The following is a 71,819-nucleotide window of genomic DNA, read 5'->3' on the forward strand; positions in this document are numbered from 1 at the left end:
ATAAGTAACCGTTGTTTAGAATTTTGCAAAACTAGGAACACAATGCATACTATTTTCTAACTGGAGCGTTTGGCTCATTGAAACAGTTGTTGAAGGCCATTTCAAGAAAGTGAGCTACAGCCTCATTTCTAATGCCTGCACCGTATTCTGGTGTACTCAGTATCATTTCCTTGACCAGTTTCCTATTGATGAAGATGGGTGTGATGGTCAATTTTATGTGGCCAACTTCACTAGACTACCATCCCCAGTTATTCAGTCATACAGGAACCTAGGCGCTGTGAAAGTATTTTGTAGATGTGATTAAAGTCCGTAGTCAATTGACTTGGTGTGAGGGTATTATCTTGGATCACCTGGGTTGGCCTGCTTCAATCAGTTGAAAGTCCTTAAGAGCAGAGCTAACACTTCCCTGAAAGAAAACATTCCACCTGTTGGTAGCATCTTGAGTTGATGGCTGAGAGGTCCACTTTGGCCTTCCTGATGACCGGCCCGAGGATTATGACTTGCCAAGCCAGTCCCACAATCGAGTAAGTTAGTTTCTTGCAATAAATCTCTTGTATTATCTCCTTATCATCATTTCTTTGGTTGAACTTTTACCAAAAAAGATTTTTCTTCTGAGCATCCTAGAGGAGCAGAATGTTAAGGATGTTTTCTGAATTGATTCTGTGTTTTCTGGAATTGGTTCTCTAGTCTTAGCAGATTTAAAGTCACTAATGACTCTGCTTCCCATGGAAAATAGGGCATTGATAGTCAGTGGTAGGATGTGGCAAAATATGCCAAATATCACATTTGATGCTCCTAATGAAATAAATGTTGAGGTAAGGTTCTGGATTACCATGAATTGTTACCTTAGAATATATTGGTCAAACTAAGGGCAGGAGAAAATGGGAAAGAAAAAGATGAGCTCATGGCCTCAACTTCCAGCTCAAGCATAATAACCTGAAAGCCTCAAGTGGCTTTTTGACCTTTTCTTGTTGACCTTGGTGTCCCTAGTAAATAAGTAGACGGGAAGTCTACGAAATTATTATTTGATCTAAATAGGCAGCAGAGTTATAGTTCAAGTGAACAGAAGTCTAACTTGAATCACCAAAACAGGGTCACAGCTCCTAAATCAATTCCCAGATGTGGCCAGTTTACAAACCCAGAATCCCTTGGATAAAGGTGAGGCCAGGTCCTCTTGAGGGTGGAACCTTCTATACTGTGAAAATGTGTGCTGTTAATCTTCTCCCCAGAGTTCCCCAAAGGGGCCTATGGCTCTGTACCAGTGTGCCTGTGAACCAAGAAGGGAAATAATCAGACTTCTTTTGCAGCAGCTGCATCCTTGGTCTGAATTGGCACATTGATGACACTGTGCTGATTGGACCTGGTGAGCAGGAGGTGGGAACTACTTTAGATATGTTGGTAAGACACACGCAAGTCAGAGGGCGGGAATAAGTCCCAGAAACACCCAGTGACCTTGATCTCAGTAGAGTTTCCAGGCATTCGGTGGTGTGGGTGTGTTGAGATATCCCTTCCAGGTGAAGGGCACGTTGCATCTGGCCTTTCTTACAAAAACGAGTCACAATACCTATTGGCCTCCTTGGATTTGGGAGGTAATGTATTCCTCATTGGGGTGTGCTACTCTGCCTTCTTTGAGTGACCTGAAAACTCTCTGACCTGACCCAGAACAAGAGAAGGCTCTGCATTGACCCTGGCTGCTGTGTACGCTGCTCTGCCACTTGGGCCATATGATTCAGCAGATCCCTAAGTGCTTGAAATGTCAGTGGCAGATGGAGATGGTATGTGGAGCCTTTGGCTGGCCCTGATAGGTGAATCCAAGCAAAGAATCCTAGGATTTGGAGCAAAGCCTTGCCTGCCATCCTCTGCAGATACCTACCATCCTTTGGAGAAACAGCTTTTGGGTTTGCTAGTGGACTTAGTAGAGACAGAGCATTTGTCATGGATCATCAAATTACCACGTGACCTGAGCTTCCTATCATGGACTGGGTATTGTCAGCCCCTCCATATCTTTAGTTGGGTGTGCACATCAGCATTCCATTGGGATGTGGTAGATAGGAGGTTGGGTTTGAACAGACCCTGATGCTACAGATAAGTGGCCCAAATGCCCATGGCCCCTTCTCCTGCTACGTTACCTTCACTCTCCTCGTCTGCACCTATGGTTCCTGGAGAGTTCCCCACCACCAGTTGACTCAGGAAGGGGAAACTTGATGCCGGTTTACAGATGGTTCTGCATGATGCACAGATAACACCTGAAAGTAGACAGCTGCAGCACTACAGCCCTTTCTGAGACATCCCTGAAGAACATTAATGAAGGGAAATCCTCTATTTGGGCAGAGAGTCTAGCAGAACACCTCGTGTTTCATTTTATCATGATGGGGAAAGGGCCAGAGGCTAGAGTCTATAATGTTTCATTGGCTGTGGGTAATGGTTTGGCTGGATGGTCAGGACTTAGAACACAGCTGGAAAATTGGTTACAATTTCCCAGTCAGGTGATGCCTGGGAAAGGCCGGGGGGGCGGGGGGGGGGCATCTCTCTGAATGGACAAAGAATGCAAAGATATTTGTATCCCTCGTGAATGCTCACCAGACAGTGACTTGAACCGAGAAGGATTTTAATATTGAAATGGATAGGATGACCCTTTTTGTGAATACCAGTCAACCTGTCTCCCCAGCCAGTCATATCACTTCCCAATGGGCTTGTGGGAAGGGGCTGTGGTGGCAGAGACGGAGGTTATGCCTGAGCTCATCAACATGGACTTCCACTCATCAAGGATGACCTGGCTATAGGCATCACTGAGTCCCCTGTGAGGCACCATTCCCTGGGATAGTCATTCAGCTATCTGGTGGCTGTTGGTTATATTGGACTGCTTCCACTGTGGAAGGGGAGGCACTTATCCCTACTGGAATAGACACTTGTTCTGGATATGGATTTGCCTTCTCTGCATGCAATGCTTCTGCTAAAAGTACCTGACAGAATGCCTTTTCCACTGTCACGATAATTCGCCATGACCAAAGAAAACACTTCACTGCAAATAAGTGCAGCAGAGGGCCCGTGCTCATGGAATCCACCAGCCTTTCCATTTTCCTCATCATCCTGAAGCCGTTGGCTAGATGGAATGGTGCGATGCCATTTGAAGCCTGTTATAATGCCAACTAGGTAGCAATAACCTTTGGAGCTGGACAGTGTCCTCCCAGATGCTGTACATGCTCTAAGTGTCCACTGTATGATGCTGTTTCACCTGTCGCTGGGATACACACAGGTCCAGGAATTGGGGCAGAAATGGGAGTGGCTCCATTCACTGTATTACCCCTAGTAGTCTACTAGCAAAATTTTTGCATATTGTCCACATGACCTCTGTTGATGTGGAGGTGTTAGTTCCAAAGGGAAGAATGCTTCCGTCAGGAGTTAAAACAATGTTTCCATTGAATTGGAAATTGAGATTATCACCGACCACTTTGGGATCCTCATGCCTTTGAAACAACAGGCAAAGAAGGGGTTTACTATACTGACTCTGGTGCTTATCTTAACCACGGGAAAACTAGGTTGCTACTATCCAATGGAGGTAAGGAAATGTACATCTGGAATAGGAGAAATCCCTTAGGATATCACTTACAACCACCATGCCTTGTGGAAAAAATGGAAAAGTATAACAACCCAATACAGGCAGGCCAGCTAATGTTCCAGAGCCTTCAAGAGTGAAGGTCTGAGCCATTCACAGGCAAACAGTCACAAACAGCTGAGGGGCTTGATGAGCACAAAGGGAACGTGGAATGAGTAGTGGAAGAATTGTTATAAATACCTGTTAGGACAATGTGACCAGATGCAGAAATGAGGACTGTATAATTATCAGTGTTTCTTCTTTATTTTTTTATAAATATGTTTGTATATCCATTACTCAAGTACTTTTGTGTTCTTTCCTCTCTTATTCTTTCATCATCTAACATAAGGTGTAATGATATTAGTTAACATTATATCACAGTATTGAAGATACAGGATAGCAAAGGGGAAGAGTGACCGTCACCCAGAATCTTTGTATCTTCTTCCAGAAAAAGATATAGTGTGTTTTGATTGTATGCAGGATACTTGTATCATGGTAGATTGAAGTACAATTTTGTTATTGTATCTGTTTGGAGATTAAGTATGGTTTAAGGAGATGTATATAGGCGGCAGTCGGACAGAATGGACTACGATGATCAGCATTATGTGTCGACTTGGCTAGACCACAGTACCTAGTTATTCAGCCTGTGGCCCCTCGAAATTCACATCCATCCCACATGCACCTTATCCCAAATTCCCCAAAAGACTAAGCCAATTACAGCATCGGCTCACAGTCCAAAATCTCATCTAAATCTATGTCACTTTGGCTTCACATAGTTTGAAGCGCTGTTATTTGGTGCAGACACATTTTTCACTATAATGTCTTTTTGGTGAGTTACACTTTTGTCATCATGAAATGTCTCTCTTAAGTTCCATTAATACTCTTTGTCTTGAAATCTGCTTTTTTTTTTGTATTAATATAGCCACTCCAGCCTTCATTTGCTAAAGTTTGCATGGTATATATTTTTTCATTCACTAACTTTCAATGTACTCATGTGATTATTTTAAAATTGCGTCTTTTGTTCACAGCATGTAGTTGGGTCTTAATTTTTTTTTTAAGATTTTATTTTTTCCTTTTTCTCCCCAAAGCCCCCCGGTACATAGTTGTATATTCTTCGTTGTGGGTCCTTCTCGTTGTGGCATGTGGGACGCTGCCCCAGCGTGGCTTGATGAGCAGTGCCATGTCCGCACCCAGGATTCGAACCAACGAGACACTGGGCCGCCTGCAGCGGAGCGCGCGAACTTAACCACTCGGCCACAGGGCCAGCCCCGGGTCTTAATTTTTTAAATTTATCCTGACAATCTCTATCTTTCATTAGAGCTAACATGAGAATCTCATCTTATATTAAATCCTTCTCTCAAGAATACATGATCCTCCAGTTTGGGTCTGATTTTGGTTTCTTGCCAGTGTTTTCACAGTTACTCTTTTATTTTGCCGAGAGTTTAACATTATTTTACACATGGCCGTTGCTGGCCAATCTAGGAACAAGGTGTGAGTATGTTAACAAGGAGTAACACTCTGCAGTAAACCTTGGAGGGATTAGTGCGTGGTCCTTAAAACAAGGGGTTCTACTGTCATACAGGTGCAGGTACTTGTTCATTTCTGAATTTGAAGACTATGTCATAAATCTTCAAGGAGAGAGTTCCAATAATAATGAAAATCAAGAGCTTCTAACATGGACAGTGCAAGATGCTTGTAAGAAACCTATATAAGCGGGTCATAAAGTTATTAGAGTAGAGGTCAGCAAATTTCCATGAAAAATTATCTCGAGAAACAAACACATGGATAAGGAGAATAGACTGGTGGTTACCAGCAGGGAAGGGGAGGGGAGAGTGAAAGGGGTAAAGGGCACATGTGTATGGTGACAGATAAAATCTAGATTATTGATGGTGAACATGAGGCAGTCTATACAGAAATGGAAGTATAATAATGCACACCTGAAGTTTACATAGTGTTATAAGCCAATATGACCTCAATAAATAATTTTTTAAATGACTTTGATAGATGTGATAGCATCTTTTCTGCTCTGCTTGGATTTCCCATCACCGTGATAATCAAGGAGCACACAAAAGAGAGAAAGCTCATGAAGCCACAATGGCAATGGAAAAGACATCACTTCACCACCAGGCAGTCTTCTCAGAAAATCTGTAACTGAAATGAGTGTGGACAAGGATTCAGTGATGGCTCTAAACTTGACATTCACTTGCAGTTGGATTTTGGGGAGAATCCCCAAATATGTAATAAAATATACCGGTGTTCAGTAATAGCTCAATTCTTCCCATTCAGAAGAGTTCCCAACCTCAAGGCCATCAATGTTGTCAACCTTGGAGAGCAGCCTCTCAGATGCGATGCACCTCAGCTGGATTTAGGTCTTCAAGTTCATTAAGGATCCGTGCTGGTGGCAAATCTTACACAAGTAATGAGTATGTTTAGAGTCATCTTCAAATTCAGAATCTTCATTTTAACAAGAGAAACAATACAGGGGAGAGGCTATGTAATTCTGTGCTTTAAGGACTCCATCTTGTAGTATATTCATCTTTATACCAATACAATTACAAGATATAATTATTAATTTTTTACGAGTGAAGGGCTCCATGAAGACAACAGTGCTGAGGACTACAAGGGGCAAAATACAGCCCCATTATTACCTCAGGGATGTTGAAAAGATCCCTATGGAATGGAAAAACTATGAGAAACATTTACTCAGTTCACCAAAAATTATGTTAAGTTGCACTCAGGTAAAGAATCCTGTAAGTGTAGCTTTAACGAAATTAATTCAAGGACACAAACGTAATTTGAATATGAAAAACCGCACATTATTACAATCACAGTGACAGAAATTTGGGTATAAGACTTAACTGCAATCAGTTCAAAATTTCTGTTTGTCAAAAAGACTATCCTATCTCAACCAAATCACCTTTGCATCTCTTTAAATATCAGTTGGCCGTGCTTGTAATACAAGTTGTCTCAGTTATCTATCCTGTTCCATTGATCTATGCATCTATCCCTCACACATTCCATGTAAGCTTGCTTATTGTAGATATATAATAACTCTTGACATTGATAGACTGATTCCTCCCACCTTATTCTACTTTTTAAAAATTGTTTTAGCTACTCTTGTTCCTTTGTTCTTACATATGAATTTTAGAACAATCTTATATCTATATCTACAAAAAAAAATATTGCTTAAATTTTGACGGCAATTATATTAAACGTGCATATCAATTTGGGAAGAAATGACATCTTTACTAAGCTGAATCATGGAATCCATGAACACAGTGTCTCTCTCCATTTGTTTAAGTTTTCTTTGATTTCTTTCATCAGCATGTTGTAGTTTTCAGCTTATAAGTCCCACATGTTTTCTTAGAAATATTCCTAGGCAATTCACTTATTTTTGTTTCCCTGTGTTCATTGCTAGTATATAAAAATGAAATTTTAATTTTTTCCAGCTTTATTGAGATATAATTGACACATAACATTGGATAAGTTTAAGGTGTACAACATGATGATTTGATAAACATATATACTGTGAAATGATTACCACATTAAGGTTAGTTAAGACATCTACCACCTCACATAATTACCCTTACGTGTGAGTGGTGAGAACGTTTAAGATCTACTCTTTAAACAACTTTCAAGTATATAATACAGTATTGGTAACTATAGTCACCATGCTGTGCATTAGATCCCCAGAGCTTATTCATCTCATAACTGGGAAGTTTGTATACTTTGACCAACGTTCTCCATTTCCCCCACCCTCCAGCCAGTGGCAACCACCATTCTACTCTTCTTTCTATAAGTTTGGGTTTTATTTGGATTCCACATATAAGTGATATCTTACAGTATTTGTCTTTCCATATCTGTCCATTCATGTTGTCACAAATGGCAAAATTTCTTTCTTTATGGCTGAATAATATTCCACTGTATACATATACTATATTTTCTTTATCCATCATCCATAGATAGACACTTAGGTTGTTTCCATGCCTTGGCTGTTGTAAATAATGCTGCAGTAAACGTGGGATTGTAGATATATCTTCAAAATAATGATTTTATTTCCTTCAAATATACGCCCAGAAGTAGAGTTGCTGGATCATATGGTAGTTCTATTTTTAATTTTTTAAGGAAACTTTATACTGTTCTCCATAGTGGCTGAATGATTACATTCCCACCAACATTGCACAAGGGTTCCCTTTTCCCCACGTCCTAGCTAACACTTACCTCTTGTCTTTTTGATAATAGCCATTCTAACAGGAGTGAGGTGATATCTCATTGGCGTTTTGATTGGATTTCCCTGATGATGATTGCTCATGTACCTATTGAGCATTTGTATGTCTTTTGGAAAAATGTCTATTCAGGTCCTCTGCCCATTTTTCAATCAGACTGTTTGATTTCTTGCTATTGAGTTGTATTTCCCAACATGCATTGTAGGGCCATGTTTCCCTTGTGCTGGAGTGCAGTGTTTAGTGTCCATATTGCTCCAAAATCTGAGAGGCCGGTGCACCCCAGTAGCAGTTTCCTGTTTCCACAAACTCCAATCAGCATGCATAGGGGTTGTGGACACCACCAGGCTAGCAGGCTCCAAAGATCCCAAAGGCAATGCCTGAGCCAGAGCTTCCAAGGCCTGCTGCTCAAAGGGCCGCATTCAAAACTGGTGGCCCTGCAGGTCACCTCGAGTAAGGGGGCCAAGAGAACACCCAGATGGGGTACATACTGTCTCCAGTACCCAACAAAGCCTATCAGCTCTTGGGCCTCCTTTTTATTAGTGGGTGCTGCTAGGGCCAACCACTTTCGCATGACTATATCTGGGATACTTCTTTGGCTCCTGCCCAAGTGGCCCCTAGGAATGGCACCTGCTGTGCTGGGCCTTGGACCTTACTGGGTTTATAGCCCAGCTGGCACTAGTCATTGTGGCAATGACTAGGCACAGCACCATTTCCACCTGCTTTTCAGTCGACCCCACCATCAGGATGTCATCGATGTAATGGATGACCAAAATTTCTGTGGGGCCTTGGGATGGTTGAAGGTCAAGCCCCACCCACTGGTGGCATATGGCAGGGAAACTGAAGTATCCCTGTGGAAGTACAGTACAAGTATACTGTAGGCCATGCCCTTTGAGTGCAAATTGGTCTTGATCTTCATCCCGCAAGAGGATTGAGAAAAAGGCATTAGCCAAGTCAAGAACAGCATGCCACCCTCAAGTATGGGGTGCCACTATCTATCTCGGGGATGGTGATGATAACTGGCACCACGGGGTCCAAGGGCGGAACCTCAGCATTCAGCCTGCAATAGTCCACTGTCCGTCTCCACGCCCCAGAGTCTTTTTTGACTGACCGAAGCAGGCTGTTAAATTGTGACAAAGTGGTGTGAAGCACTCCGACTTGCACCAAGTTCGGAATTAACAAAGCAATGTCCTTTTTTCCCAGCTGGTATGCAGCACTGCTATTGCTGAAAAACCCACTGGGGCTTGGGTAACTGAGGTGGCAGGCAGGAGTCACACTCCTACACTTATGGCTCAAATTCTTTGCTGTGAGGGGGCATACCCCCTGAGGAGGTGGTGACATTCTGTGCCACAAGCAGCCAAAAGTCAATGCCCATATGCACTCAGCTATGGCAACCAGGGTGACCAGCACCTGAAATGTCCCAAAGGACCCCAGGCACATCAGGCACATAATCAACACAAGTAGATAAGCACCATGAATCATCATCCTCACCGCCAAATCCCCCAATGTCGTCAGTTTAATCTTTAGCCCTACAAAAGGCCTGGAAAAACTGTCATGTGGGCCCTAGTATCTAAGAGCCCTGGAAAAGTCTGAACTCCCTTCCTTTTCCCTTTTATCTCGACAGAATAGAGCCAGTGGTCTCCAAAGGGGACACGGAAACCTTGGCCACATCCCTAACTGTGCCATTTGCCAGAGACATTTGGATCTGCAATGTGCCCTTATCAAACAGACGCCCCATCCAGGTAGCATGGGATTTTCCAGGATTCTGTCCGTGTCCGTGCTTCAACTTTTTAATTTCTCCCTCAGAGAAGACCTCACTTCAACAGTTTTGTTTTCAGCAATGCCATCAGTTGTTTGGCGCTGCATGCAAATGGGTCTTATTTGAGGTTAGCAAGTGACCTGGCCAGGTGGAGCTTCCTGCACACGGCCCTTCTACTTCCCCCAGTCACTGTCTGCAACCCCTGGAACACCATGGGAGCTGATGGGTGGCGCGGGAGTGCAAGGGTGGCCAAAAGACTGGCTATAGCGTCCCTGCTCTTCTTAGGACCCGCCTCTCATCATGCTGTCCTCATCCATTGCACCAACTCATCCCTGTTAACAGGGAGATTATCTACATCCCATTTGTCCCCATGCAGCCAGAGGGTAGCCAGCACCTCAGTCAGCATCTCTCTCCCTGGAGTGCTGGCTCCACCCCGGGCAGTGGGGCTGACATGGATACGTGTGGCTGCAAGGAAGATGGGAAAGTGAGCATTTCGCTTTTCTATTCTCTACAGTGGAGGTAAGTAAAAAAGGAGGGATTTGTGGTTGGCACTTGGTTCACCAGCCAACAGTGTCTGTCCCAGAAGAACATAAAGCAACGTTCATTGCAGCTTCGTATACGATAGCAAACCTACTACTCATCATGAGATGTGCCAATATGCTTATTTAATTCAGCCAGGAACACACCAGTGGGTGGACAAGTTGGCTTTATGTTTGTTGCAGGGAGAGGGTACACCCACCATGGGGAACCATGAGGTGTCACAAGGGTAAGGGGGTGTCAGAATCTATTAGGGGATCTGGGCTTTGGATGGGTGGTTTGGGGGAGGGCCTAATGAAGCCGGGTTCACTCTAGATTGGATGCTGTCAGAAAGCAGAAGCAATTCTAAGATTGAGCATCTCAGTAAATTTTATCTTTTGGGAGGACAGACTAGATCAAGGATAAACTCCAAGGTGTAAAGAAGGAGCAGGCACTCATTGAGCCAAGAGGGGCATGTTTGGCATTGTGTGGGAGGCACAGTGACCTGTTGTTTTTATCTGTCTAAACAAAATTAGGAAAGGCCTTGTTTTGTCTCACTTTACCATGGTCCCAGAGAAACCTCCTTTGAAGATAGCATTCTGTGATTCGTTTATGTTCCAAAGAATAACATGGCCCACCTGTGAGTGCCACCCAGCTCCCAGATGTCAGGGGCTGTTTTGTTTTTAGTTCTCAATCCATTCAATGAGACATTATACGGCCATCATTTGGAAAGAGTCAAGAGTTTCAGTGGCTGGTATTAGAAAACGTCTAGCTTACACTGAGTTTGGAAAAATGGACACAGAACATAAGCCCTCATTTTAAAAAACAAATATGTATGTTGATAGGTATACGTCTGTTTATGGGGAGAAAAAGATCTGGTTATCTTCAAGGGGAAGGATTCTAGGTGCACTTTTTTTCTCTTATTTTCCTTTATACTATTTTTAGTTAGTTTCCAGTAACATATGTTTAAAAATTGCTAACTATAATATATTTTAACCAGAAAACATAAAAGAAAAAACTCTTAACACTAAAACATGCTCCCTCACCTGTCGAATCCTCCTCAGTGCTGGCGTTAAATCTTAGGCTCTGGGAGTCGGAATGACTCAGGTGCCAACTCTTCGGCCCTTGTGCTCGCTTTGAGATAGTGGAAAATTCAACTTCTCTGAACCCTGGTGTTTTCACTTCCAAAGTAGGGATGATAATAACTTCAGTGAAAAGTTTAAATGAGAGACGAGCGCTTTTCCATGAGGACAAGCTTCCCCTTTGTCTCTCGCAAGCTGTCAAACCATTGGTCCCACAGGGTCCGGGGCAGGGGCTGGTCCTTTCGGTCCTCATTGTCCCTCCCAGTCATTCTACCTGGTCCATTCTTTAAACTCTCGGTTTTAGCCTCACATCGTCGGATTATAGTAAACATTATCCCCTTTCAATCATCTAGTGTCCCCTAAGCAGTCATTCCCTGTTAATATCTTGACGATTGTGTCTCCTTGCTTGGTCCCTTTCCAACAATACTCCCGTCATCATTGAAGGCAGCTCGACTTCAGGGAGTCCTGTCTATAGATCACCTTCCTGGAGGACTCAGGGAAAAGTAACGAGACCCCCAGTGTGGGAATCCACGTTCCCACCCAGGAAGTGGGGACCGTGGGATTCTTCCCGCTCAGGCATTTTGGGAAGTGTAGTCAAAGAGCTTCCTTTAGCCGCCACACTTCTTCCTGGAGCGTGAGACCATGGCCGCCTTCTCCTTCGGCATTCTGGGAAGCGTAGTCCAGACGCTCTGCGTGGTCCCTTGCACTTCCGCTCAGGAAGGCGGCTCTAGTGAATTCTGGGAAGTGTAGTCCGGAAGCTCCGTGGGCTCGCCGGCGCGTCGCCCCCGGAGTGTGAGGTCGTGGCTGTTTGCGGCAGGGTTATGCGTTGTTTTCGCGTCTCGCGGGCCACTCCGAGTTTCCTGGGTCTGCGCTTGGACCCGCAACGCCCGGCCGTCGAATTAGGGGAGAACGATCCTGGGCGGAAAGCGAGGTGTGGAGGGCGCGGGCGGCGGGGCGCGTTCCTTCGGCGGAGCCTCTGAGTTCGGGGCGGTGCTCGCGTGCCCGGGCGGCTCGGGTGGTGTGTCGCCTGGGTTGAGCGTTTCGGGGGCTCTCGGCTCGCCCCGTCCGCTTCCCTGCGCATTCCGCGCGTGGCTCTCCCCCCTCGCATTGGGGAGTCACTCTCTCTGTGTCTCCCGTTGCTTTTTTTTAAAGTGAGGGTATTAGGACCTTCCTAACAGAGTTGTTTTGGGAATTGGAAGAGGTGATACAAATAGAAGTTTTTAATACAGTTCCTGGCACGTGGTGAATGGTGTTCCCTCCTTGTTGGGATTCATTTCCCGAGGGGCGGTCCGTCCCCGGGTTAGGGTCGCTGATCCAGCTGCGGTGACCCTTGCCCTTTTCTCTGATCCCTGCGGGACGCTGGAAAATCCAGGACCCCGTCTCGCCTCGTTTTTAGGAGGGTGAGCTTGCACGGAGGGAGGCCAGGCCTTAACTTTTGTCGAGGACCGTGACGCAGTCCTGGCCTTTCACAGCATCCTTTCCTTCCCCAGCCTGACTTCTCCCAGAGGACTGCACGGAGGCGGAGGGAGTGACAGCAAAGCTCCGTGTGAGCGGGACTCGGCGTGTTTCTTTTACAGCGATGTTCACATCAGCTGTGAGAGAGATGTGTGGGATGTGAAGTCGAGCGTGGGTCTTGGTAATAATTAGTCCTTAACTGCTACCTTCAAGGGTGAGGGCTTTAAACAAATAAATACATCATGCCACACCGTGGCTCTGTGAAGAAGTATTGATTTTTTTCTTTTCTGTAAATTGAGATTAAGACCCGAGGAGGGCAGGTTATTTGCCCGTTGTCACCCACGTAGTAAGAGCTGATCGGCGGTGGGAGTTAGGCAGTCTGAGTGCAGAGCTGGAGTTCAGCATCTCGGTGTTCCCTCCTTAAGGCGCGGGAGCCAGCTTGCAATGGGCCGGGCGGTTAGGACTTGGCCGGGGGACCCTTAGAAGCAAGGCTCGTGGGCTTGGACTTTTCCGTGAGTTTTTTAAAACGTTGCCAACTATTTTGTTTCTCTTATTACAAATAATATTTCTTATTCTTATAGAAGCATATCATTGCAGAGCATTCAGAAATTACAGAAATATGAGAGAAAATCTTTTTAAAATTCTACCCATTTATCCAAAATGTAAGGATAGCAACTGTTAAGCTTCTCGTGCATTTTTGTTTAGTGGTTGTTTCTGTATATTTGCTTATGAACATTTTACAGAATTTTTATCATGCTTTTCTTAATGGTTTTCCCCTGATGCGTGTTAACTATGGAACTTTCCAAACACTGCTCTCCCTCCTTTCTTTTCTTTTCTTTTTTTCCTTCTTCTCCCCAAAGCTCCCCAGTACATGGTTGTATATTTTAGTTGTAGGTCCTTTTAGTTGTGGCATGTGGGACGCCACCTCAGCGTGTCCTGATGAGCAGTGCTAGGTCGGCGCCCAGGATCCGAGCCGGTGAAACCCTGGGCTCCCGCAGCGGAGCACACGAACTTAACCACTGGACCATGGGCCCGGCCCCCTTATTTTTCTTCTTGTCATTTCTATGACTGTTGCCTGATTTTTAACAACTTTTTATTTTATATAATTTTAGATGTACAGGAGAGTTGCAAAAATAGTATAAAGAATTCTCATATACTCTTTACCCAGATTCACCAATGGTTTATGTTTTGGCTGTCTGCTTTGTGGATTCGTCAGCCGAATAAGACCAGGAATATACTGTGTTCAGTGGCAGCTTATTTTAGCTTTCTGCAGGAAGGAAGCCACGTACCCTGGATAATAAGGAGATGTCTTGCTAGGAGGCATTTTGGAGAGGCTGATTATAGAATTTTAGCATTACATACTTGCTAATGTTAGATGTTATACTAGATAATAATGTTATCTATTAGGTAGTAGATACCTACTAAGTTATTACTAATAGTAGTTAATAGTGTTACCTTTTACATAATGCTAGGTAACACATCATTAGGTAACATACTATTATATAATCCATAATCCTGTATTTATTTTGTTCTGTTTTTCATTTAAAGTCCTTACAATTGGTTTCCCCCGCAGTTCAAAGTGCAATTTTATGCGTTGTCTTAAGTTGTATACTTGTTTATAACCATTTTATGGAATTTTTAGCATACTTGTCTTAATGTTCTTCTCTAATGCAAAATGATTCCACAGCCTTTGTCATTTTTGTTCTTGATTTTTTCTTTTTTGAAAGATTTTATTTTTTTCCTTTTTGTCCCCAAAGCCCTCCAGTACATAGTTGTATATTCTTCGTTGTGGGTCCTTCTAGTTGTGGCATGTGGGATGCTGCCTCAGCGTGGCTTGATGAGCAGTGCCACGTCCGCGCCCAGGATTCGAACCAACGAAACACTGGGCTGCCTGCAGCGGAGCGCGCGAACTTAACCACTCGGCCACGGGGCCAGCCCCTGTTCTTGATGTTTTTGAAAAGTACAGAGGCAAGTTATTTTGGAGAAAATCCTTCATTTTGGGTTTATCTGATACATTCCATGTTTAGTAATTAGTAATAATATTAATAATAACTTAATACATTAGTATATAATCTGTTATACGTATAAGTAATAACTTAATGTATTAGTAATAAAATTAGGATTAATTTAATAGATATCTAATATCTAATAGATAACATTATTAATTAGCATAATGTTTAATATTAGCAAGTATGTAGTGCTAAAATTCTATAGTCAGCCTCTCCTAAATCCTTCTTAAGCATTGTTGGCAGAGATTCCACAGAAGTAGTGAGGTGTCTTTGTCACGGCAACATAATAGGAGTCCAAGGCTGTCAGTTTGTCCCTCTATTGGTGAACTCAGTTTCATTCATTGGGCTAAGGTGATGTCTGTCAGATTTCTCTGTTGTAAAGTTAGTATTTTTTTTTTAACTAATAAAGTTTTTTATGGGGAGATAGATTTACTAGGGGACATTCTACCGTAAAGACAAGCTTCCTCATCTCTCCCCTTATTCATTCATTCAAATATAAATATTATATCAGCATGGACTCAGAATCCATAAATTAGTTTTGCTAATTTAAATGACACATAGATTAACAAACATTTATTTTTACCATCTTGAGGTATATTGAACATATCACAGAATTCACCTGTTCTAGGTGTACAAATTAGTGATTTTTAGTAACTTCACTGAGTGGTGCAAGTGTTACCTTAATTCGCTTTAGAACATTTTCGTTTCCCTGGTTGGGTTCCTCATGCCCATTTACAGTTAACCCCATTCTCTCCCAGATACCCAGGCAACCACTAACCTACCTTCTGTCTCCGTAGATTTGCCCATTCTGGACAGTTCATATAAATGGAATCTTACCCTCTGTAGTCTTTTGTGACTGGTCTTTTTGCTTTCCACACGTTTACAAGGTTCATCCATGTTGTGGCATAATCAGTACTTCATTCCTTTTAATTGTTGAATAATATTCCATTGTATGGATGTGCCACAGTTTTGTCTGTTCGTTCCTAGATAGGTTGACACTTCATCTGTTTCCGGTTCCAGGTTATTATGGGTAATGCTGCCGTGAACATCCACGTGCGCATTTACTGTAAGCATCCGTGTAGGGGAGCAGCATCCCAGGCCACACTTGCCTGTCTTTTTTCTGCCCTCTAGGCACTCCGCCAGGCGCAGTTCTGCCCTCCTGGGGTCTGCGTAACTCAGGACTCTGCCCGTCCCCAGAAGCAGGAGGAACAATGAGCACATTCACGGTGAGTAGGGCTCGCCTTTCTCTCTGAAAATCCCATCTCACTCCTCAGATTGTCACACGTTCTTCTTGGGACGACTCCAGCAGAGCAACAGGCAGTCGAGGACCTGTTTGGCTCCAGGGTCTTCCTTTGTTCCATATGAGTTTACTTTGCCCTTGATTGTAGTTTTTGTTTTATTTTGTTATTATTTATTTTATGGAGTAGAAAAATTACTAGAAACGAACAATTCTCCCACTTTACTACCTCCCTGCTGACAAATTAGCTGCATTTTTCCCTCATACTCTTTTCCTCACATGCATAACTGTGTTTGTACTCATGATATGCATCTAATTTTAACTTGTGCTTTTTTTGTGTGTGCATATATAGCATTCGCTTTTTATGTTTATGTAACATTCCCATTGAATTGATCTGCCTTGTTATTTTTAACTACTTCCCACTCACGGACATTGAGGTGGTCTAGGAATTTTACTGTTTGAAGCCACACCACAGTGACAGCTTTCCCACATAAAACCTTTTTCCCTAAAATCAATTCTGAAAACAATCTGCTGATATGTTTTCCTCAACAGACCGAGAGCTCAGTAGTGAAAGAGAACGTTTGATATGTGTCAAGCTGGCTGTGCCCTAGGTAGGAAAGCTGAATCCAAGCACAGCGCAGTGGGCACTCGCTGCTGCTGCTCACAAGAACTGTTGGAGGTTTCCACACAGAAAGAGCTAGATTCTTTCTTCCCAAATATTGGAAAGACAGTCTGCTGTTATATAATCATAATTTTAAACCTACTTATTTTTGACATTTTTATTTTCATTTGCTATTATTTTTAAATAATCAGAGAGGGAAGTAGGATCTACCTAAAGAGTCGCAGCTTGTGTGTATTTTATTTATTGGTCTTTTTTGGTTCTTTTATGTATTAACTAATTTGACCGACGTAATAGGTAGCCTTAGTTTAAAACGTCCAGCGGTACTAGACGATTTGCTAGTAACTTGCCTTTCCCTGCTGCATTTACCCCTCAGAGCAGCTGAATGAGGAGTTTTGGGGGTTTTTTTTTTGGTGACGAAGATTGGCCCTGAGCTAACACCTGTTGCCAACCTTCCTCTTTTTGCTTGAAGAAGATTATTACTGTGCTAACATCTGTGCAAGTCTTCCTGCATTTGGTATGTGGGACGCCAACACAGCATGGCTTGATGAGCAGTGTGTAGGGATCTGAACCTGCAAACCGTGGGCCGCCAAAGCGAAGCACACAAACTTAACCACTACGCCTCTGGGCTGGCCCCTGAATGAGGAAATTTTGGTCTCATCTTATCTTAAACACATGAACCATGAGAAACCTGCTCGGGTTCACACAGGAGGCCAAGGGTCAGGAGTGTTGGGCGTTCTGCTCAAGTGAGAGAGAGAGACGGGAAGAAAGACAAAAAGAGTTCATTTTGAAACTGTGCCCTGTGGTGTGGTGTCTGGAGAGCCCTTTTGAGGGATGATTGCCATAGATGGTGCTCCTCCTCCCCGACCCGCTTCCCAGGGTGCATCTCTTCTCTTCCTGTCATGGCGCCTCCTCGTGTGCCCTGAGATGCCCAGCGTTCTGGGCGCACAAGACAGCAGGTAGCACAGTCGTTGCATAAAACCTTTACATTTCTCTGTGGCCAAAGACACCTCACACGGTGTCAGCAGAAAGAATAACAAGCTGGGGCAAAAATATTTACCACACAGCAGCCCGCCAAAAAGACAGAATCCATAAGAGGAATCTTATGCACAGGAGAAAGAAAAAAATTCAACGGAGTGTGAATAAGGACATGGACGGGCATGCTAAAGGGAGAAATATAGGTGGTTAATAAACATCAGAAAAGGTAATTGTGTTAATTTTTAATCAAATAAGTGGGAGGACTGAAATATGCTTCCAAATCAGAGTCCCAAAGCCATGGGAAAATTTCTGACCTGCTCTTGGCCATCGTATGGAGAATCGGGGTATGTGCTTTCTCTTGAAAGATTGGGGAAGTAGGGAGAAGATTGGAAAGAAAAGCTGCCGCTATATGATCATAATTTCAAGGCTACTTATTTTTGACATTTTAATTTTTACTTGCGGTTATTTTTAAACAATCAGGGAATAAGATCTACATTAAATGATGTCATTTGCACAGTGGATTATAATGAGGAAAACATGTCAAATTACGTGTTTTTTAGAACAGATGAATATAGATCATCAGTTCCCTGGAATAATACGCAGCCGTGAAATGAGATGAAATAGATATTGATAACGATAATGTGAAGAAATAATAATAGCTGATGTTTATTAGGTGCTTATTCTGTGCCGCACACTGTTCCAGATGCTATAGATATTCCCTTGTTTAATCCTTGAAAAAACCCTCTCATGTAAGGACCGTTATACAGAGGAGAGACTCGGGCACGTAGGCGAACTTGTCTGAGGTCACATGGCTAGTAAGGGACAGACCCTCGGGAATGGCACTGAGGCAGGTGGGGTCCAGAGCATGGCGCCTAATGCTGCAACTAAGAGATGTGGTGTGTGCCTTGAGGTTACATAGGATGAACGACACAGCTGTCCCGCACAGCTTATCCAAAGCTTCTTAGTTTGGCAGACATTAAAGAACGGTGATAGCATCAGGGTTCATGTGTGTGAGGAGAAGGTGGGTGCTATCAGATACATTTCGACTAAATTGCTAATTTTTTTGGTGAGGAAGATTGGCCCTGAGCTAACGTCTGTGTCAGTCTTCCGCTCCTCTGTTTTGTATGTGGGAAGCCACCACAGCATGGTTTGATGAGCGGTATGTAGGTCCATGCCTGGGATCCAATCTTGCGAACCCCAGGCCACTAAAGCAGAGCACGCAAACTTAACCACTACGCCACCAGGCCGGCCCCTCAGCTAAACTGATAAATGCTTCTGACAGCAATTGGCAGTATTCATGGAAAAGTAAAACGGGTGTAGCCCAGGATGCATATTTAGGGTTCTTGGGGGTAGCTTATAGTAGACTCAATGAGGGCCCAAAATAAACATACAAGGACTGATGTCATTGCCTGAGGAACATGAGTGTGTGGTTTTGGCAGGATAGAAGGAGAAAGGCTGAGAAGTCTACAAATTAAGTCTCTCAAAATCTGAAACCACTTCCCACCCATCCTCTCCACCCTCTCAGGGCTGGCCCTTTTCAAGTGGCCATTGATTGTAAGATGTGCTTGGTGTTGCAGGAGCCGGTGACATTCAAGGATGTGGCTGTGACCTTCTCGGTGGAGGAGCTGGGGCTGCTGGACCACGCCCAGAGGCAGCTGTACCGGGACGTGATGCTGGAGAACTTCCAGAACCTGCTGTCTGTGGGTGAGGACAGGCGCCCTCTGTGCTCAGTGTCAGCTCCCTGGATTGTCCGCGGGGTTTCAAGGCTTTGAATGGTCACCTGCGTTTGTGGACCTGACTTTTGTCCCGACAGCTTTTAATGAAATAAAATAAGATAGAAGATATCAGTTTGTTAGGAAGAATGGAACACGTGGCAGCAAAAACTCTGGCCAGTTGTGTGCGTGATGTAAGAACCAGCGGGAGGAGATTTAATGAAAACAGACATTGGTTAGAAATAGGTTTTTGTACTACGTATTTATGCATGTGTGTCTGGGTTTTGAAATATTGGTATTTCTTCAGATAGGTCATGTGTGTACCAATGTTTGAAAAACACTCCTTTTGATTAATGGGTCAGTGAGCAGGAGGAATCCAAATTTCCAGTAAATTGTACTGTTAGTGTGTTTATTTTAAATGTATGACTTTGCATCTTCACGGGGCGTCACCCCTTCAAACATGACATGTTCCGCCCCCATACTGGTCGCCCTGCTCCCACGCTTCCCCTCCTATGGTCTGTTCTCCACGTAGCAGCCAGAGCAATCCTTGGGAAGATAAGTCAGATCGCCATTCCTCTGCTCAAAACCCTTTTTGGCTTCTTATTTTTCTTTTTTTTTTGTTTTGAGGAAGATTAGTCCTGAGCTGACATATGCTGCCAATCCTCCTCTTTTTGCTGAGGAAGACTGGCCCTGAGCTAACACCCGTGCCCATCTTCCTCTACTTTATATGTGGGGCGCCTACCACAGCATGGCTTGCCAAGCGGTGCCATGTCCACACCCGGGATCCGAACTGGTGAACCGGGGCCACCAAGAAGTGGAACGTGCGAACTTAACTGCCGCGCCACTGGGCTGGCCCCTTCCTACTTTTCTTAAAACTTCTTCCAGTGGCTCCTAGATCCTCTGTGGTCTGCTCTGCATCCGCGGCCTCTCTGAACACGTCTCCTGTCCTCCCTCTCGCTCTGTCTCATCTGCTCACATTGTCCTCCCCACTGTTTCTCACACCCGCAGGGACGCTGTATTGCCTGTTGTTGCCATAACAAATCACCTCAGACTTCATGGCTTAGAACAACACACATTGGGGCCAGCCCAGCAGCCTGGGGTTCGCCGGTTTGGATCCTGGGCATGGACCTACGCACCACTTGTCAAGCCATGCCGTGGCAGGCGTCCCACACATAAAGTAGAGGAAGAGGGCATGGATGTTAGCTCAGGGCCAGTCTTCCTCAGCAAAAAGAGGAGGATTGGCGGCAGATGTTAGCTCAGGGCTAATCTTCCTCAAAAAAAAACAAAAAACACATTGATTCCCTTGCAGTCTGTAGGTCAGGAGTGTGACGTGGTTCTGACTGGGCTAACATCAAGGTGTCGGCCCAGTTGCATTTCTTCTTGGGGGCTCCAATCTTTGTCTTTGCCCTTTCAGCTTCTGGAGATTACCCAGATTTCTTATCTGGTGGCCCACTTCCTCCGTCTTCACAGCCAGCCACATCCCTTCTGTCTGCCCCTTCCACGGTCGCCTTTCCCTCTTCTGCTCGTCGTCTGCACCCCACTTCCCCTGCACCCCGCTTCCCCTTCAAAGGACCCTTGTGACTGTATTGAGCCCACCGGATGGTAGAGGTTGGTCTTCCGTTTTAAGGTCAGCTGATAAGCGGCCCTAATTCCGTATGCGACCTTAATTCCCTTTGCCATGTAACCCAACACAGTCTAGGCTCCACAGGTTCATTCCTTGGGGGACCATTATTCTGCCTCCTACAGATGCTTCTGCCTCGGAGCCCTTACTTGCTCTCTCTGCCAGACATACTTTTTCACCTGAAATCCTCCTGCTCCCTCCCCTACTTCATTCAGGTCTCTGCTCAGTTTCACTTTCCCGAGAAAGGCCTTCTTTGCCCACCCTCTGTAGAATACCATCCACTCTTTACTCTCCTCATTCTGCCTTTTATTGTGTCTCTTTTTTTTTTCTTAGATTTTATTTTTCCTTTTTCTCCCCAAAGCCCCCTGGCACATAGTTATATATTTTAGTTGTGGGTGCTTCTAGTTATGGCATGTGGGACGCCGCCTCAACGAGGCCTGACGAGCAGTGCCATGTCCGCGCCCAGGATCTGAACCAGCAAAACCCTGGGCTGCCGAAGTGGAGCGCGTGAACTTAACCACTCGGCCACGGGGCCGGCCTCTCCTATATTTTTGTTTGGCTTAGTGCCTCTCTCTCGGCACTGGAGTGGGATCCTCAGGAGTGAGGAATTTTGTCTCTTATTGCTTCGTCCCCAGTGCCCAGAATAATGTGCCCTGTAGAGGTGTCTGTAACTATTTGTTGACTTAGTGGATGTGTTAATGGATGGGAGACCTCAGTGTCTCCTTGGTCATGGGGATACCCACAGGTCATGTGCAAACCAGAGCGAATGAAGGATGCTGCAGACCTTTTTGTCTTCTGATGAATGTCTATCCGGTTATCATCTATTTCAGTTACTTTCTTAGGTGCCCTTGGCATGAGTGTGTGTGTGTGTGTGTGTGCGCGCGCGCACTTGACCCGAATCCCAGGGAAGCTCGTAAGCATTGTGGCTGAGACCACACTGAGGAACATGCCTTCCCTGTGGCTCTTCTGGAGACTTCTCTAGGGGAGCATGTTCATTTCTGGGGAGAAAACTTTTGGAATGAGGATTCTGATATCTAACTCTCAGATAGGATCTCCACACAAGGGAAAAGTTCTGTTTCCTACAGCGTCAGCCAGTACCCAGGTTGACAAGCCGCCTTTCCCTGGAGGGTTTGCCATCTGCAGCCCCTTCACCTCTTTCAAAGGGCCCATCGATGTCACTGCCCCCAGACTTCCCCTTCCCCGTCCTTGAGGGGGAAGATTTAAGATGAGACTGACATGAGACACGCACCCGAAGTTTGTCTGTATCTCTGTCTCAAAAATCGGTTGTGCTTTTGTTTTCTCCAAATTTAGCCCTTGAGCAAGTGTTAAAGAATCTAGATTTCATACAATTTTTCTCTTGATTTCTATAAAGACTTGGTGTTTCTCAACTAGTGAACATTGTAACCTGCAAAGAATTAGGAAACTTCCCACTCAAGATTGTCTCACCCTCAGAGAGACCTTCTCCCCCTCACACAGCTATTTTTAAGGGCCGGTTTGTAGATATAACCATATTTGGGAGAACCTGGTTCTCCTGAATGCTTATTACAAGCTTTTCAATTCATATCACAGCTTACTAGAGGGCTGGAGTTTTCAATTTGAAAAACTGTCGTGATGGGCTATTTCATCTCCATCCACAGTTTTCCCACAGTCTTGTCAAAGAGTCGGTCCAGAAGCTCCAGGGAACCAGTGCTGGGATGCTCGCCATCTCTGGTTTTCTCATTACTGTTATGCGGGCTGTCCCCCTTTCCCTGGTCCAGCTTCTCAGCTTCCCAGTGAAACGACAGTTTCCTCTCCCTTCCCTGTTTCACATAACTTACTCGGAAAAGAGATTTTCCTTCTAGGACTTGGCTTAAACTCTCTCCAAAAAAGTCAAACTGGGATTCATCTGTTCACTCAGTGTGCATGGGTTGGGTACTCACCACGCTCCAGGTGCAGTTCTGAACAGTGTTAGAAAGCAGGAAAGCGGAAAAGGTGTTTGACGTACTAAGTGTAAAATGCCTCCCTCTTTGATGCTGCATTGTGCTGGGAAAGACAGATGTTAAACAACAAATGAGGGGCCAGCCCAGTAGCCGAGTGGTCAAGTTCTCGCACCCTGCTGCGGCGGCCCAGGGTTGGCCAGTTCGGGTCCCGGGCACGGCCCTACACATGGCTCATCAAGCCACACTGGGGCAGCGTCCCACATAGAACTAGAATGACCAACAACTAGGATATACAACTGTGGACTGGGGTTTTGGGGAGAAAAGAAAAGAAAAAAAAGAGCAAGATTGGCAACAGATGCTCCCTCAGGGCCAGTCTTCCTCACCAAAAAGCATACTTAAAACGAACAAACAAAAGACCAGAAGATTTAGTGTGTTGCATGGGAAAAACCTAAGAACCTAAACAAGGAGTGTGGACGTTGCCGGAGGCAGATTGAGTGGAGACAAGATTTATTATTTTACATTGGGTGGTAAAGAGGCCTTGCTGTGGGCTGACATTGAGCAGGGACTTGAAAAACATGGGGAGCCCCCCATGTGTCTGTCTGGGAAGACTTCCAGGAGAATCTGACTCCCATTCTAGGGCAGGCTTTCAGAGTTTACACCGTGACCTCCTCTTTTCCTTCTCCTAGACTCTGTCTCCATTGTAAAAGATTACTCTCCACTTTTTCACCTTTTCTTCTGGAGATCGGAATTACACTTGGGTTATCATAATGTCTACTGCATCAAAAGAGGAGGCAGCTTTTCATTGACTGTTCCTACAGGGAGGGGAGTGAATTTCTCCTTTGGAAAACTTTTTCAGAAGTGTTTTCTTCTTTTAAAAAAGACTGTTTTTTTAGAGCAGTTTTAGATTCCAGCAAAATTGAGAGGAAGGTACAGAGATAGCCCATAGACCCCCTGCCCCACCTTGCACCCACAGCCTCTCACATTATCAACATCCCCCCAGACTGGTGCCATTTGATTCAATTGATGAACCTGTGTTAACACGTGGGTGTCACCTGGAGTCTGTGGTTCACGTTAGGGTTCACTCTTGGTGGTATACATTCTACAGGTTTGAACAAATGGGCAATGCCATGTGTCCCCCATTACAGTATCATACAGAGTATTTTCACTGCCCTAAAAATCCTCTGTGTTCCACCTATTTATTCCTCCCTCTCCCCTAACCCATGGCAACCACTGATCTTTTAGCCATCTCTGTAGTTTTGCCTTTTCCAAAATGTCATATGGTTGAAATCATATAGTATGTAGCCTTTTCAGATTGGCTTTTTTCACTTAGTAACATGCATTTAAGGTTCCTCCATGTCTTTTCATGGCCTGGTAGCTCATTGTTTTTTAGCACCAAGTAATACTCTGTTTTCTGGATGTGCACAGTTTACTTATCTGTTCACCCACTGAAGGACTTCTTGGATGCTTCCAAGTTTTGGCAAGTATGAATAAAGCTGTTATAGACTTCTGTGTGCAGATTTTTGTGTGAACAGAAGTTTTCAGTTCATTTGAGGAAACACCAAACAGTGTGACTGATGGATCACATGGTAAGAGTATGTTCAGTTTCGTAAGAACCACCAAACTGTCTTCCAAAATGGCACTACCATTTTGCGTTCCCACCAGTAGTAAATGAGAGTTCCTCTTGCTCCACATCCTCACCAACATTTGCTGTTGTCAGTGTTCTGGATTTTGGCCATTCTAATAGATGTGTTGTGGTATTTCATTGTTGTTTTAATTTGCATTTCCCTGATGATATATGATGTGGAACATCTTTTTATATGCTTATTTGCCATCTATATATCTTTGATGAGGTGTCTGTTAAGGTCTTTGGCCCATTTTTAAATTGGGTTATTTGTTTTCTTGATGAGTTTTAAGAGAAGAATTTTTTAAACTTTAGTTGAAAACTTTATTGAAAAAGTAATCTCCAAATGTTTAGTTATCTTTATATAAATGTAGAAATTTTGGAATATCCCTAAGGGTAAATCTTTTAGAAAACACATTTCTAAACTTCAATTATATTGTGATCAAAAGTTTGTAATAGTTGCCAACTCATTTAATGTCTGTCCACACAGAAAAATAAGATTAGGTGTACATGTTGTGTGGAATTTCCATTGTGCAGGACCACTTTAAATATATGGATATAAATAGTTCAAGGTATTTGTTATTAGAATATGTAACACGAACCCAAAATAAAAAGTTTCGATCATGTTATTTCTTAAAATTCTAGTTGACTCATGTTTTATTATGTACATGATTTTTGTAGCTGTATTGTTTATTATCTACATAACTTACTATCCAGGATTCTCTACTGACTTTGAAATTGAGTAGACATGTCCATATGTTAACAGTTTGAATCATATTGTCAATTTCTACAATTAAGTCTTTGACTTCTAACTTGTACCTCACATAGGAGCTTAGTGGACTAATGGGTCTCATGCTTAGTGGACAGGAGCCAACTGGACCACCTCTTGGTTTCCATGGGCATGCAAACCAGAAAACGTGGTACACAATGGAAAAGGCAAACTGGCTTCATTTAGGTCCCATGCTCTCTCCTAAATGTGAAATCTTGAAAACACTGAACAAAACCTTCAGTTGTTCACAGCTCTGCATTTTCTGTCCTTACAGGAGGCAAGATCCAAAGTAAGATGGAGACTGTCTCAGAAGCAGGACCACATGAAGAGCTTTCCTGCTGGCAGATTGGGCAACAAATTGCAAGTGACTTAACTGAGTGTCAAGACTCCATGGTAAAGAGTTCTCAGTTCCCCAAACAAGGTTATTCACCTGGCCAGCTTGGGGCAGGACTATGTATGACTCAGACAGGCCAGAAACCTCACCAGTGTAATGAATGTGCAGAAACCTTCAGTGATGTCTCCAACTTTGATCTTCATCAACAGATGCACTCAGGAGAGAAGTCTCATACATGTAGTGAGTGTGGAAAAAGCTTCTGCTATAGCTCAGCGCTTCGTATTCATCAGAGAGTTCACATGGGAGAGAAACGCTATAAGTGTGGTGAGTGTGGCAAGGAATTCAGTCAGAGCTCACGTCTGCAAACTCATCAGAAAGTCCACACCATAGAGAAACCATTCAAATGTGAGCAATGTGGGAAAGGCTTCAGTCGCAGACCAACACTTACTGTTCATTGCAAATTACACTCAGGAGAGAAACCTTATAAGTGTGAGGAATGTGGGAAGGCCTTCATTCACGCTTCACATCTTCAGGAACATCAGAGAATCCACACTGGGGAGAAACCATTCAAATGCGATATATGTGGTAAGAATTTCCGTCGCAGATCAGCACTTAATAGTCATTGCATGGTCCACACAGGAGAAAAACCGTACAAATGTGAAGACTGTGGGAAGTGTTTCACTTGTAGCTCAAATCTTCATATCCATCAGAGGGTCCACACAGGAGAAAAACCTTATAAATGCGAGGAATGTGGTAAGTGCTTTATTCAGCCTTCACAATTTCAGGCCCATCGGAGAATCCACACCGGAGAGAAACCATATGTATGTAAAGTGTGTGATAAGGGCTTCATTTACAGTTCAAGTTTTCAAGCCCATCAGGGAGTCCACACAGGAGAGAAACCGTACAAATGTGAGGAGTGTGGGAAAAGCTTCAGGATGAAAATCCATTATCAAGTTCATCTGGTGGTCCACACAGGAGAGAAGCCCTATAAATGTGAGGTATGTGGGAAGGGCTTCCGTCAGAGTTCGTATCTTAAAATCCATCTGAAGGCCCACAGTGTAGAGAAACCTTATAAGTGTGAGGAGTGTGGACAGGGCTTCAATCAGAGTTCCCAACTTCAGATTCACCAGCTGATCCACACTGGAGAGAAGCCCTACAAATGTGAAGAGTGTGGGAAAGGGTTCAGCCGGAGAGCAGATCTTAAAATTCATTGCCGAATCCACACAGGAGAGAAACCATATAATTGTGAGGAGTGTGGGAAGGTGTTCAGTCAGGCCTCACATCTTCTGACCCATCAGAGAGTCCACAGTGGAGAGAAACCATTCAAGTGTGAAGAGTGTGGGAAGAGCTTCAGTCGGAGTTCCCACCTTCAAGCTCATCAGAAAGTCCACACTGGAGAAAAGCCGTACAAATGTGAGGAGTGTGGGAAGGGCTTCAAGTGGATCTTGAACCTTGACATGCATCAGAGGGTGCACACAGGGGAGAAGCCATATAAGTGTGGGGAGTGTGGGAAGCACTTCAGCCAGGCCTCAAGTCTTCAGCTGCACCAGAGTGTCCACACTGGGGAGAAACCGTACAAGTGTGACGTGTGTGGGAAAGTCTTCAGTCGGTCTTCACAACTGCAGTATCATAGGCGAGTTCACACAGGGGAGAAACCGTACAAGTGTGAAATGTGTGGTAAGAGCTTCAGTTGGAGATCAAATCTCGTAAGTCATCACAAAACTCATGCTGAGGATACATTTTATGGAAGTGACAAGAGTGGTAAGAACGTTAAAGAATTGTCAGAGGAAAGAAGTTCTACAAAATGATATGTTTTAAAAAGTGTGCAGCCTGAATTCTTACAATCATGAAGTCTCATAGGGGAGAAAAGATTTGTTCTGGTGTAGTTGGTGTTTAAGCAGTAAATGAGCATGTCTCAGTTTTCACCAGACCACATGGGAAATCCCTAGTAAGTGGTGCCATTAAGGTTTCATTTGGAACTTTGGCATTTGTCACAGGTCACTTAGGAGATAGTACTTAGGAAGGAAAAGAGTTTGGTCTGGCTTTAATAAGTGTGTAATGATGAGTGTGCCAGAATTGACGTCTGCTAGAATGTAAGCTCCATGAGGGCAGGACTTTGCTGCTGAATCTACACACCCTCAACGTTGACCAGCACTTGTTGGTGTGCTCTGCTCGTTTGTTCAATAAACCAAAAGGACAAAGGTACAGTACATGTAAATTGTATCCAGAGGAGGAAGTTTGCAAAATAAAATTAATTCAGGGAAATGAACATTTGTTGAAATGCAGAAAACCACTCGATATTATGGTGTGCAATATTAATGTGGTATTACCCTATTTCACTTGGCTCCTGTCCTCCCCACAGCCTATCTTCTCAAGTTGGGTTCTTATTATTTGGGGCCCTGTCCAGTCTCCCTAGGGTTGTGTACAGTATCAGTTGAGCTATCTTAAGATTTTTATGACAGTACAGACTGAAAAGAATTTATTAACTTTACAACAACAGATGCCTTGCACATTACGCATTTGACTTTTTGTTTATCACTGTTAAGGCTGAGTTTACTGTAACACTTTGAAAGTGTCACTAGTAGGTACCAATGCCAAAAATTTTCTTAGTGGACTTTGAATTTATTATTGATTTCTAATTCTCTGCATTTCCATCCTGACTTTTGAAATGTTTGCCTCCTAATTACTTTTAGCATTTCTTTTAACAAAACTTCTCCAGTAGGGGCTATGCCGTATTCTTCCCCCACGCTCATAAAACAAATACTCAAAAAACTTGTGGGAATTTGATAATTTTGTCAAATGTATTATTGAGGCAACTCTGACATTTATATGCTTTTCCCTATTGGGAGCAGTAAAGCATGGATTTGGGGAAGGAGTATATATCAGAATATGGGTTGTACATGTCTTTGATGTGGAAATCGTATAATTGCAAGTTGCAATTATTAGATTAAAATACCAAAAAGATGAGGACCACATTGCTGTTGTCACTGAATCTTTTTAAGTGGACGTAAGTGTATATCTGTGGGAATTTGAGTTTTGATATATTCCTATATTAACCTGAAGCCGTTAAAATTATGGCAGATATCTGTGATGACAGGAGAAATACATAATACAGACTTTGAGAGATCATAGGTAGTAGTCTCCATAGTGTAATCAAACATAATTCTGGGGCCGGCCCAGTGGTGCAGCAGTTAAGTATACACGTTCCGCTTCTCGGTAGCCCAGGGTTTGCTGGTTTGGATCCCGGGTGCGGACATGGCACCACTTGGCAAAAGCAGTTCTGTGGTAGGCGTCCCACATATAAAGTAGAGGAAGATGGGCATGGATGTTAGCTCAGGGCCAGTCTTCCTCAGCAAAAAGAGGATTGGCAGCAGATGTTTATCAGGGCTAGTCTTCCTCAAAAAACAAACAAACAAATCTTTGTGTGTGTGTGTGTATGTGTGCACTCGTGTGTATGTGTACACTCATAACATGTAAAGGGATGCTCTTCCGTAGTGATTTTCCTTGGCAAGAAGTATTTCTTGGTATTTTTCCATTTTATAATTTCATAAGTTATGTTCAGTTTGTCATTGGACATTGAATATTACCAAAGCAGTAAATTATTACAATAGAATTTGAAAAAGTACTAAATAATTATCCCTTGCAGGTAAGACCTCATGAATGAGTGTTCTATATGGTGACATGACATATAAGCTCCAGATGAAGGAATGAACTCTGGAAGCCAATTTCACAAACAAAAAGTTCTCTGGTGGTTTTGCATACCCACATAAACCGATGAGTTTGGACGGTTGTATCTTTGTAATTTATGCATGCTGTGCTTTGAGTATAAATCCACAACACGTGGAGGGCAAATCCTGGAGCTGGGAACAAAAGGGGTCTCCATACGTTGTGGAGGTATCAAAAAAGGTTGAAAAGGCATGCATGAGGAAAGAACAGCGTAATAGCAGTGCACCCTCTGGATGTGGAGCCAGTAGGATAAAGAGCAGGTTTGGATGCCATTCCACATCAGACATGATGGTGATATTTTCGGTGTCGTTCATTAAAGGACTTTACCCAGCAAATTATATCTAATTGGGAAGACAGGGTTCCACAACTGATTGTCTGGGCCGTATCTTCACAGGGTGCTAAGTACTTATTAAAGTGCATGCTGTCTCAATTTGTGTGGTGTATTGTTCCCTGAAACTACCTCTACATGCTGTCCTTTGCTAGGAGTACTCACAAGACACTAGTCATATGACTGATCTGTTAACAGTGAAAGGATAGCAAGTAAAATGAGCAAAGAGGAAATGAACCTAGGATGAGGTCTGGAGGAGATGAGGTGTAAGCTTCCAAGAGCCCTCCTCCTATGGAATCACGATGTATGAAACTCCTTCGGCATTGAACTGTAATAACACATGTGAAAAGTCTACCAGAAAGGCCTGTTGCAGCCGCAGTGCTCTAAGTTTTTATTGGAGGCTCATCATGTAGGCACTCTCTGCCTAGTGTGTACTAAAATAAGAAACTCTCAGAAGGAAAATAGGTATTGAGCATAAGCCACATTGTACACATAGCTTAGGCACCATGAGCTGCTCTTACCAGGGAATGCTAGGAATCCTGCAACCCAAGTACGCAGATGCCAATCAAGAGCCAGCCTTGCAAGCAGGCCTTTCTAAGGAGAGTGGTCTCAGGTCTGTGTGAAAGTCCTTTACACATGACATCAGAAGTCCAGTACCTCCATTTTTGTTTTATTTCTTTTTATTTTGCTGTCATAATTTACCATATTAGGTCCTCTTTCCTCAAAGCAAGGAAATTTGCAACAGAAAACTCAGTAAGTGAAACCAAAATGATTTGTTGTCCTCACAACCTGATCAGAAGACAGGTGTGGCTTACATCCACCCTCCTGGGGGACCCGAGCTCCATGTTGGTCACAGGAGAACCAAGGCGCCTGTGAGCTATGTGGTTTTTTGTTTGTTGTTCTTTGTTCACAGTCAAGAGAAAAGAGCTGTCTTATTTGTAGTGTGTAGTTCTTGTCCCAAAGCGCATGGGGCCTCTAACCTTGGGTCTCCTCCATACTCAAGATTAATTCCCCAGCTCTCTATCTAGTTCCCCAAGCCTTTGTGGGGCCATTCTGTTTCAGCTTGCACTTTTCACCATGGACTTGACTTTCCTGTTCATCCTGGCCCCTGGCCATTTCCCTTTGTTAGCCCTAAGCTTGGCTGAGGTGATGGTTAATTTTATGTGTCGACTTGCCAAGGGGTGCCCATATTAAACCTTATTTCTAGGTGTGCCTGTGAGGGTGTTTCCAGATCAGGTTAGCATTTGAATCAGTGAACTCTAGAGTAGATTGCCCTCCCTAATGTGGGTGGGCATCATCCGATCCGTTGAGGACCTGAATAGAACAAAAAGACAGAGGAAAGAGGCATTTGCCCCTTTTCTTTTCCTGCCTGCCTGCTTCAGTGGGGCCATCTCTTGTTCTCTGGCCCTTATACTGGAATTTAAACCATCAGCTCCCCTAGTTTTCACTTGGGACTTGGTCTGAATTATGCCACCAGCTTTCCTGGGTCTCCAGTTTGCAGACAGTAGATGATGGGACATCTCAGCATCCGTAATTGCGTGAGCCAGTTCCTGGTTTTGTGTGTGTGTTTGTGTGTTCTGCTGATTTTGTGTCTCAGAAGAACCTTGACTAATCTAATACAGCTACATTTTAACACTTATAGGGGGAGTATCACGTATTACCATTTCTTCATGTTTGAAAAGATTCACAATGTTGTGCAATGATCACCACTATTTAGCCCTAGAGCTCTTTCATTTGCCTGAAAGGAATCCCCCTACACATTAGCAGTCACTCCTCATTCCCAATTCCACCCTCCCACCCCCAACCCCTGGGAACCATTAATCTACTTTCTATCTCCTATGGATTTGCCTATGGATTGTATTCTGCACATCTCATATAAATGGAATCGTCCCACATGTAATCTCGTGTCTGGCTTCTTTCACTTGGCGTGGTGTCTTCAGGGTTCATCTGTGTTGTAGCATGAATCAGGACTTCATTCCTTCATATTACTGAAAAATATGGCAGTGTATGGATATACCACATTGTGTTTATTTATCAGTTGATCAACATCAGGTTGTTTCCACTTTTGACTGTTGTGAATAGTGCTGCTGTGAACTCTTTTGTATAAGTTTTTGTGTGGACGTATGTTTCCAGTTCTCTTGGGAATATTCTTAACAGTAGAATTGCTGTGACGTATGCCCACTGCTTTTGGAGTGCAGTTTTGGTGGTGTCAGTCTCACTGAGGTGTTCACGCCCTGATATTAGCAGTCTCCATCTGGGGAATGGAAACACTAAGACTAGGGCTCAATAACAAATGAACAAAGGTGGTCATTGCAGGCACTTTGCAAGATGATGGGGTGAAGTTGGCAATGGGAGGAGGAGAGAGGAGTACTACCCTTAGGTCGAGGCAAGTAGGGCCCCTGCTCCAGGTCCTGTGCCTCAAGGGTCCCCACAATTTGCAGTTTCTTCCTCAAAGTTTTTGAAATCCCCCTGCAGTACCTGTGGCTGGTTGCAATCAGCAATGCTGTCCAGGTGTGTGCCCCACCCAAGTGTGCCTGGACCCTTGTGTGCCCCATTCCTGTTTATCTAGGGATGTCTTTGACTTCTACCCAATGTGTTCGGTTGACCCAATGCCCCAAGAAACCCCAGGATGATGCCCATGTTTTCCCAAGGCCCTGTGGCCAGTGTCAGCTCCAAGAGGGAAGCCTGGTGAGCAGATATGTCCTGGTGCTGGCACAATATTTCTTTGGCAGGATCACATTATATTGGGCTGCCGGAATGGTGCTGACTCATTTATGGTGGGTGATTTACACTCACATAGGACACAAGGTAAAGAGTCAATCTACTCACCCCACCTTTGGGCCTGTGAATTTGGTAACACACTTTAAATCAAAGTGTTTTTATTAACGTTTCTGCTTCGTACATTTGTAGTGTGCTCCATCTTGAGCCTTCATCTTCCCTATTGTAGTTTGATTAAAAATATGTTTTAGATACTAATATTATGAACATTTTATCAAGTAATAATTATGTAGAGGCATTGGGCTGTGTGTCCAACATGCAATTAATCTCCATCCCTCTAAAGTCATGCTACTTTTCTCCCTATTTTGATTTTTTTAAATGGAGGCTTCAAGAGATGAAGTAAGTTGCCTGAGATCAGAAAGCTAACAAATGGCGGAGCTTGACTTAAACTCAGGTGTGCCCAACGGACGTCAGATCCTACAAGATCCATCGCCAGACTGCACTGCCTCCTCCATCTGCAGGGATTAAAATGGCGCCCGATATATTTCTCTGATCATGCCTTTATATGGTTCTTTTAGAATCATGTTCATGTTTCACAAACTCAAAAAGGGAGTAAATAAAAAACATAAGAAAAAAACTTGAAAACAGAAACAAATAAGCCAAACAAGTGAATAGCATAATTACACAAGACAGAGAAACAAAAAGAACTACTTAACAAACTTTGGATCACGGCATTTGGACTATATGTTCTCAGGTTAAAGACAGAAAGAACTCTAAATAAATATGAACTATTAGTGAGTAGATTTCCTTTTTCCCGGAGGTATAAGTTAGAAATTCTGAGGGGCTGGCCCCATGGCCGAGTAGTTAAGTTCGTGCGCTCTGCTGCAGGTGGCCCAGTGTTTCGTTGGTTCGAATCCTGGGCACAGACATGGCACTGCTCATCAAACCACGCTGAGGCAGCATCCCACATGCCACAACTAGAAGGACCCACAACGAAGAATATACAACTATGTACTGGGGGGCTTTGGGGAGAAAAAGGAAAAAAATAAAATCTTAAAAAAAAATAAATTCCGAATCTACCTTCTGTGTATTCTAAGATGGAGCGAATAAGTAAATTTATCATTGCTAGGCAATAACTACCAATATGTAAATGAGGAAGGATGGAATAAACCCTGTGGAAGTGGATGTGAATTGGAGATGTCATGATGACCCCATGATTTTTCTTTCTTTTTTTTTTATCAGGGGATAGTGTGAATGCAGTCCCCCATTACCACAAATTGTGCAGTCAAGTTTCTCAGATTTGCGGAAATTGCACCGGTCAGCATATCAGGAGGGGCAAGGGTGGGACTCACCCTAGGAAAACCAGCTTCATTAACATGGTACCTCTCTTAACTCCTGGATTTTAAAAATACATATAGACAGGTATTTACAGAAGTAGATATAGAAGTGTATGGATACACACACACGTGCACACAGACACACATATGTGGTGTATATAAGTGTGTATATCCTCATCATCTACTTGCTAGCTCTGCCCTCTTAATGGGCCTAGAACCAATGATCCCCAGTATCAGTAAGCACACCTAGCACCCAGATATTGGTTTGTAAATTCCATTCTACAATCAAAGTTATCATGGCTCCTTAAAGAAATGGCTGGTTCCAGAGCTAGAGCAGGGAAAGTAAAAACTGATCCGAGAAAAAATTTGCTGTGCCAGAAAGTAGGAAAGAGTGGTGGGACATGTAAAAAGACCCAGCTTGAAGAGACTCACGCTCAGAAAATCTGAGCAATTTGGCCATAAAGGTAAATAATTATCATAATGGTATATGAATAGAAAAGAAAAGAGAAAGGGAGAGAGGGAGGGAAGGAGAGAAGGAAGGAAGGAGGGAGGGTGCAAAGCAGTGCGGGAGGAAGGAAGGGACTCTCCCTTATAGTAGAATGCCAAGCCATAAATATAGAAGTAATGATGTAATTTTAAAATCGCTATTTATAACCATCTTAGTAACAGTTGATTCTGGCAAGGATATAAATGAGTTATAAAAATATTGGTTGAAAGTTAATGAGGAAAAGGATGGATACTACATAGCCCAAAATATCTCTTCACAAAGTATTATTAATGACAAAAGGAAATATAGTAGGTGTGTCATGGAGAAATCTGGGGACCAGCACTTAAGCCAAGAGGTTCACATGATTGATAGGAGAACACACCAAAATTTTAGGCCTCCTGATATGATGTCCTGAGAAGGACATAATGTCGCTTAAGTATCATTACAGAAATACACAGCCAAATCTAGTCATGAGGAAACATCAGATAAACCCAGCTTGAGAGGCAATTGCCTGCTCCACAATTATCTGACTGCAGGGAGCATAACTGACCAAAGGCCCCAGCTGCTGGGCTCTACAATCCATCACCGTGTTCGCACGGAGGCCAATCTCGCCACGATTGCTCCTAGTCAACACAACAGGGATCCCAAGGCAGGCCTGTCCTTGGAGGCCAGGATGCCTCTGTCCAATGACATTTTTTAAAGGACTCCCTGACAGCTCTGGAGAACTTTACTTAGATTACAAGCAGTCTAGGGTGATTCACCTAATCTTCGTTCCAAATCTCCTGTACTCACAGTCGGACTTGTGCTATGATCCGATGGCTCTGCCAGCCCCCCAGAGCTCCCTGCCATTTTCTCTCAAATGTTACCCCTAATAAAATATTTGTGCATTAAAGTCTAGCATCTTAGTGTCCACTTCTTGGAGGACCAGGACAAACCCAACACCCTAGAAACACCCCTCTTGGCTCCTTCTAGTAAACTCCCTTTCCCTATCGTAGCCACGTATAATGGCATAGATTCATTTAGCCTGTTTTGTACTTCATATAAATGGAGTCATAAATTATGTACTATTTAGTCTGGCTTCATTCCCTCAACATTGTGTCCATGACATTCCTCCATATTGTTAGGAGTGGATGACTTTGATTCACCTCCATTATTGCAGTGTATAAACATACCTCAATCTATTTATTCATTCTATTGTTGATGTGTATTGGGTAATTTTCAGTTCTTGGCTATCACAATTAGTGCCGATATGAACAATCTGAAACATTAATGTATGTATGATACATTTATGAGGAATATTTCTATGGGTGGAACCAAAGGGTTATAGGGTATATGTTCAACTTTAGTAGATACTTTCAAACAGTATTCTGAAGTGGTTATACCAATTTATACTCCCACTGGTGATATGCAAGTGTTGGCATCTTTACCAACCTTTGTTTTTTCAATCTTTTAAATTTTAGCCTTTCTGATTGGACTGTGCTGGTATCTCATAACAATTTAATTTGAATTCCTTTTATGAGTGATGGAGTTTAGTATCTTTTTATGAGTATTGGGTACTTTGACATCCCCTTTTCTGAATTGTTTACTTAAGTCTTTTGTCCATGTTTGTCTTGGGGTGCCTGTCTTTTTTTTAGTTGAGGTCATAACAGTTTATAACATTGTGAAATTTCAGTTATACATTATTATTTGTCAGTCACCATATATATGTGCCCCTTTACCCCTTATGCCCTTCCTCCAACCCCCTTCCCCTCTGGGAACCACTAATCTGTTCTCTTTGTCCATGTGTTGTTCGTTTATCTTCCACATCTGAGTGAAGTCATGTGGTGTTTTTCTTTCTCTGTCTGGCTTATTTCACTTAACATAATTCAAAGTCTATCCATGTTGTTGCAAATGGGACAATTTTGCCCTTTTTATGGCTGAGTAGTATTCCATTATGTATATATATATACACCACATCTTCTTTATCCATTCATCAGTTTTTGGCCACTTGTGTTGCTTCCACATCTTGGCTATTGTGAACACTTATGCAATGAACATAGAGATGCATAAATCTCTTTGAATTGTTGATTTCAAGTTCTTTAGATAAATACCCAAGGGTAGGATATCTGAGTCATATGGTATTTCTATTTTTAATGTTTTGAGAAATCTCTATACTGTTTCCCATAGTGGCTGCACGAGTTTGCGTTCCCAGTAGCAGTGTATGAGGGTTCCCTTTTCTCCACCTGCTCTCCACCGTTTGTTATTTTTTGTCTTGGTGATTATAGCCATTCTAACATATGTGAGGTGATCTCTCATTGTAGTTTTGATTTGCATTTCCCTAATGATTCATGATGTTGAACATCTTTTCATGTGCCTGTTGGCCTACCTGTATATCTTCTCTGGAAAAATGTCTGCTCATATCCTCTGCCCATTTTTTGATCGGGTTGTTCATTTTTTGTTGTTGAGTTGTATGAGTTCTTTATATATTTTGGAGATTAACCCCTTGTCGGATATATGATTCCAAATATTTTCTCCCAGTTGGTGGGTTGTCTTTTCGTTTAGTTCCCGTTTTCCTTTGCCTCGCAGAAACTCTTTAGTGTGACAAAGTCCCATTTGCTTTGTTTGTTTGCTTGCTTCCCTTGCCCGAGTAGATGTGGTATTCAAAAAGATGCTTCTAAGACTGGTGTCAAACAGGGTACTGACCATATTTTCTCCTAGGAGATTTATGGTTTCACGTCTTACCTTCAAGTCTAATCCATTTTGAGTTAATTTTTGTATATGGTGAAAGATAATGGTCTACTTTCTTTTGCATGTGGCTGCCCAGTTTTCCCAACACCGTTTATTGAAGAGACTTTCCTTTCTCCATTGTATGTTCTTGGCTTTGACAAAGATTAACTGTCCACAGACGTGTGGTTTTATTTCTGGGCTTTCAATGCAGTTCCATTGATCTGTGTGTCTGTTTTGGTACTAGTACCATGCTATTTTGATTACTGTAACATTGTAGTATATTATTTTTAAAGATTTTTTTTTATTTTTTCCTTTTTCTCCCCAAAGCCCCCCGGTACATAGTTGTATATTCTTCGTTTTGGGTCCTTCTAGTTGTGGCATGTGGGACACCGCCCCAGCTTGGTCCGACGAGCAGTGCCATGTCTGCGCCCAGGATTTGAACCAACAAAACACTGGGCTGCCTGCAGAGGAGCTTGCGAACTTAACCACTCGGCCATGGGGCCAGCCCCTGTAGTATATTTTAAAGTCAGGGATTGTGATGCCTCCAGCTTTGTTCTTTTTTCTCAAGATTGCTTTAGCTATTTGGGATCTTTTGTTGCCCCACATGAAGTTTAGGATTCTTTGCTCTATTTCTGTGAAGAATGTCATTGGGATTCTGATTGGGATTGTGTTGAATCTGTAGATTGCTTTAGGTAGTATGGACATTTTAACCATGTTTGTTCTTCCAATCCATGTGCATGGAATATCATTCCATTTCTTTATGTCATCATCAGTTTCTTTCAATAATGTCTTATAATTTTCATTGCATAGGTCTTTCACCTCCTTGATTAAATTTATGCCTAGATATTTTATTCTTTTTGTTGTGATTGTGAATGGAATTGTATTCTTGAGTTCTCTTTCTGTTAGTTCCTTATTAGAGTATAGAAATGCAACTGATTTTTGTAAGTTGACTTTGTACCCTGCAACTTTGCTGTACTTATTATTTCTGATAGTTTTCTGGTGGATTCTTCAGGGTTTTCTATATACAGAATCATGTCATCTGCAAATAGCGAGAGTTTCACTTCTTCCTTTCCAATTGGGATCCCTTTTACTTCTTTTTCTTGCCTAATTTCTCTGGCCAAAACCTCCAGTACGTTGTTGAATAAGAGTGGTGGGAGTGGACACCCTTGTCTTGTTCCTGTTCTCAGAGGGGTGGCTTTCAGTTTTTCCCTGTTAAGTATGATGTTGGCTGTGGGTTTGTCATATATGGCCTTTATTATGTTGAGGCACTTTCCTTCTATATCAATCTTATTGAGAGTTTTTTATCATAAATGGATGTTGAATCTTGTCACATGCTTTCTTGGCATCTATTGAGATGATAATGTGGTTTTTATTCCTCATTTTGTTAATGTGGTGTATCACGTCGATTGATTTGTGGATGTCGAATTATCTCTGCATCCCTAGTATAAATCCCACTTGATCGTGGTGTATGATCCTTTTAATGTATTGCTGTATTTGGTTTGACAATATTTTGTTGAGGAGTTTTGCATCTATGTTCATCAGCGATATTGGCCTGTAATTTTCCTTCTTTGTGTTGTCCTTGTCTGCTTTGGGATCAGGGTCATGTTAGCCTTGTAGAATAAGTTAGGAAGTGCTCCATCTTCTTCAATTTTTTGGAATAGTTTGAGATGGATAGGTATTAAATCTTCTTTGACTGTTTGGTAGAATTCTCCAGAGAAGCCATCTGGTCCTGAACTTTTATGTTGGGGGAGGTTTTTGATGAATGTTTCAGTCTCTTTACTTGTGATTGGTCTATTCAGATTCTCTATTTCTTCTTGATTCAGTTTTGGGAGGTTGTATGAGTCCTAAGAATTTATCCATTTCTTCTAGATTGTCCAATTTGTTGGCATATTGTTTTTCATAGTATTACCTTATAATTCTTTTTATTCCTGTGGTATCCATTGTAATTTCTCCTCTTTCATTTCTAAGTTTATTTATTTGAGCCTTCTCTCTGTTTTTCTTAGTGAGTCTGGCTAGGGGTTTGTCAATTTTGTTTATCTTCTCAAAAAACCAGCTCTTGGTTTCATTGATCCTTTCTATAGTCTTTTTTGTTTCAATTTCATTTATTTCTGCTCTAATTTTTCTTATTTCCCTCCTTCTGCTGAGTTTGGGCTTTGTTTGTTCTTCTTTTTCTATTTCTGTTAGGTGTAGCTTAAGATTACTTATTTGAATTTTTCTTTTTTCTTAAGGTGGGCCTGTGTTTTTATGAATTTCCCTCTTAGGACCACTTTTGCTGCATCCTATATGAGTTGATATGATGTATTTTCATTTTAGTTTGTCTCCAGATATTTTTAAATTTATCTTTTAATTTCTTCACTGATCTATTGGTTGTTCAGTAGCATGTTGTTTAGTCTCCACTTATTTGTCACTTTCCCAGTTTTTTTCTTTTATTTGGTTTCTAGTTTCATAGTATTGTGATCAGAAAAGATGCTTGATATGATTTCAATCTTCTTAAATTTATTGAGGCTTGCCTTCTTTCCCAGTGTATGGTCTATCTTGAGAATGTTCCATGTGCACTTGAGAAGAATGTGTATTCTGCTGTTTTTGGATGGAATAGTCGATATACATATCTATTAAGTCAATCTGCTCTAGTTTTTCATTTAATTTCACTAATTCCTTGTTGACTTTCTGTTTGGATGATCTATCCATTGATGTAAGCGGGGTGTTGAGGTCCCCTACTATTATTGTGCTGCTGTTAATTTCTCATTTTAGGTCCCTTAATAGTTGCTTTATGTACTTTGGTGCTCCTGTGTTAGGTGAATATATATTTACAAGTGTTATGTCTTCTTGGTGGAGAGTCCCATTTACCATTATATATGGCCCCTCTTTGTCTCTCACTGCCTTTTTTATATTGAAGTCTACTTTGTTTGATATAAGTATGGCAACATCTGCTTTCTTTTGTTTGCCATTAGCTTGGAATATCATCTTCTATCCCTTCACTCTGAGTCTATGTTTGTCTTTAGAGCTGAGATGTGTTTCCTAGAGGCAGCCTATTGTTGGGTCTTGTTTTTCAATCCATCTAGCCACTCTGCGTCTTTTGATTGGAGAATTCAAACCATTTACATTTAGAGTGATTATTGATATATTAAGCCTTAATCCTACCATTTTATCATTTGTTTTCCAGCTGTTCTGTATTTCCTTTGTTTCTTGTCCCATTTATTTCTGACTGACAATTCAGTTTGGTATTTCTCTATGATGGTTTTCTCAGTTTTCTCTTTATTTGTTGTTTGTGTTTCTGTTCTGCTTTTTTGTTTAGTGGTTACTGTGAGGTTTGTATAAAAGATCTTGTAGATGATATAGTCCATTTTCTGATAGCCTCTTATCTCCTTAGTGTAAGTAGTTTCCACCCCTTTCCTCTTCCCCGTCTAAGTTATTGTTGTCACAACTTATTCTGTTTTGTGTTGGGAGTTAGTGGTTAAAATGAGTGATTATAGTTATTTTATTTTCACTCTTGGTTACGTATCCCAAAGAAATTCTCACATAGATCTAAAGGAAGGTATGTGTGAATATGTTTATGCCATTGCCATTGGGAATGGGAATGGGAAGAGTAAACAGGTAACACATTGTGGGTGCAGAAATGAAGTTCTATGAAATAAGCTAGGTGACTGGACAAATCTTAAAAACATATTCTTGAATGGAGAAAATAAACATCAGAATGAATTTTATGATACAATATAATTTATATAAATTAAAAATATATGTACACAAACTGCACACATTTCGCACAAGAACACACCCCAAAAGAAACACATTTAACAAATTAGAATGATTGCTTATGGGGTAGAGAAGGGAGTGGAGGGTGCTATGGGGAAAAGAAGGTGACTAAATAAATAACATGTTAAATGATGTTGTCATGTTTTCTCATACCATATCCAAGATTTCAATTTACTTGTAGTGGGAAGAAATTCTGTGTCTGCTCTATGTGTCCTGTTGCATTAAGCCAAGCAATACTTCTTGGAGAATGATTTCCCAAAAGAATTTGGAACATAAAAATATTAAAAAGTCACCAAAATCCTGTAATTATTGTTCCATTGACTTACAGTTTTCAGTGTTGCAGGAGCAATCAGCCAAATTCAAACAATCACAAGTGCAGGAAAAATAATGTGATTTTCCATGAATTCAATCACATACAAAAAAAAAAAAAAAAGGAAGAAAGCACTGTTGTAGAACTAACAACATTTAATAGTGATAACCAATAAATCAAATGTTTGGGTTTTTTTCATCTGGAGTCAAAAAAATTTAGTCTAAATAGACATCTAAGACAAGTGAGGAACTTTTATCAGGGCTTGACTATAAATTGTTATCAAACAAATATTTTTACTTTGCTTAAATGGATAATTTCATGGTATATTTAGGCTTTAAAGATGTTATTATCTGTAAGATAGATACTAATATACTTACATGTGAAAGGACATATCTGGAATTTACTTTAAAATATTCAAGGCAAAACTAAAAATTGAGAATGTGTTAGAGGTAATAAATGATCCTAGCCAGTGCAAGAAGGAATAAAAAATAAATAGAAGGTATCCAAATTGGAAAGGAAGAAATAAAATTGTCATTATTTACAAGTAACGTGATTAAGTGTATGGGAAATCCAAATGAATGTGGAGATAACATTGAAATTGATAGGTGAGTTACGCAAGTTTACTGGATACAAGGTCCAATACAGTTTCATTAGAAGTGGTTATCATCAGCATTCTCTTCTCATTCCCAATCTCAAAAGTGAAGTTTCCATCATTTCATCAAATATTGAGTTTATTATGTAAGGTTGTTGTAGTTTTGTTCATTTGTTTTTTCTAGAAATATGCCAATTTCATTTAAATTTACAAATATATTTTTATAAAGCTCACAATAGCTTCCTAATGTTTAGTGACATTCTCATTTTTCAGTTCCGCCCTTGGCAATTTTCGTATCTGTCTTCTTTCTTGGTCGTTCTCACCAGACTTTTATCAATTTTATTGTTTTATCCATATGGTGATGTTTTGGCCTTTTGCGTTTGTCCTGTATTTCATTAACGTGCTCCTACTTTCTTGCATCTGCTTTCTTTGGTTTTGTTATTTATTATCTTCCTGAGTTGCTTTCTGAATGTATTTTCAGCTTCCTTTCTATTTTAATATATGCATTTAAGGCTCAACATTTCCCTCTATGTATATGTTAACATCTTCAGTTGCAATTATGAGTCGTCAACAGAAGAAGCAAATTCCTCTGTTATTTTATGCACAAAATGAGTTGATTCAGGACTGGCCAAAAGGATTGCAGTTCAAGACGTGCACGTCATGGCAAACAGTAGGCAAATCTGGACAACAAAGGAGGGGAACTTGCTTTTATAGAGCAAAGGAAGGGGCTGTTCTAAAGCAAAAGTCCATTGGAAAGTCCATTGGAGGAAAGTAACAGTTCAGGGCGGTAATGGCTTCTCATTGGCTGGGCTGTTGCCAGGTGGGGAGAGAACATATAAAGGATATTTTGGCTTTATAAAATATGGACTGAAATTATTAGTTTCTGGTAACTTGAAACTTTTATCATTATGAAGGGTCCCTCCCTATGTCAAGTAATGCCTTTTTTTTTTCCTTACAGTTCACTTGGTCAAACAGTAATATAACAAATTTTATAATTATAGAAATAACTTGAAGCCTAGGATGATGATATCTTTCTCTGGAAAGAACTTCCGTTTGCTTCTGCAAGGGAAAAACGATGCTAACAAAACACGTTCACCTTTATGCAATTTCAGGGATTGGGTGATTGGACGTTTGGCTTCAGTCCCGAAGACTGCCCAGTTCCCCTTCGCTTTTATTCCTATGGTAAAGCTCTTTGGGGTTTAGCAGAAAACCTCCGTGGTAGGCGATGGATTTATGTGCTTAGCCCCCCAGACATGTCTAAAGTGCTACTCAGCTTCTTAGCCTTCCAAGGAACAGAATGTATACTCTTCTAAGGCTGACATGCTAATGCGGCAAGACATTTGCCAACGACCTAGCCGAAGCCCTTCTTAGAGATTCCACGAAGTGAAAACCAGGATCTCAGAGCAGCTGGTCACTTCCACATCACTGGGCGTAGCTTTGTCCATTTTCCGCTCGGACATTCAGGGAAGTGTAGTGCAGAAGAGCTGTACCGGCGGCCGATTTTCCCCCTCTAGCACTCTGGGAGATGTAGTCCAGAGCTCCAGCTAGGGTAAGGCCGCGCTGCGACAGTTTTCCCCGCGGAATTCTGGGAAGTGTAGGTCCGAGAGCTCCTCGCATCTCTGGCACGCCATTCAAGGAGGGCGGTCCTGGGGAATTCTGGGAAATGTAGTCCAGGAGCCCTTGGGTGGTCGCAGGCACTTCCGCCCCAGGAGGACGACGTAGCAGCCATCTTTTCCCTGATGGTGGTGATTGGGCTCTGCTATTCACGAGCCTTGTGAACTTCCTCCAGACGCGCCTGGGGCCAACAGCGAGCGGCTGAAAGTGGAGGTTTGAGGGTGGAAGGCCGAGGGTGGTGATCTGCGTTCCCCTGGGCGCAGCTTCCTTGCGTTTGGGACGTCCCGGGATGGGGCGGGCTCGGGTGGCGCTTTCCCTGGCTCGAGGGTCTCCCGGACCCTCTGCACCCCGAACCCAGCTCCCCTGCCCGTGGGCCCGCCCTGCCACCTCTTACCGTGTCACACTGGGTGAGTTACTTAACCCCGCTGTGCTTTCGTCTGCTGTTCTGTAAAGGAGATAAAAGTAATAACCTTCCTAGTACAGTGTTTTGAGAAAAAAGGAGATAGTACAAATGAAAGGTTTTAAAACTACCTGGCACATGGTCTGTTGCTGTTAATACTCCTTTGAGCCCCCGAGCAGCGCCCATTTCCATAAATTGCCCTGGGCTCCTGACATGTTTTTGGAAGGAGAGGGTTGCTTCTAGCTGGCTCCGGGGCATGGGATCCATCGGGGATGGAAACACGATCCTGTTCGTTTCTCAGCCTCCTTTCCTTCCCCAGCCCTGACTCCACGGAAAGCACGGTACGGACGAGGAGGCAGCAGCGCCCACGTGGTTCTTCTGCATTTTTCTACGAGGTATTCGCACCAGTTGGAGCTGTGTGGGGCGGGTCCGTGGGCGTGGGTAAGAATTATATGGCAGGAGGTTGGGACTCGGTCGTGGGAACCTTGAGAACAAGGTTTAGGGTATTCTATGAGTTTTTAGAATAGTTTTTGCAACTGTTTCACTTTATTTCAAATAATGTTTATATTATAGAAGTAAATAATTGTTATGGAGAATTCAGAAAGTACAGAGTATATAAAGGAAAACTTAAATTACCCATAACCTTAGGATGTAAAGATAAGCATTGTTAACATTCTGGTGCCTTTTTGTGTGGTGACACGTTGTGTGTATTTCTCTTTAGTGTAGGCTCTTTTCTTTGGGACCGATGTGCACTGCTGTGCTACTCAAATTGTGGTCTCTGTTGCAGTGGCATCGGCATCAGTTGGGTAGACCTTCTGATTTAGAATTTCTGCATGTGGGACACAGGAATCTGAATTCCAACAAGACCCTGAGGCGATTCCTGTGCACAGGAAACTTGGAGAAGCTCAGGAAAGGTTCTGGTCCGGAAACAGAGGCCTAGAAAATTGACCCTGCTGGCTTTCATGGGTAAAACTGAGCTGGGTACACCAGAACCCTACTCAGTCCAATGATTTTTTTTTTCTTCCTGCTAATTATTGTCAACTGTCAGATCCCCTTGCAAAATCCTTACATGAGCGGAAGGCAGCTGGCGAATGTAGAGTCAAAATGGCGGGAATTAGAAGTCGAGAAGATCTATTTCTCCCAGCCTTTGGGGAGGGGATTCATTGCCAGCTTTTGGACTAGAGGATGTCTACCTGACGTGGGAAGATTAACTAGTAGTCACTGTTAGTTAATAACAGCTGTTTTTGCCGCTTTCATTATCATCAGAACTATTATTATTATCACTATTATTACTAGGACTGTTTCCTAATTTCTTCCACTTTTTAGTATTACGTAATTTCATACTTACAGAAAAGTTTCAAACATAATGTAAGGAATTCTCGTGTATTCTTTACCCGGATGCATCAATTGTTTATGTTTTGCCTGTTTGTTCTGTCGATGACCATCAGCCAGATGCCACCAGGAACATCCCTGTAATCAGAGAGTTAGGTTTGTTCTAGCTTGCTGCAGCAAGCAAGCCCACACACATGGGGCATCACGGCGCGTCTCTGTAAGAGGTAGTTAAGGGGGCCACTTGTAGGGTTTTGGCTTGTCTTCGCTGAATTTGGGAGAGTTTTAGGCAGTGAGGGTTTGTTCTGGATTGCATGCTGTCCAGAAGCACTAGCAATTTGATGACTGAATATTGTAAGAACTTTTATCTAGTAGACAGGAGAAATAAAATGAGACCAGAGTTGTCACTGTTAGCAAAGCAGTCACTCAGGTTGGCTGGGAGGGGCGCTTCCTTGGCTCTCTTTGTCATTGTAGAATGTTTTTGTGTCTCTGTGATGGAGTGTCTCGTCCTTTTCTTGTTCCCCGTGATCACTGAGTGGCCCCCTTGATCAGTTGAAAACCCCAAGTTCTAGCTATTGAAGCTATTAGCTATCAGGGTTATTTTTTTTTTTCTGTTTCATGACTTTATCATACTTACATACTTTTCTCTTTTTGCTGAGCCATTTGACAGCAAGCTACAGACAGTGATCAAGATGAAATTAATTACATTGCTGCATTGATTTCTCTGCCACGTTACTATTTTTCCTTTTGCAATTAGTACTTTGAGACCATGTGGCTATCTTATTCCTCACCAAACTTTTGTTAATTTTTCGCATCCATCTGTGAGTTTGTATTTTTCGTTCTATATTTATTAGTTTGTGTTCTACTGTAGAGCTAGCTTTCTCTTCTCACCTGTTTATTTTTACACATTCCTTTATAACAATATATTTATAACTCACATTCCTGTCTTTTTAACTTAGGAGTGGACTATCAGCCTATTTTTTGTTGTTGCAGAATCTTGGCTTTTACTACTTTTCTTTACTTCCATGATGCTCATCAAAGGGTACTTCCTGCTTTAAAAGAAACTTCACACATTTTTATACGTTTCATAAAAAGTTGTCCATGCTAGTTCAAATATTTTTTTTTTTTAAAGATTGGCACCTGAGCTAGCAACTGTTGCCAATCTTCCCCCCCCCCCGCCACTTTATCTCCCCCAATCCCCCCGGTACGTAGTTGTATATCTTAGTGGCAGGTCCTTCTAGCTGTGGCATGTGGGATGCCACCTCAACGTGGCCTGACGAGCAGTGCCATGTCCGAGCTCAGGATTCGAACTGGTGAAACCCTGGGCCGCCACAGCAGAGCACACGAACTCAACCACTTGGCCATGGGGCCGGCCCCTGCATTAGTTTAGATATTATTGTTGAGGTAACAGCTTATTAGGAAGACAACCAGAGATTTCTCGGAAGTTAGAAGACCCTCACGCAACAGATCAGCAACCTGTGAACTCCACGTATTTCACAATATTCTGTTGGTAGAAATCATATTTATCAGGATAATTTCAAGCTAGAGAATATCATCTGCTTTACTGCAGTTGCAAAGAAACGAGAAACCCTGACAGTGTTCTAAGAGCCTTACAACAATCCCGTAAGGGTGATACCATTATTGTCCCCCACTTGCAGATGACAGAATCGAGGCAAAGAGGTGTTAATAGCTTCCCCAAAATGACACTGCAGGTGACGAGCCTAGCCAGGATTTCAGCCCATGCCTGTTGACTCCAGTGCCCGCTCTTATGTACATTGTCTCATTTTACGCCAGACCCAGAGTAGGAATGGCTGCTGTCTGAGCTTTGGGCATACTGGTGATGAGGCCACTGTGTGTGGTCCAGCAGGTTGTCCCAGAACTACCGACAGGGGTAAAGGAGGGTGTCTCAAATCCTTGCCAAGCTCTGCTCCTCAAGCCACGTGCAGCTGCAGCCACCCTGAGGAACGGGCACCTTTGCTCATTCACAGTGAGCAGCCGCATGGGCTAGTGACATCCTTGACCAGTTTCCATTGACTTCCTTCTCCTTTCCCATTCTGTCTTCCTAGGACACTGCATTTCCCCAGAAAGAAAAAGAAAATGAGTGTGTTCAAGGTGAGTAGGGGTTCCCTTTGTTGCTGTTAAAAACACCATTTTAGTACTCAGAGATGGACACCATTTTTTTCTTTCAAGGAAAGTCAAGGCATTTGAGGAGCTGTTGAGTGTGGCAGGTGCTTTTCTTTTAATCATTTTTAAGTTTAATTGGTTTTGGTTTTAATTTAGTTTTTTTTTTTTTCTTAAAGATTGGCCCTGAGCTAACAAGTGTTGCCAATCTTCTTTTTTCTTTTTCTGCTTTTTCTCCCCAAATGCCCCCAGTACATAGTTGTATGTTTTAGCTGTGGGCCCTTCTAGTTGTGGCATGTGGGACACTGCCTCAGCATGGCCTGATGAGTGGTGCCATGTCTGCGTCCAGGATCCAAAACTGGCGAAACTCTGGGCCGCTGAAGCAGTGTGCGCGAACTTAACCAAACAGCCACGGGGCCCACCCCTGGTTTTTGTTTTATTTTGTCGCTTTTCATTTCAAAAATAAAAGTAGAAAAATTAGAAATAAAAAACGTCTCCCACTTTAATACTTCCTTGTTTACAGATTAAGTGCTTTTATATTTCCGTAGTCTCTTTATCATAACACATTCATAGCTATGTATTTGTATTCATAACATAGATACAACTTTAAATTGTTTTCTGAGTTTAATTCTATATAATATTCACTTTTAATTGCTAATCATGTTCCTCTCAAATGTATATGCCTTTTTGTAAAACTATCCTGTATTTACAGACATTTAGTTTAGGATTTCTACTGTTTGAGGAACACACCGGTGACCATTCTCCTGATTTAACTTTTTTCTCAAAAAATCAATCCTGAAAAATAATACCTTGTTTTGTCCTTAACATTGCTAGGTATCCAAAACTGAAAAGGTGTGTTCATTTATGTGTGGTGCTTTGGATGTTTCTCGGATATTCAAATATGACTTAGCACATCAGGACGAAACTGCTGCTTCACACAGAAAAAGTATTGTTAGGAGTTTTCTCACCACAGGAGCTCGATTCTCCCTTCCCTGTGACTGAGTCGCACCCTTTGTGTATTTTATTTACTGGGTTATTTTCTTCATGTATTTCTTTTTTTAATCAAACTGTGCATGACCTTAGTTTAAAAAATACAGTGGGACTAAAGACTTGTCACTGCATTTACACGTCAGAGCTATTGTGTGAGCAAGTACTTGGTTTCATCTTCATCTTAAATATAAACAAAAAGCATTATAGGAGGCCCGTGCCGTGGCTGAGTGGTTAAGTTCACGTGCCCTGCTGCGGTGGCCCAGGGTTTCGCCAGTTTGGATCCTGGACACGGACATGGCGCTGCTCATCAGGCCATGCTTAGGCAGCGTCCCACATGGCACAACCAGAAGGACCACAGCTAAAATAGACAACTGTGTATGGGGGGGATTTGGGAAGAAGAAGAAAAGAAGATTGGCAACAGATGTTAGCTCAGGTGCCAGGCTTAAAAAACATTATAAAAAATGAAGAAACTGCTCACGGTCACACAGAAAACCAAGGACCTGGAGTCAGAGTATCATATTCAAGTGAAAGACGGAGATGGGGAAAGACAGTGTTTCCTTCAGGGACCTACCTGCCCTTTTGCTATATTTCCACATGCAACGCTACTCCTCCCCTGGTTCCCACCTCAGTCGCAAGGCAGTGCTATCAAACACTGCCAGGACTAAATTGGTGAACATTGCAGGGGCAATTGGCAATATTACTTAAAAATCAGAACCTTTTTCATTCAGGATGCACCAGTTCGAATTCTAGGAGTTGACTCATCACAGTGCTCACCAGGTGAACGTACAAAGCTTGCCTTTTCATAGCAGCCCCTTTGGTGGCTGAGGAGCATCAGGGTCTGGCCCTGGTGGGATGGAAGCAGGGCTGGGAAGTCACCAAATTGCTCAGGAGCCCAAGCACCCTCCCGCCCTCCTCCCCACCCTCCTTCACTCCATTCCAGTGGACACTGAGCGTAGGTTGAGTTTGTACGTGTTTGTTGCAGGAGCCGGTGACCTTCAAGGACGTGGCTGTGGCCTTCACGGAGGAGGAGCTGGGGCTGCTGGACTCCACCCAGAGGCAGCTGTACCAGGACGTGATGCTGGAGAACTTCCGGAACCTGCTCTCAGTGGGTGAGGACAGCCTCCCTCGGGAGTGTCTTTGTGACTTTGTGATTTAAGGCTTTGGGGCTCTTGAAATAGTTCCCTGAGTTTGGGGACCAGATTTTCCTATTGCCTGTGGACACAGGAGGATGTTTCTGGTCTTTCTAAGCAGGCTGGTTAGGTCTTTTACATTTGTGTTTTGTGAAATAACTATAGGGGTGGGCCCCGCGGCTGAGTGGTTAAGGTCACACGCTCTGCTTCGGTGGCCCAGGGTTTCATCGGTTTGGATCCTGGGTGCAGACATGGCACCACTCATCAGGCCATGCTGAGGCAGTGTCCCACATAGCACAACCAGAAGGACCTGCAACTGGAATATACAACTATATACTGGGGGCTATGAAGAGGAGGGAAAAATAAAATCTGAAAAAAAAAAACAAAGAAACTGTAAATGGACAGTATACTGTTATACCTTGTCTATTCTTTTTCACATTTCACTCCTGTCCCATGAGTGAATTATAAAACCAATTTATTGAGTGTTACAAGCAATTTTTAATGAAACCAAGTAGGGTAGAAAATTATAGAGCTCCTTCGGAAGAACAGAACACGAAGCAGCAAAAATAGGCCAATTGCGTGAGTGGTATGAGAGCCAGTGGGAGCAGATTTAACGAAAATGGACATTGATTAGAAATAGGTCATTCATTGTTTGTTCTAGTAATATGTATTTCTACATATGTGTCTGGGTCATGAAATAAACGCTCTTTCTTCAGTGGGTCATGATTGAAAAAAAAGATTTAAACACACTGCTTTCAACATCTTGCATAAGCAGTTGAAACTCAAATTTCCTGTAAATTTTAGCTCTGGTGTGTTCATTTTAACTTGTGACTTTACCTGTTCTCAGGACATCAACCCTTGAAACCAGATATATCGCATATAGAAAGAGAAGCAAAGCTTTGGATGATGAAGACAGTAAGTCAGGTAGAGAGAAATTTCGGTAAGAACCAAGTAATTGTGAGTTCTCGTAGTTAACTGTCCCTCTGTTTTGCTTCTCCCCACTCCTGTGCTGTCACCTGGTCCAAATCGCCAAATTTCCTGGATTATCGCCACAGTCTTCCTACTGGTTCCCACCCTTCTCCCGCCATCTGCTCTTAAGTGGCAGTTGAAGTGAAACTTTGTCAGATTACATTAGTCCTCTGTTCAAAATTCTCTAATAGGTTATTTCAGTTAGAATAAAAGCCACTTACGGGGGCTGGTCTAGTGGTTTAAGTTTGTGTACTCCGTTTTGGCGGCCTGGGTTTCACTGGTTCAGATCCTGGGCACGGACCTACACGGTGCTCGTCAAGCCATGCTGTGGTGGCGTCCCACATACAAAATAGAGGAAGATTGGCAAGAGATATTAGCTCAGGGCCAATCTTCCTCACCAAAACAAAAAAACCCACTTAAAGTGGCTTCTAGAGTCCTCTGTGGTCTGCTCTTCATCCCACATGGCCTCTCTGTTTTATCTCTTCCATTGTGTCTTTCATCTCTAATATGTCTGATTGATTCTTCTTTATAGTTTAAATCTCTTTTGTGAAATAGCTCCTGAACTTGTTGAATTGTTTCTCTACATTCTCTTTTACCTCGTTGAATTTTTTTGATGATAGCTGTTTTGAATTCATCGTCATTTAGATTACATATTTCTGTGTCCTCAGGACTGAATTCTGGGTACTTGTCGTTTTCTCTCATCTGGAGATTTGATTTAATGTTTGATCTTGCTAGAGGGGGTGGCTCTGGTCTTATGCATCCTGATATTTGCTTGCGGTTACTGCCTGTTGCCACTGGGTTGGGGTGAAGCGCCGCATATTCTGAGCCCTCTGCCTTCAGCTGAGATCCCAGGCACTGGAACTGGTGTGGCACCAGGCAGGTAGGGGGAGGGGTGCTTTCTCCTGTGTTCTCTGGGGGCCTTCTCACTCTGCTCTCAATATCTGCTCTCCTGGGGTGTTGGCTTGATGAGATCACCCCCTGTGAAAGCTTTTGCCCTGGTAGAGGTCTTCCCTCTATGCCATATGGGCCCTCAGGGGGTCCTTGATGTTCCTGCAAACAAATGTCCCCTCCCCCATTCTTCCCCTCGGATCCTCCCATGGTCTCGGATCTCAGTCTATTATGGGAGGGAGCGAAGTTTTCTCTTACCCAGTTCCAGCTCTTCTCAGGGGGCCCCCAGCCTCTCCTCCCTCCATCATATGACTGAGTGTGTCTCTGTGACATTTTTGTGTTGTGTTAGGATGTCCTCTGTTGAAGTATAGATGTCCCTTTTTGTTGCATGTTGGAGGGGAGAGAATCCCAGGCAAGTTCACTCCACCACGATGCTGACATCACTCTCCCACATGGCCTCTCTAAGTACATCTCCTGTCGTCCCTCTTGCCCTGTCTTCTCCACCTACGTTGTCTTCCCTGCTGTTTCTCAGACCTGCCGGGGATGGTTCTGCCTTGGAGCCCTGTGCTGGTTCTTCCGTCTGCCTGGAATACTCTCCCACCTACAACCTTCAGGCCCCTTCCTTGCTTCTTTCAGGTCGCTCAGTTTTAGTATCATGAGCGGGCTCTCCTCTGACCACCCTGTTGAAAGTACAGTTCTCTCTCTACTCTCTGTGCCCTGCCTTATTTTGTATCTAAGCATTGATTATCATCTCACGTCTGTTTTCACTCACTTGTTTATCACGTCTCTCTCCTTGATGAAGTGTAGTCTCCAGAACCCGCAGACCCTGAGCCACCAAAGTGGAGCATGTGAACTTAAGCACCATGCCACTGGGCCAGCCCCTGGGAAGGAAATATTTTTTAATGAAGATTCTTAATGTCCACTTCTCAGGCAGCTCCCTGATAGAAGGAAAAAAATTCTATTTCCTTATCCCTTACATCAAGGAAGAAAAAAATCTCAGAAAATAGCCAGCTTGTGAGTTAATCTATCCCACAAAAGACTTGCCCAGCTGCATCCCATTTGCCTCTTCCAAAGTCCACATCCACAGTAAAAAATACATCTTACATCATTACTCTAAAACCACATTGTTTGTAGATTTATATGTATGACTGTAGAATGCATTTCGTGTAACGATGCCTTTACTGCTTATAATGATTCTCTGATAGTTTCTAGTCTGTTTCTTCTAAATACCTACCACAAACTATGGAATTTACTTCCTAGCTCACTAATAAACTGCATTCTTCACTTTGAAAATTATTCTTGTTAAAGGCCAGTGTTTCTATATCCCCCAAATTTTCCACACTATTTTCAAAGAGACAGCCTTCTTCCCTAGCCTCTGAAGTTTGACTCCTACTTGGGGGGAAAACATATTGCAAAGACAGTACAGAAGCCTCAGAAGGATCGAGTGTGTAGATCTTCATGCTTTTTTTCACTCCAAGTGATTCTTAGCACCTTAGATTTTGTCCTTATTATTAACCCCCTTGGTGTACTGCTCCCTCTGGTACAGCCTTTCAATTGCTCAGCAAACTGTACTTTCCAGTGCTTTTCCTATTTCAGATACCTTACTTATGAAAGCTCTTTTGCTTTTCTGACTTGGTTCAAACTTAAACTGGGATTTAGAATTATAGGGAATCCCGGAAATGAAACTGGGGGGACCGGCCCTGTGGCCAAGTGGTTAAGGTTCTGCATGCTCTGCTTCAGCGGCCCAGCTTCATGGGTTTGGATCCCGGGCACAGACCTACTCCGCTTGTTGGCTGTGCTGTGGAGGCGTCCCACATACAAAAAATAGAGGAAGATTGGCACAGATGTTAGCTCAGGGACAATCTTCCTCAAGCAAAAAGAGGAGGATTGGCAAAAGGTGTTAGGGCGAATCTTCCTCACCAAAAAAACCAGGGGTTCGTCTATCTGTGCATTTCTTTAGCATCTACTAACTGCCAGGCACTGTTAAAGCTGGGAGCACTACAAAATACTTGTCCTTATTGATACTGTGTTGTAGACAGAAAGGCATAATTTCTGAATAATGATCGAAATAGAATGCCAGATGGCGGTAATTTTGTCTTAATTGGGTTTTATTAATGCTAAGTGGTTGTGAGTTTAATAGACTAGTATATAAACCAGAGAACTTCATATGTGGTGGAAAAGAGGCTGGACCGTCCTGTGGTTCCTTAAAGTCTCCTACTGTGCCCTAAGTGTGAAATCTTGAATCTTTGAACAGCTTTCACTTGTCCACATCTCTGAATTCTCTATCCTTATAGGAGAGAACAATCAAAATGAGTTGAGGACTGTTCACGACAGAGGACCACATGAAGAGCTTTCCTGCTGTCACATTTGGCAACAAATTGCAGATGACTTAATTCGGCGTCAAGACTCCACGATAAGTAGTGCCCAGTTCCACAGACAGGGTGATTCCCCCTGTAGGGTTGGGACAGGACTATCTGTTCAAATTTCCGAAGATGAGAACTGTATCCCAAATCATAAAGTGGATGGTCCCAGTGGTACTGGAAACCCAGAGTTTCCAACTTGGAAGAAAACTTCCGTGATCGAGTCACAGAATTATCAGCAGATTTCCATGAAAAATACACTGCGTCTGTCTAAACAGGATGTTGACACCATCAGTTGCATTTCACATCGCCTTGATGATCATGGAGTATACAAAGATGAAAAATCTTATAGCCATAATGATTTTGGAAAAGACACCACGAAGAGTTCAACATTGGATCAGAACAGTATGATTCACACAGGACCAAATTCTTACCAGTGTAGTGAATGTGAAAAAACCTTCAGTGATCTCTCCACCTTTGACCTTCACAGGCAGTTACACTCAAAAGAGAAGTCTCATACATGTCATGAGTGTGGAAAAGACTTTCGTTATAGCTCAGTTCTTCATATTCATCAGAGAATTCACGTGGGAGAGAAGCACTATAAGTGTGATGAGTGTGGGAAGGAATTCACTCAGAGCTCACATCTGGAAACTCATCAGAAAGTCCACACTGTAGCGAAACCTTTCACATGTGAGCATTGTGGGAAAGGCTTCAGTCGTAGATCAGCACTTACCGTTCATTGCAAAGTTCACACAGGAGAGAAACCTTATAATTGTGAGGAGTGTGGGAGGGCCTTCACTCAGGCCTCTCATCTTCAGGACCATCAGAGAGTCCACACTGGAGAGAAACCATTCAGATGTGATGCATGTGGTAAGAGCTTCAGTAGGAATTCACATCTTCAGTCCCATCAGAGAGTCCATACAGGGGAGAAGCCGTACAAATGTGAGGAGTGTGGGAAGGGATTTATTTGTAGCTCAAATCTATACATTCATCAGAGAGTCCACACAGGAGAAAAACCCTACAAGTGTGAGGAGTGCGGTAAAGGCTTTAGTCGGCCTTCAAGTCTTCAGGCCCATCAGGGAGTCCACACTGGCGAGAAATCGTACATATGTAATGTGTGTGGTAAAGGCTTTACTCTGAGTTCAAATCTTCAGGCCCATCAGAGAGTCCACACAGGAGAGAAACCATACAAATGTGAGGAATGTGGGAAAAGCTTCAGGAGGAACTCTCATTATCAAGTTCATCTGGTGGTTCACACAGGAGAGAAGCCCTATAAATGTGAGGTGTGTGGGAAGGGCTTCAGTCAGAGTTCATATCTTCAAATCCATCAGAAAGCCCACAGTGTAGAGAAACCTTATAAATGTGAGGAGTGTGGGCAGGGCTTCAATCAGAGTTCAAGACTTCAGATTCACCAGCTGATCCACACCGGAGAGAAGCCCTACAAATGTGAAGAGTGTGGGAAAGGGTTCAGCCGGAGAGCAGATCTTAAAATTCATTGCCGAATCCACACAGGAGAGAAACCATATAATTGTGAGGAGTGTGGGAAGGTGTTCAGGCAGGCCTCAAATCTTCTGGCCCATCAGAGAGTCCACAGTGGAGAGAAACCATTCAAGTGTGAAGAGTGCGGGAAGAGTTTTGGTCGGAGTTCCCACCTTCAAGCTCATCAGAAAGTCCACACTGGAGAAAAGCCATACAAATGTGAGGAGTGTGGGAAGGGCTTCAAGTGGATCTTGAACCTTGACATGCATCAGAGGGTGCACACAGGGGAGAAGCCATATAAGTGTGGGGAGTGTGGGAAGCACTTCAGTCAGGCCTCAAGTCTTCAGCTTCATCAGAGCGTCCACACTGGGGAGAAACCGTACAAGTGTGACGTGTGTGGGAAAGTCTTCAGTCGGTCTTCACAGCTGCAGTCTCATCAGAGAGTTCACACAGGAGAGAAACCATATAAGTGTGAAATGTGTGGTAAGAGCTTCAGCTGGAGATCAAATCTTACGATTCATCACAGAATCCACGCTGGTGATAAATCCTATAAAAGTGATAGGTGTGGTAAGAACATCAGAGAGTCCACACAGGAAAAAAGTTCTATAAAATGAATTTTTAAAAAACTTGTGTCGTGTGAATTCTTCCAATCATCACGTTGAAAAGAAAAGCTCATTTGTGTCATTAAAGTCGTTGTTTCAGTTATCGCTCAACATATCCCAGTAGTCAGGAGGTCACAAAGCTGAGAACTCTTATAAGTGGTGTAATAAGGGCTTCAGTTTGAACTTCAAACTTTATTAAATATTGCTCAGGTTAGAGGCCTTAGAAAGTATCAGGCCTTGTACAAAAGTATGATGGACGTGCCAAAATTAATGCCTGTTAGAATGTGAGCTCCATATAAGTGCAGAGACTTCTGTTCTGAATCTGCATAGTCTTAACATTGCCACGTCCTTTGTCGGTGTTTGACATTTGTTAAATTAACAAATGGGGGGAAGTGTGTGTTTGAAAATTGTGTTGAGATCACCTCCAAAGCTTCATATTTGTATTCAGAACAGATAACCTAAATGTGGCCTTAATAAAATTAATTCAGGGAGACAAGAGTTGAAATGTTAGAAAACCAGTCATTACTGCAATCTGTCATTAATTTGGCTTTGCCCTGTTGTAAGCAGTTTGTATCCTCCCTGCAGCCTTTCATCAAGTCGAGTCTTAGCATCTTATCACTAGAGTTTTTTTTTATTGGTTTTATACAGTATGAATTCAATTATCTTTTGTAACAGTATAGACTGAAAAATGGATTGTTAATCTTGCAGAGATAAGATCCATTATTGATTTTTTTTCCTCAATGTCACTGCAGGGGTTTAAGTGTCAGTGAGAGTTACTAATGACAAACATTTCTTAGTAAATGTTGAATTGATCGTTGGTTTCTTACTCTTCACATTTATGTTGGGGAGGAAGACAGTTCCCCTGCCCTCTGGGTCCTTCTGGCTGGTCTCAGAATTAAATTGACATGAGAGAATAACAGGAGAAAGTCAAAGTTTAATAACGTGTACATGGGGGAGAGACCCAGGAAACCAGTAAATCACCAAAATGGTGGGAGCCACCAACTTAAATACCATCTCCAGCTAAAGACAACGGAGGACGTTGCGGGGGGGCGGGGGGGGGGGCGGGACGTGGTTTGGGTCTTCAAAGAGGAGGATGGCAATTTACGTGAAGATGGAAAAGCAAATGTTTGATAAGTGTTTGCTGGGCCATCTAGACAATGAGACCGAAAGAAGTCTTTTGATAAAATGGCCTTTGCTAAATGCCTTCCTTATGTATGGTGATAGCTCCTTCCTGGGACAGACTGTCTATCTTCAATTCTTTTAGGCAGTTAGGGGGAAGGTCAAAGCTTTCTTTCAGAGTCTTTTGTTCTTGAAGATAAGCCAAGAGATGCATTTTGGGTTGCCAATCTGATCCCCCATATTTCCATCCAAGCTTTGATGTGGTTACCTTCTAAGGGTTTTAGCATTACTTTCATCAAAACGTCTTGGGTAGAGAAGCTCTGTAAAGTAGGTTACTTTTGTCAAGTTCTCTACCCCATTACTCCCTCTCCCCTGCCTGAGAAAAAAGGGAAAAAGTTATTTGTTGGAATTTGATACAATTTCACAAAACAGATTGATTACTGGGGCATGACTGACTTTCACACTTTTTCTTAGTGTTGGGTTGAAAAACTGCTTTTGAAAAGTTGGTCAGTATATATCAAAATATAGAATGTGAATCCCTTTGATCTGGAAATCATAGAATAGGAATTTAGGACATTCAAATAGAAAAGGTGAGTAGCATAGCAACAATGTTACTAAATTTTGTAAAGGGGTAAGTATTCATCAATAGGAATTTAAATATGTCTTGATATGCAACAACAGATCCATTAAAATGATGCCTAAGCCTTATGGCAGAAGAACATAACAGTTTAATGTAGTTCTGGGACGTCACATACATTAAACTTGTGTGGGTCCGAGTGTGTTAGTAATGCATTGGATAATATGTGAAAGGATATTCTATTCACCTTTATGTAAACAGTGTCAAGATTTTCAGGGATTTTTCTGCATTTAAATTCTGTATTTTTAATTTTTTATTAAGCATCAATTTTACAGTATTGTTACTTTGTAGTATCACAGGTAGTAAGACTGTAAAATATAATTCAAAAAATTAGGAAGGACATACTAATCCCTTACAGTAAGAAATCCTATTATGTGGTGTATAAGGCCAACATTAAGGAAGAGAATTCTGGGAATCAATTTTAAAAACAAAAAAGTTATATGGCTCAAAGATACAGATACATTAGTGAGTGTAGCTATATATTTGTAATTAATGCATTTGAATTTTAGGCATAAATCCATGTGGCCTAGAAGATTCTACTGTAATTCCAACAGTAGAAATTTACACATCGTAGTTCTTGTCAGTCTTCCCTACCAGATGAATGGATAGTCCAGGTACTGGCTTGCCCTTTCAAGGGCCTGGTCTGAGGAAGCAGCTGGGTCTTCCAGGCACTGTGGTACAGAGAATGTTGAGCTGTGGGAAAAAATGAATGATGAAAAAATTGTTTACAAAGTAATAGTGAACGGGCAAATCCTGAAGATAGAGTGGAAACACATACGCTTTGGAGGTAAAATTTAACAAAGCTTCCCTGGGGAAAGGATGTGCAGAGAGAAGGTACCTAGTGTGACGGGAACAAGCTGTTAAGGAGCAGGTTTGAATACTGTTTCCCACTTAGTCATTTTGCTGATATTTCATGCTTTTTTGGTTAAGGGGCTTTAGTCAGTAAAGGATGTAAATAATGTGAGAGGCAGGTTTCCAAAATTGATTTCTTAGGCCATACTTGTACATGCTAAGTATGTAGAGTCCATGCTACTTCAAATTGCCTTAGAAATCCTGTGCCTCCCATGTTTTGATTTTAGTAGATATCAGTGTGGCCCACCAGCTCGAAAGGTAATATGTAGGTTAGTGGGTTAAGTCAAGGGTTGGCAATCTACTTCCCATGGGCCAAATCTGGCCCACTGCCTTTAAAGTTTCGTTGGAATATAGCGATGCCCATTCATTTAAGTATCATCTATGGCTGTTTCTCATTGCAATGAGAGAATTTAGTAGTTGTGACAACACTTTGGCCCACAAAATCTAAAATATTTACTTTCTGGCCCTTTACAGAAAAAGTCTGTTGACCCCTCTGTTAAAGGAAAAAGATCGGCCTCACATAACTGAAAAGACCAGCAGGTAGAGCAGAAATTAGACCTGGCTCAGTCAGGATTCCAGAATGCTTTCCTTTTGATTCTCATATCTGCCCTTCTGGTTGACCTTGTTCTTTCAGTTGGTCCAAAGGTTGGTCCTAGGTTGGTGGTAGCACCTAGGGACTACCTGTTTCTCTCTTCAAAGTCAAGGAAAGAGAGCTGATCTTTCATTTGTAATGTTGGGTAGTTGACTGCTCACTCCCTGATGCCTCCTCTGAGTCAGCTCCTCTGACCCTGACTCCCATTTACACTAAAGATTAAACCCCAGCCATGTGTCCAGTTCCGTTGGCCTTTGTAAGCCATTCAGTTTCAACTCCCACTTGACACCATAGGCTCAAACTCTTATTTTTGGCCCCTGGAGGATTTTTCTGTCTTAGCTTTGAGCTTGGCTACACATTAACACTTTGTGGGGGGACTCGTCATATATAATCAGCATTTCTTTGCTTAAAAAAAAAAGAAAGACCCAAAGTCAAATTCAGTCAATGGCTGAATGACAATACATTGATTCACAACCTTGTAGATTCTCTTACGTCATAGGACATCAATGGGGAGGAATAGAATCCTGAAAAGCTGAGGTGGGAACGTGTGGGCAGATTCCAACAAAGCTGAGGCCTTTGACCTCTAAGTTTAGCTGAGCCTCTTTCACCATGAGGAGGCCTTCCTCCCCTCTCTGAGTTCATTCCCCCTTCCCTGAAGAACCTGTAATGATCTCCCCTGAGATAGTTCCCCTGCAGAGGACTGTATATCCTCAAGACCCACCTCCACCACCTCTCATTTTCCTAGACCTATGAATCAGACTCTAAGTCCTCACAGGCCAGGGGAGAGGAGTGGAGGGGAGAGCCATCATGTGTAAAGTAGAATCATGAGGAGATACTATACCTGCCAAAATACGGGTTTTCATTATTTATTTTTACTTGAGGAAGATTGTTGCTCAGCTAACATCTGTGCCAGTCTTCCTCTATTTTGTATGCAGGACGCCACCACAGCATGGCCTGGTGAGCAGTGTGTAGGTTCGCACCTGGGCTCTGTACCCATGAACCCCAGGCCACTGAAGTGGAGTGGAGCACCACTACACCACTGGGCCAGCCCCAGATTTTTATAATTTATATCAATAGAAACGTGGGGGGGGGGGCAGTCCCGTGGTGCAGTGGTTAAGTTAGCAGGTTCTGCTACGGTGACCTGGGGTTCGCCAGTTCAGATCCTGGGTACGGACCTACACACCACTTGTCAAGCCATGCCGTGGCAGGCATCCCACATATAAAGTAGAGGAAGATGGGCCAGTCTTCCTCAGTGAAAAGAGGAGGATTGGCAGCAGATGTTAGCTCAGGGCTAATCTTACTCAAAGAAAAGAAATGTGAGAAATATATATGGTAGTGGATCTTATGGGTATTGAATCAGGTGGAGGTAATATCATGTTGGATTAAGCTGGATTTGTCGATAAGTGTGTGTTAGCTTGAGCACCTGGGAATGCCTTCAACAGCTTGCTCAGTCGAATGATTGGAACCTGGATCCAAAGTTAACTTATGCTAAAGTCAAAATGCCAGAACTTTCCAAGTATGTTGTAAAACAGAGTTTCCTAACCTTGGCACAAGTGACATTTTGGACTGAATAGTTCTTTGTTCTTGGGGGCTGTCCTTTGCATTGTAACATGTTTAGAAGCATCTCTGGCCTCTACCCACTAAAGGCCAGCAGCACATCCTCTTCCCCCCTAGTTGTAATAATCAAAAATGTCTCAAGGCACTGCCAAATGTCCCCTGGGGGGCAGAATTGTCCCCAACTGAGAACCACTGCTGTAGAAGAAGTATAAAAAGACATAGGAATGCCAGGCTGCTGGAGTGGATTTATCACATAGGACCTGCTCTCCCAGCTCCCTTTGTGCCCTGGGAGGGTTCAGAGGACTCTCCCTTTGCCAAAGATTTAAGAGACGCTTTGACAAGGGGAGCATTGGCAATCTTGGAGAGCTCTGTAATGACTCTTCCCTGCAGGTCAGGAATGAGAAAGAAATTATGGCATCAAAATGGGCTCCCTGGGGGCTGGCCCTGTGGCCGAGTGGTTAAGTTCGTGCTCCATTTCGACAGCCCAGGGTTTTGCCAGCTCGGATCCTGGGCACAGACATGGCACCGCTCATCAAGCCACGCTGGGGCGGCATCCCACGTGCCACAACTATAAGGACCCACAACTAAAAATACACAACTGTGTACCGGGGGGCTTTGGGGAGAAAAATGAAAAACAAAATCTTTAAAATTTATTATTAAAAAAAACGGGCTCCCTGAATTCAGGATGATGGGATCCTGGGGCATCAGAGGTCAAGTGGAGGCACTTCACTGGAAGAGATAAAATGAGCATATTTGTCACAATGAACAGCAAAGCCAATGGGATCATCAGAATGATACACAGAGATTTTTGCATTTGCTCATTGATTGTGGTGTCCCTGGGGCTGAAATAGATGGGAAGCCTACCAGTAGCCTACTTGATTTGAATAAGTGGAAACACTTTAGGTCTGGTGAACATAAGTCTGAGTTGAATCAACATGAGAGTTATGGCCCCTCAGCCTATTCCATAACATAAGTCAGTTCCCATTTCCAGAGCACCTTGAATGAAGGGCGGGGAGGGTCCCCTCGAAAAAAGACCCTGATATACTGCCAAAGCTGTATGCCGCGTATCATCCTAGACTTCTCAAAGTGACTTGCAGCCATATTTCATGGAGGTTGGTCACTAGGTAAGTGGCAACAACCAGAATATGGAGGGATTACTGGACACGAGAGCTGACATTAACTCCTGGAACCTCAAATGGTCCACCAGTTAGTAGAGGGGCTTATAAAGGACGAATAATTAACGGATGTTTTTGCTCAGGTCCATATGTGGTGGAACCCATCCTATGGTTATTTCCCAAGTTCCAGAATGCAGAGTTGCAATAGAAATACCCATCAACTGGCGGAATTCTCACATTGCTCCCCTGAACCTGGAACAAGGGCTATTTTGATAAGAAAGGACAAGTAAATGCCATAACTGCATTGTATGTACCAAAATAGAAAACGAAAAACAAAATCATGTCCCTGGAGGGATCGCAGAGATGAGTGCTACCAGCAGTCTCTTGAAAGTTGCAGGAAAATGGAAATATCTCCATTCAATTCACTCTTTTGACCTGAGAAGAAGACAGGTGAATCTTGGAGAATGACATAGGATTATTGTAAATTTAATTAGGAGTTGACACCAGTTGCAGCTCCAGATGTGGTTTTATTGCTGGAGCAAATCAACACATCTTCTGGCACCTGACATGCAACCTTTGAGCTGACAAGTGCTTTTTTTCTCTATACCTATTAGTAAATGCCTACCCAAGAAGTTTAGTTTCATCTGGTGGGGCCATCAATACACTTTTATGGCCCCAACTCAGGGGTACATCAACATTTCAATCTTCCTTCAGAGTTCAGTCCAGGGATTGGCAAACTACGCTCCTTGGTCAAATCTGGCTGCCACTTGTTTTTGCAAATACAGTTTTATTGAAACATAGCCATGACCACTCTTTACATATTGCTTATGAATGCTTTCATGCTGACATGGCAGAGTTGAGTGTTTGTGACAAAGATCGTGTGGTCTGCAAAGCCTAAAAAGTTTACTACCTGGATCATTACAGAAATCACATTTTATCCAGGATTTCAATTTAATTGTACTGAAAACGAGTTCTGCAATTTGCTTTAAAATAGTCCAGCAAAAATTTTTTCAAAAAATGTGAATGGGCTAAAAGTAACAAGAGATCTTTGTCAATGCACAAAAGAAAGAAAAATAAGTAAAAGGTATAAGGATTGAAAAAGAAGAAACAAAACTGTCATTTACTGATGACATGATTACTTATTTAGGAAATCTAAAATAATTTACAGATAAGTTATTGGAATTGACAAATAAACTTGACCAGGTTTCTGGATACAAAGTCCAGTACAATTTGATTAGAAGTGGTGATATTCAGCATTCTCTTCTGATTCCCACTCTCAGAGGTAAAATTTTCAACTTTTTTTTTTTTAAAGATTTTATTCTTTTTTTTATTTTTTCCTTTTTCTCCCCAAAGCCCCCTGGTACATAGTTGTATATTCTTCGTTGTGGGTCCTTCTAGTTGTGGCATGTGGGACGCTGCCTCAGCGTGGCTTGATGAGCAGTGCCATGTCCGCGCCCAGGATTCGAACCAACGAAACACTGGGCCGCCTGCAGTGGAGCGCGCGAACTTAACCACTCGGCCACGGGGCCAGCCCCTCAACTTTTTAATAGTAAGAACTACGTGTAATTGTTGTGTAAGTTGATTTTAGTTTTAAGTGGGATTTTTCTAGGAACTTATAACCATTTCACATATATTTTCACATTTATCATTATAACATTCTTCATAATGTTCTTTTAATATCTTTAGCGATGTTTCCTTTTTTATTTCTGAAATTGGTAATAATGTTATTTCTATCTTTTTTTCACTCTTACCAGATGTTGCAATTTTATTGTTTTATTCATAGAATGGTCTTTCGGCTCTTTTAAAAAATCCACTCTAGGGGGCTGGCCCCTTGGCCGAGTGGTTAAGTTCGCGCGCTCCGCTGCAGGCGGCCCAGTGTTTCGTTGGTTCGAATCCTGGGCGCGGACATGGCACTGCTCATCAAACCACGCTGGGGCGGCATCCCACATGCCACAACTAGAAGAACCCACAACGAAGAATATGCAACTATGTACTGGGGGGCTTTGGGGAGAAAAAGGAAAAAATAAAATCTTTAAAAAAATAATCCACTCTACTTTGTTTGTTTTCTATTTAATGAATTTCTTATCCTCTTCATTTCCTTCCATCTACTTACTGTAGTTTTTGTTATTTGTTCATTAATTCCAGAGATGGACAGTTTCATTTTTATTTTCAGCTTCTTTTCTGTCTTAGTATATGCTATTAAGACTCAACATTTCTTCCTACATATGTATTAAAATTTCCCTGATTGTCAATTTTTCTCCTTGTGATTCTGCCCATTTTGCCTTTTAAAATCTGCTTTATATTATGCGAAGCTGTTATTCTTAATAACTTGAAGCTTACTATGAAGTGTTTGTTTGTATACCTCATAGTGCTTTCTCCTTCAAGGACTACTTTGTCCAATATTAATATATTTTTAAATTATGGAAATAACTCGGAGCCTAGGGTGATGTTCTCATTCTCTAGAGAGGATTTTCATGTTTCCGCTCCTGTTTTAAGCACTGAAGTGATCTGGAGTTTGGCCTCAGTCCCTACCAAAGACATCCGTTTCCCTTTTATTCTTACTCCTAGAGGGCAGCTCTTTGAGGATTTACCAAGGACTCCCCTCCTCCCCACCACGACCTCCCCCAGCGCCCTTTGAACGTGGCCAACGTGCTGCTCGGTTTTCAATAACAGAATCAGTAGGAACGGCCAGGAAAGACATCAGCAGCCCAAAACGAGCAACTCCACCCACATTCGCGCTGGCATTCTAGGAATTAATACCCAGACGCTCAGCGTCCTCGGAAGTATTTCCGCTTCGGGGGCCGGGGCTGTGGCCGTCGTTTCTCTCGGGCATTGTGGGAAGTGTAGTCCGGGGTCCGTGTAGCCCGCAGCACTTCCGCTTCCGGACGGCAGGGCTAGGGAATTCTGGGAAGTGGTCCACGGGCTCCCTCTAGTTGGAAGGGCGCGCTTTTGCTGTAGGAGGGCGAGGCTGCTGTCCATCCTCCCCTCAAGGGGCGAGTCCCCGATCCCGGGATTCCGCCAAGCCTGGGACTGCGCCGGCCTGGGCGGGGAGCCAGCGGGGCCCGGGGCCTCGTCCTCGGGGGAGTAGAAGAGCGGCCAGCTGCGGAGGATGGCGTTGGGAGATTTTTGTGTCCCCTCCGCTAAGCCTCCTGTTTGGAACTGTTCATGTTTCCCCGGGTTGGGGGCGGCCTGGGTCGCGTGTCGCCTGGTTTGAAGGTCTCCCGGCGCTCCCTCACCTACCAGCCAGCTCTGCCACTTCCCAGCGGTATAACGTTGTGCGAGTTGCTTACTCTTGGCCTCATTATCCTCATCTCTAAAGTAGTGTCATTAGTAGCAGTCTCTTACCATTTTATATGAATTAATTCACTAAATGACCGCAACAGCCTACGAGGCAGGTGCCGCTGTTAGCCTTTATTTTTAACATATAAGGAATCGGAGGTAGTTTGGGGAAATAAAACATCCCAACACAGAAAGTCCTCTCTACATAATGTAGAAAAGAAAGCTGTTTTATGACTGAATAAGCATATCCAGAGTACAGTATTGTAGGTAATTTGTGGAAAGAGATTACAAAGAAATTTCACCCTATTCCATAGTCAAGCAGATACAAACTTTTTATACCATTCTATTTTTACCACTAGGTACCTATATTCTCAAGATTAATGGTATCTTGTCTTCCTGTAAGAGGACTTAATGACACCATTTGCTGTAAATCCTTTGATAAAGTCGTCGTAAATTCACTTGAGAATCAAGTCTTAACTAACTGACTTGATCCGAAGGGATAATAAAATTTCTCTTATCTCCTCTGTTAGTAGACTACAGCTCAGAGAAAGGCATCTTGGTTAAACTCCCCCAGTGATAAGGACACTGGATTGCTATTTTCTCAGATGTTCACATTCGAAAAGCATAAACTCCAGATCTTTGAAAACCATCTCTGGGTTGTAAACTCGGTAAGAAGCTTAGTCTCTAACAAGATTTACTTGCATGCCAAAAGGTTAGGTGAAGGAACCAAAAGCACTGGGTTTCTTAATGGAAATACTCTAAGAAAAAGGACAGGGAAAATGGACCCTTTGGACAAGAAAAATTCTTTCTTTCTTTTCATTTACTCTTGGTGAGTTTATGTTATTTGCCCAAGACTTACAGCTAGTAAGAGGCAGAACTTCCGTCTGAACCCAAGGAGTTGGAGCCTCAAGTCTGTGTTTTTAACCTCTAAGCTGTACATTTTTTAAAAAATTATAGGAAATAGTCCATGTATATATATGATAGTATATTATGGTTTGAGGAAGTCTTTTTCTGTCGGGTTTGGAAGGTGGTTTGGGGCTTTACAGTTTATATTCTCATTATACAAGGAATGCATGCCCAGTTATCAAGAGATCAGGAAATACAGAAATATAAAGACAATCGAAATTACTCATAATCTCAGGATTTAGAGATAACCACTGTTAACATTTTTAATGCAATTATGCATCCGTGCAGTACGACACGTGGTATTTCTTCCTTAAATTCTTATTACAAAAAGGTCCAAACATACACAGAGAAAAGTGTAATGAACCTCCCTCCCCCCAAAAAAAATCAGTCATCTGCAACCCTTATCAACATTTTGCCCATCTTACTGCATCCATTCACCTTCTCACACAAAATACTTTTTTGGGGAACTGGGGCCACGGGAGGAGGAGCTGGAATATTTTAGACCCAAGCCAAATCCGAGTCACGGAGTCAGTAGAAATTAAAATCCATTGACATAAATTGATTATATATGGAGAGTAAAGGAAAGCAAATGTGGCAACTTCAGAATTTTCATTTCTGGCAACTAGGAGGATAGTAATTATGTAAGAAAGTTAAGGGACATGGAAACATTGAGGTTTGGAAAGGAATAATTATGAATCTGGTTTCTTTAAATGGAGTTTGTCTTGGCACCATCTTCTCCATCTTTGTTTCTGTTCAGTTTCTCCCATAGGCTGCAGGCTACTTTGTTTCAGGGGGTACGTCCCATTCTTTATGTGCGCTTAGCACCCAGAGCAAGGCAAAACCGGAAGAGAGTTCTTCAGTGTTTGTGCCTGGTGTGGCTGCCCAACATCCTGAAAAAGGGCCTGCAGCTCACTTAGATTATATTCAGAATTGCTGAAAGAGATTCAGGAAACAATAAAGTCTATAATATAGACTTTAGTGATCCTTTATCTCACTTTCAGTGGGATGCCGACTCTACCAGTTTTTTCACAACGTTCAAATGCAGATCTAGAATTATTGATAATGTTTTAATGATCTAAAGCAAACGTTTAAAAACTAACCACCCACAATTTGCATGTCCTGTGTTTCTTATCTGAGGATAACATTTGCTAACTTTTTATAGGGTGGTCATGAGTCAGCCAGAGTTCCCAGTCCTTTTACATGTATTTATTAATTTGTGCTCATAGCAATCCTGTTATCTCCATTTTACAAATGAGGAAAAAAAGAACAGAGTTCACACAAATAAGTGGCAGACTAGTTCTTTGACCTTGGCAGCCTGATTCCAAGTCTGTAATCTGGGTTATTACACTCTGCTTTTATTAGTCTGCAAGACAAAAACTCACCAGACGTCTTACTGGAGCGGGAAGTATTTAAGCTACGGATGAAGACTGTGACCCAGAAATGAATAGAGCAGCAGAATATGACAGAAGGAACAGCACATACAAAGACGCTTTCTGTAGGAGCACCAGTGACTCACGGGGGCTGGACGTGTAGAGTGGAAGGTGGATCTGAAGAGGGAAACAGCATGTGGAAGATTCCTGTTTGTGTGACTTGATAAAAGCATCTGGACCATCCCTTGAGGGCAGTGCACAGACATGCAGGTGAAATAACTGAACTTCATGTTAGGCTGCATCTCCCTGGCATCAGGAAGGAAAACAAATTGAAGTTAAATATTCCGTTCCTGTTGATTACACAAATGTGGTCAATGAAGGGGTTAGCACTCAGGCTCCGACTGTCAAATGCCAAATTTTGAAATTGGCTTTGGCACTTACTAATTTGGTAACATCGGCAAATTATTTAACATCTCTCTGCCTCTGGCTGCTAAACCGTAAAATAGAGGGAATAATAGTATTTACCTAAAAAAGTTGTGAAGATGAAGCGAGAGTCCCAGAGTCCAGAATAATCTCTGGTACACACTGAGCGCTCTGCAGAAATTATTAAAAGAAACCTGAACTAAATTGGAGTAGGGAAGGCCTCTAGGGGGCGCCCTCAAGCCACGGCACACATCAGCAATGGCGCAAAGAGGGAGGAGACCTACCCTTGCGTCTCCAACAGGATGTCAAACTACTTTACTAAGGCAGATTTCTCTCCCCACCCGGCAACAGCCCAGCCAATGAGAAGCCATCGCTGCCCTGAACCGTTACTTTCCTTCAGGGAACTTACATTTAGAACAGCCCCTTCCTAGTCCCCCTTTTTCTATGAAAATAACTCCCCTCCTTTGTTTTCTGGATTTGCCCAGGGTTTGCCTTAGCATGCACGTCGTGAATTGCAATTCTTTTAGCTATTCCCAAATAAACTTGTTTTGAGGGTAAAATTAACTGGCGAGTTTGCCTTTTAAGCTAACAGCTCCATAAGAGATAGCTGTGTATAACAGAAGGAATATATGTTCAGTAAATGAGAAATGCAAACATATATTGGAGTGGTTATATGGATCTTTTTAGGTATTCCTCTCTTTTTCCCATCCTCATTTCAGTGAAATAGCAACTCCATCATATATTTGAGCAAATAATAAGTCTTTATAGTGACCATTGCATAAACATCTAATTAACAATAATGTATTCATCTTTCAAATTCAGAAACTTCCTGAGGAACGATTACAATGAGGTTGATTACAAGAATCTATGCTGAAGCTTGTCTTTTTACGCTCAGTATGTCTGTCTTAGTAGTCAACTTCTGAATTATTTGTGCTATTAACAAAAGTGGAAATCTAGAATATGTTCTGCCTCCACTGTATTTTTTCTTTTTGGTCCTTCGTTCTTTTTATATAGAAAAAGTGCCTAAAACTGCAAAATAAAGGCTTTTTCCCCCTTTTTTTTCTAGTAGTAGCAGGTACAAGTCTATTAGTAAAAGTCTTGCAGTGTTCTTTTAAGCCTGACTCTTCAAATATTTGCTATTATGTTTTGTTTGTCAATGAGAAAAGCAAAACTCCCCTGGCGCCAGAGAACGGCTTCAAGGCGGCAAAACGGCAGGAAACCACGAAGACGGTTCTGGATGTTGCAGTTCGGGCGCTCCGAGAGTCTGGAGTTTGTTTGCTGTCGTTTAAGCACTAAGAGGATGCACATGGTTCGTCCTCCTCTTGGGGGTTCTGGGAAATGTATGCCCGAACTCTGTCCCAAGCGGAAACGAGGAGCCCAGGCGCTGGTTCCCGCGGGGCTTCTGGGAAGTGTAGTCCAGGAGCGCCTTGTCGTCTGAGGCACTTCCGGCCCGGGAAAGCGAGGCCGCCACCATCTTTTCGGTCCGGGAGGTGAGTCCGCCGCGCGCCCCCACGCCCCCCTCCGAGCCCTTTCGGGCCGAGCGTGGGCACTAGTCGCTGCCTAGCCGGCCGTCTCAGGATGGAGAAGCGGCGGCCGCCGGCGGAGGCTGGGAGGCGGAGGAGGGCGGAAGCGTGGATGCCCCCGGCTCTCCTCCCCCTCCTAGAAGCACCGCTGCTGCTTCGGTCGGTACCATCCATGGCGAGTTGTTGGTCACCTCTGCGCTCTGCTGTCCTCCCCTGTGAAGCAGCGAGGGAGAGCTGCTGGGTAGGGTGGCGGCTAGAATGACACGGGGCGATACGTGTCAACAGACATGATGATGGGTTGGCTCCTGCGATTGATCCCTTTTGGCTGGAAGCCCCGGTGGAGAGAGAGAGAGAGGGTCAGGACTCCAGGAGCAAGGCCAGGGCCCTTCTGTCCTCCTTCTGGGGGCCCCATAGCTCTTTCCGAACCCTTACCAATCTCTGTTTCAGGAAGGACCGAGTCACCCGGCGCTGGGGCCTGGGGATGTCCGCTGCAGCTTCTCCGGGGGACGGACAGCGTCGTGTTGTCCCTCCGCATCCTTTTCTTCGCCCCTGGATTCGGGAAGGAGGGCTTCTTGGCTTCTCACAGCATAGCCCCAGGTACAGACTACTGACAGTTCTTTCTTGTTCTGTCATCGCCGTCGTCAATTCATCAGATTCCCTTCACTCTGTAAATTACTCTTAGGAAAATGTTTCAAGTATTTGTTGAATAAACCTGAGGCTGTTGAATCTGCTTGTTAATATGTATGTGTGTAGTTCTTTTTCTTTTTTTCCTTAAAGATTAGCACCTGAGCTAACAACTGTTGCCAATCTTCTTTTTTTTTTTTCCTGCTTTTTTCTCCCGAAATCTCTCCAGCACCTAATTGTGTATTTTAGTTGTGGGTCCTTCTAGTTGTGGCTGCATGTGTGTATTTCTACCTCTGCCACGTACATATATATTTTTAAATATTTGTTTTAAATATATATTTATTTGTATATCTGCCATTTACATTTTCCTAAATGTAAATGGTAAATGTAAAATGGTAAATGTGAAAAGCTTTACATTTCTTCTCCTTTTTTTTGTCTTCACTTCGCTTTGTCCCTCTTTGATTTGCCCTCACCTGGTTGGGAAGTTATATGGGCTTCTGTTATTCTTTTAATTTCTAGAAATGATTATCTGTCTCAACAAATACTAAATATGGTCAGCATGTATTCTCATTCTCAAAAATATAGAGACTAAAAATATACTTGAAGTTTGAACTGTAGGCTAGGTTATAGGTCAGCTTTTTATTATAACCACCCTCCAAAATTGTCTCATCGTTCTTGGGCTCGTTTTGTTTTGTTTTAAGATTTTACCAACATATTTACAGATGTTTTCTTACCATTGCTTCTTTCAGGGTTCATTTAGTCATAGATTTTCATTTTTGTCTAGCTAAAATGTCTTCGTTTCTCTCTCACGTAAATAATCATTGAGTTGAGCATAGCATTCAAGGTGGACAATAATTTTCTTTCTTCATTTTGGGGAGATTATCCAGTTGTTTCAGATCTTCATTATGTTTTCCTGTTTCTGTCAGTCTACTAGGCATTTCTGTGAGGTAAACTATGTTTCCTTTCTGGGAGCCTTAAGGTTTTTATTGTTGTTTTTAGTTCATTTTGTTTATTTATATTTTTTGAGTCCTTTGCATTCCTGAGTGTCGCTGTGATTTATTTAGGAGTAGATTGATTTATACAATTCAGAATTTCTATATATGAACTCAACAGTAACCTCTTGAAATAAGACCTCTCTGCCGTTTCTTGCATTCTCTTCTCACACTCTGGTTAGGCAAATATTGGGGCCTCTCAGTCTGTCTTCCATGTTTCTTGATTTTTATTTTGTCTCTTTCTCTTTCCTATGTGTTTTTTACATCTCTGTGAGCATAGGATAAAAGACTTTAGCCAATAAGCCTTTTCTGACTTCATTAAGTAAATGGACCCAAAATGATATTTTTTAGAAAGCTAATACCAGTGTCAATAAAGTGTTATTAGCTGGGCAACAGATTATTCAATAGGAAGAAATTTTAAGTCTGAATGAGGGCTTTCAGAGATTAAAGGTGACTTTCAGAGGAGAGCAGGTACCTTTCAGGTCTTATGCATTGTTGTTTTTGTTATTAGAAAAGACATTTGCAAATACCATTTATGATGCAAAGTATTGCCTGCTTTTTTGCGGCTACAAGAAAAAGGGACTCCTTGTTCTTAGAACTTTCCATCTCCTCATTTAATCCTTACAACAGCCCTATGAGGTGGATGTGATTTACGATTCTTATCCTACCCTCATTGTGCAGCTGACCAAAGTGAGGCACAGAAAGGTTTTTTAACGTCCCCAAGGTTACACAGATGCTAAGTATCATTGCCGGGGTTTAAATCTAGGCCCTTAACTCCAGAGCCTATGTTTTCTTTTAGCCCCTGTTTTCCGGTACCTCTCATTTCCTGCCATCCCCGGGATCAGAAATCCTCACAGTAGGGATGCTGGATTTGGTTGTGCGGGTTGTTCACGGCCCAGTGGCCCTTGGCTGACAGACCTCTGAGTAGCTGGAATCTAGTCCGTGTTCTGCTTCCCAAGCTGGATGTGCCGACACCTGCCTAGAAGTAGGAGCCCCCTCTTGTAGTTTCTACGAAGATCCACGTGGGCTCCTGGCAGCCCTGGCCTGCATTTCATGGCTTCTCTGTCCTTCCGTAGTTATGCCTTCTCAGGACTCTGACCTTCCCCAGAAGGAGCAGGAGAAAATGACCAAGTTTCAGGTGAGTAAGGCATTCCTTTCTGTCTCCTGAGATGTGATTTTATTTCTCAAAGATTAGGCCCATCTTTTTTCTCCTCCTTGGAAAGGTTAATGGAAAACAGCAGATCCTGAGTGCTTGTTGTGAGCCGTGCTGTGTGTGCACATGTGTTTTGTGTGTTTTATCATCTTTATTTCACAAAACGATGTTTGAAAAAATAATAGAATTTTGAAATAGACAAAAATAATTTACACTGCTGCCCTGCTTACAGACTAGCTCTTCTCACTTTCCCATAATTCTTTTCCACGTGCATTCGTAACTACATATTTGCAATATTAGAATTGATGGGATATGTTATATACATTAGATAAGGGCTTAATATCTCTAATTCTTATTAGGACAAGTAAGATAAAGACAAACCAAATTGG

At 42.6% G+C, this 71,819-nt stretch overlaps 2 protein-coding genes across 10 annotated transcripts in view; both read left to right on the top strand.

The window, feature by feature from the left end:
• Window positions 1-11,918: 11,918 nt before the first annotated feature.
• Window positions 11,919-55,379, top strand: LOC103550917 (zinc finger protein 208). Its single transcript, XM_070559522.1, has 13 exons — window positions 11,919-12,106; window positions 12,666-12,811; window positions 13,212-13,292; window positions 15,771-15,865; window positions 19,051-19,177; window positions 25,390-27,248; window positions 43,229-43,427; window positions 43,740-43,815; window positions 46,816-46,861; window positions 48,589-48,637; window positions 48,843-48,969; window positions 49,838-49,914; window positions 53,142-55,379. Exons 1-13 carry the CDS (start codon window positions 11,997-11,999, stop codon window positions 55,298-55,300), a joined length of 5,151 nt encoding a protein of 1,716 aa, XP_070415623.1. The 5' UTR covers window positions 11,919-11,996; the 3' UTR covers window positions 55,301-55,379.
• A 13,128-nt stretch (window positions 55,380-68,507) lies between these two features.
• The window catches only part of ZNF227 (zinc finger protein 227), a 12,912-nt gene continuing 9,600 nt past the window's right edge, over window positions 68,508-71,819 (top strand). For 3 of the 9 annotated variants that reach the window (XM_070632825.1, XM_070632827.1, XM_070632821.1), the window contains exons 1-3: window positions 68,508-68,628; window positions 69,109-69,258; window positions 71,077-71,415. Coding sequence is in view for 4 of the 9 variants with exons in the window: in XM_070632821.1 (XP_070488922.1) it covers window positions 71,356-71,415 (60 nt within the window). In the remaining 5 variants the exon portion in view is untranslated. Of the gene's footprint in view, window positions 68,903-69,108; window positions 69,259-71,076; window positions 71,416-71,819 lie in introns of all 9 variants that reach the window. The other 6 variants (XM_070632824.1, XM_008520114.2, XM_070632828.1 and 3 more) reach the window with 4 other exon arrangements.

This window comes from Equus przewalskii, chromosome 9, assembly GCF_037783145.1.
Source record: "Equus przewalskii isolate Varuska chromosome 9, EquPr2, whole genome shotgun sequence".
NCBI lineage: Eukaryota > Metazoa > Chordata > Mammalia > Perissodactyla > Equidae > Equus > Equus przewalskii.

What these genes read in the sequence shown, in the direction of transcription:
- LOC103550917 (XM_070559522.1), top strand. Translation starts at nt 11,997, where the DNA reads ATGCGTTGTTTTCGCGTCTCGCGGGCCACTCCGAGTTTCCTGGGTCTG. An exon ending in GATCCTGGGCGGAAAGCGAG is followed by an intron (nt 12,107 to 12,665) that starts GTGTGGAGGGCG and finishes TTCCTTCCCCAG; the next exon opens with CCTGACTTCTCCCAGAGGAC. An exon ending in CTTCTGCATTTTTCTACGAG is followed by an intron (nt 43,816 to 46,815) that starts GTATTCGCACCA and finishes CTGTCTTCCTAG; the next exon opens with GACACTGCATTTCCCCAGAA.